Source organism: Paramisgurnus dabryanus, chromosome 10 (genome assembly GCF_030506205.2).
Source record: "Paramisgurnus dabryanus chromosome 10, PD_genome_1.1, whole genome shotgun sequence".
NCBI classification, from domain to species: domain Eukaryota; kingdom Metazoa; phylum Chordata; class Actinopteri; order Cypriniformes; family Cobitidae; genus Paramisgurnus; species Paramisgurnus dabryanus.
In genome coordinates this window covers 13,746,347-13,818,435 of record NC_133346.1, presented here as the reverse complement: position 1 = coordinate 13,818,435, position 72,089 = coordinate 13,746,347, and the positions used below count along the sequence as shown (strand labels likewise).

The 72,089-nt window shown below is 37.0% G+C and overlaps 3 protein-coding genes and 1 long non-coding RNA gene across 8 annotated transcripts; 2 read left to right on the top strand and 2 right to left on the bottom strand.

Moving 5' to 3' along the window:
• Positions 1-19,404: 19,404 nt before the first annotated feature.
• sod1 (superoxide dismutase 1, soluble) lies at positions 19,405-24,594 on the bottom strand. The gene is made up of 5 exons (XM_065290732.1): positions 24,437-24,594; positions 22,926-23,025; positions 22,686-22,755; positions 22,050-22,167; positions 19,405-19,730 (listed from the first exon to the last, which is right to left on the bottom strand). The coding sequence occupies exons 1-5, from the start codon at positions 24,506-24,508 to the stop codon at positions 19,623-19,625; spliced, it is 468 nt and encodes a 155-aa protein (XP_065146804.1). The 5' UTR covers positions 24,509-24,594; the 3' UTR covers positions 19,405-19,622.
• A 647-nt stretch (positions 24,595-25,241) lies between these two features.
• scaf4a (SR-related CTD-associated factor 4a) lies at positions 25,242-35,815 on the bottom strand. 4 transcript variants are annotated; one of them, XM_065290733.1, is made up of 20 exons: positions 35,671-35,815; positions 33,790-33,873; positions 33,591-33,635; positions 33,342-33,503; positions 33,119-33,248; positions 32,879-33,024; positions 32,323-32,502; positions 30,605-30,693; positions 30,405-30,498; positions 30,157-30,306; positions 30,002-30,078; positions 29,696-29,886; positions 29,489-29,589; positions 29,280-29,393; positions 27,597-27,753; positions 27,398-27,501; positions 27,142-27,301; positions 26,894-26,974; positions 26,756-26,818; positions 25,242-26,661 (listed from the first exon to the last, which is right to left on the bottom strand). In XM_065290733.1, the coding sequence occupies exons 1-20, from the start codon at positions 35,698-35,700 to the stop codon at positions 25,820-25,822; spliced, it is 3,000 nt and encodes a 999-aa protein (XP_065146805.1). In that variant the 5' UTR covers positions 35,701-35,815; the 3' UTR covers positions 25,242-25,819. The 4 variants fall into 4 exon arrangements, with proteins under 4 accessions (XP_065146805.1, XP_065146807.1, XP_065146806.1 ...); XM_065290735.1 differs by having other exon boundaries at positions 27,142-27,295; XM_065290734.1 differs by having other exon boundaries at positions 32,879-33,021.
• Positions 35,816-37,414: 1,599 nt separating this feature from the next.
• On the top strand, positions 37,415-46,730 carry ugt5d1 (UDP glucuronosyltransferase 5 family, polypeptide D1). Of its 2 annotated transcripts, none has more exons than XM_065290737.2 (2): positions 37,415-37,808; positions 42,473-46,730. In XM_065290737.2, the coding sequence occupies exons 1-2, from the start codon at positions 37,774-37,776 to the stop codon at positions 44,079-44,081; spliced, it is 1,644 nt and encodes a 547-aa protein (XP_065146809.1). In that variant the 5' UTR covers positions 37,415-37,773; the 3' UTR covers positions 44,082-46,730. The 2 variants fall into 2 exon arrangements, with proteins under 2 accessions (XP_065146809.1, XP_065146810.1); XM_065290738.1 differs by lacking the exon at positions 37,415-37,808 and adding an exon at positions 42,205-42,314.
• Positions 39,533-41,430, top strand: LOC135779819 (uncharacterized). Its single transcript, XR_010544867.2, has 7 exons — positions 39,533-39,634; positions 39,897-39,984; positions 40,091-40,203; positions 40,313-40,378; positions 40,480-40,600; positions 40,798-40,894; positions 40,975-41,430. It is a non-coding gene; the product is annotated as an uncharacterized lncRNA (long non-coding RNA).
• Positions 46,731-72,089: the final 25,359 nt, after the last annotated feature.

Sequence of the window (72,089 nt, the reverse complement as noted above, 5' to 3'; positions counted from 1 at the left end):
GACCTGTTATAAAACCAGTCTGACATTGTAAGTATTTCTACTAACTACATTTAGACTCACTAAACAAGTAATGAGCGCCTGTGTTGTTAAACCGTCCTTTTGCTACAGACACTGAAAACAAGACACGCACATCATCACGAGCACCTAAGGGTCTTCTTTGGAATATCAGGTGGATTGGCCTAAAGCAAGTCTGATGGGAACCGATTCAGCACCACACCGAGCGTGAGAGCCAAACATGTCTGTGCAAGAAGAAGGGTGGAGCGGAGAGTTGCACCTATCCCATAATGCTCCTCAACATCAACCAAACCTCCCCATAGAACAAAGCCGACACACCTTTTACCCTCAGGGTGTTGGTGACATTCGCGCAACAAACAAGCTCAAAGGAATCCCGATGACGTTTGTATTTGTCACAAGTAGTGGTAACATTTTAAAGGAAGTTCCTTTAAGAAAACCAGAAAACTATTCTATAACTATTAGTGGTGCAACAGATCGCAGTTGATCCGTGATCCGTACGGATCACGACCCACGGTTCGGCTCGCATGTGATTCGCGGATTAATACGCAAATTTAAATAGGGAAAGTTTATAATTTGTAAGTGTTATAAAGGTTTGCAAATGTTAACATTCAAGTGATTTTAAACAGTTTAACTGCAAAACGGCGCTAAAGTGATCAGTTTACTTTACGCACAAACGCACGCGTGCGGTTAAATGCGTCCGGTCCAGCTCGAGTCAGACGTAATCATCCTTCAAAGATCAGAACTCTTGATGTTTAAATTTCAGAGAGTTGCGCTACTCTCTCTCATACTGTAGTGTATTAAAATACATTTGGCTAATAGAGCAATGAAAAACAACGTAACGTTTTTATGTGGGACGACTGTAATGCTGCGCCGTCTGTAATTCACCCTTTGTCTGTGTCTGTGCGCTCGTTTAAGGGGACTCGGTAGTGCACAAACAGAGATTGACCTACTTAAGTCTGTGTCATTAATGTTAATCAAACAACCCAAGACAAAGAGAAAATCACTTCTGAAGCTTTAAAAAAATAATAATTACATTTAATTAATACAATAAATGCAGTGTTATTATTCATTTGATTTCTGTAACTAATGATTTTAGACCTTACTTAATGTGCAACCTTGTTCTTTTTATAAATGTTTGTAATTTCTTGATTTGTTATTAGAATTTTCCCATACTTTTTTTTGCTGATCCGAAAAATGATCCGATCCGTGCCTCAAAATCCGTAATGTGATCCGAACCGTGAGTTTTGTGACCCGTTGCACCCCTAATAACTATCTTTTAAAGTTGCCCACCAGCATTTCAGTTTCACAAAATGCCTTCCAAAGCCTGGTTTGTTTGACTAGTGTGATCGCTCTGATTGGTTTATCGCGCCGTGGCCGGGTTGCAGAGATGGGCCGGAGCGCGGTTCACTTGGGCTCAGGCGCGGAAGGCTGTAGTGTGAGCGCAATCGAGCCTGAGCGCGATTAAAAAGGTGAAGACGTCAGTTGCGCGACCACTCACCTTCATCTGCCGCCGTAAAAACCTTTTCATGCGCGCAGCGGGGTTACGTGAATGTCCGAGCTGCGCACGTGACAGATCAACTAAGCAATATGATGACATGTGAGAGGGCTCTCTGTAATCGCGCACCAAACGACTCCGAAAAAAACACAGACTTATCATTACGGTGGGTTCCAGTGTTAAGAGAGAGCTTTACTTCCTGTTTTTTTCAAAACAATCGCATCTTAATGACGAAAGCGCGCCTGGACTCGGATCGATAAAAAGTATAGTGTGAGTGCGTGCACCTGGGGGAGTAGGGAGGGGTGACAATCGCGCTGGGGCATGGTTTGGTTTGGATAATGTGAGTGCGCCCTAATAGTCAGAAAAAAAATTGTATAAACCAATAGTTAAAGTGACATCCTAACCCAAATGCCAAATCTAACCCCATATACCCACATGAAAAGGGTTTAAAAATAAGAAAAACAATTGAGTAACCAATACGTGAAACTGACACAGAAAATAAAGACCGTGGTACAGACACAAAAAAAATGTGGAGATCCATGACGACACAGATAAATGAGCAAAATATGCCGTGACTATACCACAGAACTTTGTGAGATCATGTTGGAAATCACAGAACATCTTTGCTTATAAACTCTTAAATATGGGTATTTTTCTTCAAAAATAATTTCTTTTTGCAAAAAGCTGAAATAATTGCATTTTTGTAAAGCAATTTTGTTAGAGATCAGATTCAGAATGATAATCAAAACATACACGGAGTGTAAAATTAATAAATCATTTTTGCTTCCGTTTTTTTATAAATTGGATAAGAGTGCGTCTAGTGGATAATCACAGTATTACATATAACCATAAAAACTCATCAGGAACCCGTTTTTTTTTCATGCAAATGTTTTCTCTTAATTGACGAGATAACTTGTCAATGAAGGTGAAAGAGTTAATTGTAAAGCATGATTTATAGTTTTGCATAAGAGTCAGTTTTCATTTATACTTTTGCGTAGTTGTCTGCATCGACGCGCATTTACACATGCAAATCACTAGTAGGCAATAGCAGTATCAAGGCAAAAGCTAAAGAAGCAGCAGCTTGTGTACCTTGTTAAAAAAGGAGGTGATGGAGGTAAATAGACTGCGACTTTTAATGCAGGAAATGTGACGCAGATTTTTTTAACCTGATGGGAGGGGTTCTAGTGGACCTATCACAGTGAGCGTAGGTCCGACACAGAACTATAATTCGCCCTGTAGGCTACAGTGTATGGTTTGCGTCTATGTGTAGCCTATGTCATATAATCAATGCAGAAGTATAAATTGGGATTAAGTGATACAGATACCAAGAAATGTATTATTACAGCAGATCTGTGGCACCATTGACTTCCATAGTAGGAAAAAAGAATAATATGGAAGTCAGTGGTGCCAAATTGAATACAGCATAGCATATTTTAACTGAAGCCTATTGCCACGTACTGGTGAGCCCTTTGCTTGCTTTAAATCTGAAATTCACAACCGACTGAAGCTACAGTGAGAAGAATGGTCTCTGTCACACACAATAGAGCAGGTAAGCCTATCTTGACAGACCTCAAATTCTGATAACAGATGCGAGACACTGGGGTGGGGAACGGGGGTTGTATAAAACCTCCAATAAGAAAAGTTTAAGATGACAAGGGGAGATAAAAAAAAGTGAAAGAGAAAAAGGAAAAAATGAGAGAAAGAAGCTTTTTGCACTTCTGACTGACATGGATTATTCATTTGATTTGCAACTCCCTGGTGGCATAGACAGAATCACTTTCCCACAATGGGCACGACCAAGGAAAACATTCGGTCCCAGCTGTTGTGCAGTGGGGTCTATATACAGTAGTGCCCTAAATATAGTGCTAGTTTTAAAATGTTCAACCCAAAATGTTCTGATCTGATCTGGTTGCATTACATTTCAAATCACAGACTTTCAATATGTTTTACTGTTGTGTGTCCATATCTAGTTCCATATCTCAATGTAATTCAACAGCTAGTTTCCTCTTTCAAGTATCTCAGGCTTCGTTCCGGTAAGCCACACACCTGCTGACATTATCAGCTCTGTAATCTCAAACCATCTCCACAGAGTGGAAGTGAGGTCACACCTACTGTAAAACATACAACATATGCCCCGTTTCTGGCCTACAGCCTACCAGATCGAATGCAGTTGTAAGTAGCAAGAATGAAAATAATGTCAGATGTTCATAATAAATAGAGAACTAAACATTAAGATCTTTGTCTAGATTTATTCCCACGCATTACTAAAACAAACATAAAGAAAAGATATATTTGTCCACGCAGAACCTGCTTTCACAATGCTAGCATGTGGTGGCTGTTTGCCAAGACGTTGCTATTCAGAGGCGTAGGTGTTGTCTGGTATATTGTTGTTACTGTATGTGGTTTCTACAGTTATCTGGGTGGTTAAAAGATGGTTGCTTAATAGCCAACGTCAAAGCAATCTCTAAAACATTCTGCTTCCTAGATACAGGTCTGTTTCTTAGTGCAAGTCTGTGTTTTTTAAAGGTTTTATGGTCTACCTGGTAATTGTCAGTCCAGTTAGATAAGCAATATTTCATCGTGTTTAAAAGTAAGGTCCATAAAATTTAAGGGAGCTCCCTAATAAAAGAGCAGATGTTTAAACAAATGTCCAGTTATTACCCTGATATTATTTTTGACCCTGTCTGTGAAATCCAGGCTAAAGTCTCATAATCTAATTATCTAAGTGTTATTTCAATCATTGATTTTTATATTGATTTCAATCTTTGACACAACCTTACTCTGTCAATATAAAAGGGACACTCCACATTTTTGAAAATATGCTCATTTTTCAGCTCCCCTAGAGTTAAACATTTGATTTTTACCGTTTTGGAATCCATTCAGCCGATCTCTGGGTCTGGCGCTACCACTTTTAGCATAGCTTAGCATAATCCATTGAATCTGATTAGACCATTAGCATCTCGCTAAAAAATAACCAAAGAGTTTTGATATTTTTCCTATTTTAAAACTCTTTCTGTACAATGTACAATGTGTCCTAAGACCGACAGAAAATTAAAACCAGAATGAGAGTATAGTCCTAGCCATATCTGCCTAGAAAATCCCAACTTTAAATTTTCTGTCAATCTCAGTACACGATGTAACTACAGAAAGAGTTTTAAAATAGGAAAAATATCGAAACTCTTTGGTTATTTTTTAGCACGATGCTAATGGTCTAATCAGATTCAATGGATTATGCTAAGCTATGCTAAAAGTGGTAGCGCCAGACCCGGAGATCAGCTGAATGGATTCCAAAAAGGTACAAATCAAATGTTTAACTCTGGGGAGCTGGAAAATTAGCATATTTTCCAAAAAAGTGGAGTGTCCCTTTAAAGATATCAATGTTATATTTTTACACAATATTCTCTATGTTATAGTAGGATTTTATGTAGGCGAATTTTCACAAACAGGGCCATATATGATTTATTTATTTATTTAATTATCAGTGATCTAAATTGATTTCTTTCACAAGACTCTGGAAGATTTGGAAAGCATTTAAAATGAGACACATCAGACCTTTAGGGACGTCAGGGTCAGGACCTCCCAAGAGCCCCGACTTATTTCAAACACTGCCTTATATAAATTGTGTGCGCTGAAATTGAAAACCTACAATAACCCACTGTTTGAGCTTCCCTTAGCAAGAAACCTCTCATGCTGCTCATTTCCAGCCAAACCCTCTGAAAACCTAGTACACAAAAATACACAAACACTACCCAAACAAACATGATGTGTTCACACGCATCTAAAACAAAGACCGCCAAAGACCATTAAGATCAAAACGCAAACGGTTTCTTGCCAAGATTCATAATTAAACTAACTGACGACTGTCCAAACCTGTCAGTGTCTCCATTATGATTACACAGACCACACACAGGTAAAAAAAAAAGCGGCATCATTCTCCCCCCGCTCTACCCACGGCAAGGTTGGCACGGACAGCCCGGAGCTACAGAGCCCACCTGGATAAACAAATGAATAAATCATCTTATAAACACCTGAGACCACAGACGCAGTACAGCTGAAGGGCCCTGAATCACAAAATGACTTCTAAAAACAGAAACAACTTATTAAAAAGAGTTTTTCTTCGAAGATGAAATATGACAGAAACACACAGGCACATTGTGATTTCTCTCTCTGTATATGTCCCTGTTATATTACATAACATATTAGACTATAAAAGTCTCCTAAATGCATTAAAGTAAAATTATCACAAATGTGCAACCTAGTGATGGACCTGTAAAACATGTCTGGCAGTAAAATGTGAAAAATATACAAACCCCCATAGACATTTATTTCTCTGATTAAAGGAAAAGTCTCATTTGTAAGTTGCTGTGGATGAAAGCATCTGCTAAATAAATCGTAAATGTATGTACATGTAGAATGTGATGCAATGTGAATGCAAACCAAAAATAATTAAATAGTTTGTATTAGTACTATTTAAAGGGATAGTTCACCCAAAAATTACAATTCTGCCATCATTTCCTCACCCTCATGTTGTTACAAACCTGTATAATTTCTTTGTTCTGATGAACACAAAGGAAGATATTTTGAGGAATGTTTGTAACCAAACTAATCATGAGCCCCATCCACTTCAATAGTATTGGGAACAAACATTACTTAAAATATTTTCTTGTGTGTTCATAAGAACAAAGAAATTCATTCAGGTTTATAACAACATGAGTAAATGATGAAAGAATTGTCATTTTTGGGTATAGCTGATAATGATATAATAACATTTATGTAGACCAATCATTACAGATATCATAAAAAGAAACTACTTGTGCATTTCTTTGCTGTAGAGTTTTGTAGTTTCAGCTTTCTATGTGCCGGTCTTGTGTGAATTACACAAGCCCCAGTTAAGCCGGTTTAAAGCTGATGGGCGCCTTCTAACCACAACTCGCTAATGTACGAACATTACTACATTATTACATCTGACAGTAAGCTGAAAATGTGGGCCAAGTCTACAGAGGGCAGGAAACCACTAGTTTTATGGCTCTTCCTCTTCAGGGATGTGTATTACAGATGAGACAAATGTGTGTAAATGAATAAAGGGATCAGTAGAATGTGTGTGTTTACATAAAAACACGAAGCCATGGAGGGGATGATAAATGAAAAATAGGGTGAAAAGAAAAAAAGGGGTTTATGAAGAAGGAAGGCAGTCGGATAAAAGAGAGTCAGTGAGCGAGAGAGAAAGAGAGGTACAGTTTTGACCCAGGCCACACTCATTAGGCTGAGAGCCCAGCCGGAGTGTCCAAATGTTCAGATTGGGTCCAATTTACATCAAAGCCCCCGGGACACAAGACCAGAAAGAAAATCGAGTTGAACGTTTAAGTGATGCAGAAAAAGAGAGGTCTGTGCATCAGGGGTTGGGAAAAATTAATTTTGTGAACACACAGGCCAATATGGGTTTTTGGGACTTGACCAAACAGCATTATGGATCACATTATGATCTAAAAAATTAGATATGCAAATCTTAATATAAGGAGCAGGGAGAGCGGATGGCTGACATGATTGAGGTCTTCAGGGTGATATCTGTTAATCTGTGAGTAATGTTGTACTGTATGCAGCGCTTGAATTGTGGTGGGGGGGGGGGGCTGGGGGGATGCGAGACCCCCCCCATAAGGCATTAGGCACCCCCTATAAGAATTCAAAATTATACTTAGGGGGACACAAAAAAACTAGGGGTGACCCTGAATAGTTTCAATAAATATTTTTTAAAAGTGCGTGAATAAATCCCACAACCCATGTGACAAGGCTACAGTCCATAGGTTTCCAGGTTAATAAATCATTGCGAAGCAGACAGTCTCTTTGTTTCTGCAGTTAAAAAAGACAAAGCTGGCAATTCTGGTTAGACTTTTGTTATTTTAATAATTTCTTCATATTTATTTTCTCCATTAATGATTTCTATTAACTATTTTGTGGTTTGTGTTTTGTTCCTCTGCACTTCAGGCATTGTACACACATTTGTTCTGATCTTGTTTACACACAATCTTACATGAATGAATGGTTAATTTGATCTTGATGAGTCTTGTATTTTCCTTTGTGTACTTCACAACTATTGCCTGAAGATGTATTTACATTTAAACATTTCGGCATTTGGCAGACATTCAACAATATACAAAAACACAACTGTAGCATTGTGATTGACATGGGTCTGTCTACATTACATTAACACAACCTCAGGTGCTGTTTTGTGTACACAAATATAAATCTATTAAAAAATATATTAAAGAGCACCAATGGTCCGATAAATATAAATCTATTAAAATATATATTAAAGAGCACCAATGGTCCGATTCACAATTTTACATTTCCTTTGGTGTGTAGGTGTGTATTAATATATGCAAAGGGTACATAACCCAACATAAACGATGATGCGAGTTATCATCTCCAACGTAAATCTCTTTTCTTGGACTACAACAAACACACAGATTGTAGGCAACACTTCACTTACTGTGATTGGTGATGTAGAGAAGACCGACATTATCATAATTCCTCTCTCTTCGGACTTACGGCCTGTAAGTTAACTCCTATTAGCATTGCAATGTGCGCAAATCTTTCAAACATGGTAAGGAGCGTCACATTTCGGGTAACGTCAGAGGTGTTCATGCCAATCACACTGTACAGATTAGATGGCCAATCAGCGTTTTACAAATCCGTGCGTTTTAGGAAGAGAATGAAATCTAGAGCTTTTTTTTTTTTTTTAACTATAAACCACGCGAACACATTGCATTATACCAAATACACGTTTTTAGCAATGAAATATGTGCTCTTTAAATATTTATGAAACCATAAATATTTTTTCAACCAAATTCTGATAAAATTGCTTTGCTTTTTAAACCACCCACACAAACATCAAAACACATATTCACGAATAAAGAACAACATACCAACTAGTGATACAGCCAGCGATATATCGGCCGGTCGATATATCGGGCCGATATTTGCGCGTTTTATGTGTATCGGCATCGGCCAATATTTGGCTGCCGTGTTCGCCGATTTTTTTCCGGCATTATTTACAGACAGAGTGCTGGAAGTCGCAAGCGATTGCAGGTCATGTGACTAAAAACAACCAACCTTTCCATGACAACATCGAAAGATGGTTCCATAGCACCCTCACCTGTTTTTACCATTTGTTAAATATAGTTTTTATAAGTTCAATAAATGTTACTTTTTTAAATTGAGACTTGTAACATTTGGCATCATCGTGTCATTTTTATGATGTAAATTGAGTGAGCAAAAACAGAATCGGCTCCAAATATCGGCTCAAGAAAATCGACAGCCTGTATCGGTCATCGGCACCGGCACTGAAATCCATATCGGTCGATCCCTAATACCAACAAGTGAACCTATCCTCAATAAATACACAAATAACGGTGTGTGTGTGTGTAAATTCAGTCTGTGATTCAAAGAGTAAACCAAACAATATAAATGTAAATATCTTCTGAATAGGATTCATAATCAACACAGCTTTCATGAGCCAAACCACAGGAGCTAGTGATGATTTCTAGTTGGTTGCAGAAAGGCTCAAAAAGACTCATTTTAGAGAACTGTAATAGGAACGATAAGAGTTTGAGCTGCAGGCTGTAAAGTAATAATATTCACGTATCTGGGACTGGAAATACAATATAAATACTGTTTCATTCTGTTCCTGCAGCATTCTGAAAGAAAACTCATTTAAGACAGACTGGAACCTCCATTGACGTTAAGCCGGGTTTCACAGAAGATTGGACAGAGGATAATGTGTATCAGAGCGAGTGAAGCAGGTGCATAAATGTGTGTCCTGGTTGTGGTTTATCTGGATAATCAGACAGTTAGGCCAGCGTAATCCAAAACGCCATATCCAAGTACCAGGAGGCTATGAATGTGATATAGTGTATCACAATGCTACAATAGTGCTGTTTTGTAAACACACGGTGTTTACAGTACACAACGTTAGCTCTAAATGGAAAGCTCATTGGCTAATTAAAAAAACATAAACCAACCTCAAACTAAGTTTTAAATGTAAAATATATAACTTAAAACATTAAAAAAAAACATTTGCATACCACATGTTATTTCTTGTCAGGAGAATATTTTGTCATTGTTATTTTGTTTAACGTCAGAATCACCTCAGACCTTTTTCAGTAGTTTTAGCAAGCACACACAACTAACGTTAACACATTTGCACGCATAAAAGCTTTTCCTTCTTAGCCTTTTAACCCTGGGTCAAGGGTTGTAATTTAGAAGCGGGGTTACCCGCAAAATTAACCCAGGCTTATGAAGCCTGCTCGGAAGCAGAGTTAACCCGCATTGCGGTGCAAAACGTACAGTGTAAAATGACAGCGAGGATAATGAACACCTACCCTTCATCACGAAGTAAATATCTTTGCTGTAACTATCCACAGTGTATAAACAGTCGAAGAAGAAAACGTGAAAAATACTGTCAAATGTTATGAAAACTCCCGACTTGTAGTAAAAAAACAGTCCGAGTGGCTAAAATAGATTTGCGTTGTGACTAATGTTTTATCACTGAGGCGACGGAAGCGCCAAATCACTTATTTAAAGCTGTAGCGCGCTATTATTTTTTTTTAACGCGCTATTTTAATTCAGTCATATCTAGTCACGACTGTTGACAGATTTATTTATTTCACAATAACAACCGTCTGCCTGTATGTTATCTTGTTTATTTCATGGCTATTTACTTCACAATTAAGGAACATTAAATATTGATTTGAAATATTTAATTAGTTATTTTTTAACAAATGCAGACCATCCGCGAGGGAAACCCAGTTATTTTTCGGTTTTAAAACAAGGCAAGACGTTCAAATGTCACAGACACGCTATTTTGTTTAATGATTGGTAAATATATGCTATCAAAAGACATATTTATATTTAAATTTTGTGTAATATTAAACTGTACCTCTAAAAATAATGTACAACATTCGGGTTAGTGTGTGAGTTTTGAGCGGTTGTTATCTGGGAATAATGGCCAATAAAAATCAAGCATTCCCATGAGAAAAACATACAAGTGTGTGTCACATCTTAAAGGGCACCTATAATGCAAAATCCACTGTTACAAGGTGTTTGGACATAATGGACATAATGTGTGTTGGGGGAACACAACCGCCCTACGATGAATAAAATCCACCCGCTCCTTGTTTTTTAATCCTTTTTAAACCAAAGCAGTCTCGTTAGGCATGCCATTTTTATTTTTATCAATGTGAGGTCACATTGGAACACCTGAGACTTAAATTACATCTTGTTAGAAGTCCATAATAGCAGACTTTTAAAAAATCTAGTTGACATTCAAGCAAGTATCCTTATCTGAATAATTCTGCATTAACTTTTAGTATACTTTTAATGCTATCAGCATACGTATGATTTATCTTAGTTTTTATGTAAAATGTATCTAGCTGGCAAACACTCTCAGTGCATTTCATCATTGTTACTAGTTCACAGCACAATAGTTCTGCTCTAGTTTCATGACCATACAATGCAAAACACAAATACAACTGCTTGGAGATATAGAGCATGCAAATCCAAAGTGATGTGGTGGCGTTGGAAATGTCTGCCTCTGGTCTCTCTCTCTCTCTCTCTCTCTCTCTCTCTCTCCCTTTTCCAGGTCAGCCAGAATGGATGTCTTCTGTCATGATTCCATTCATACAGTTTGTCTTGTACATCTACAACTAATTGGATATGAAATGTGTGTTACATTTTCACTCACACACACATTAATACGCATACACACTTACAGACTCTCATTAAATGCTGTTTGTCAAAGTCATAAATCCACTTTTGAACATTGTCTGTAATAACAAAGTCACACTATAAACACAATAACAAGCACCCAAACACATACACACGATACAAGGCAGCTGAAATCCCATCAAAACCTCTCAGTGTTTGCTCTATAGAGATGCTCCAGCACCATTTTGATGAGGATTGCAGAAAAGAGGGAGTAAGGACAGAGAGATAAAAGAGAGAAATGGAAGGATTAAAACATCAGAAGGTAAAAATTCCCCCCAGTCAGACTGATGTGCCGTCCCAAAGGAAAGAAAGAAGGAATAATCCCTTCCTTAAATGGACAGGCTGCACTTTTACCACCCACAGACACACACGAAAACACACACGCGGTGGCTGAGCAAGCACATTTACACTCCTTTACTGGTTTGTTGTCCTGTAGATTCTTAAAGGTGCTGATGTTGGACCAACCTTCGATAAATAAAGCCAGAGTAACAGTTTTTTAAAGTCTCGCCAACCACAGCATTATTCTCAGACCTGAAGCTATCAACACAGGTTTATTTTTATATCATTATACACTCCCACCATACACAACCAATGGTTCTTCAATGGCATATGTGGGTTTTATTTATGTATATTTATTTTTATGCTCCTAAATGTCACTAGTACAAATGTGCTACCAACTATAGGACTGTAGGCCTGATAAGTTCAAGTTTTACAATCCTTTTGGGGATATTTGGCAAAACCTGACACACACATTCTAAAAGCACACATTTTTCTACTTAGACAGTACATACACATAAAAAAACAACTGGGGACACTTCTATGAGACAGAAACAGCTTTTATGTGCTGGCTGCTGATACAGTTTGCACAGATATGCAATAGTATAACCTCTCCCCCTAGAGACCTGACCCGAGGGTCCTGAAAACCAATTCAAAATCACTCTGAAGGCACACAGCACACCACAAAGAACATCTCCTACTACACAAAGCCTCACTGACAGACAAGGTCAGCTGAGAACGTAACCAAAAAAAAAAACACTCTCTGCTCTGTTATGCAGTTATATTTGCATGCTTCATTAGGATGCTGAGAGTCATCAGAGATGCAGACGTCCACACGCACACACAGATGGCTTCGTCCAATCACCCCTGCACTTTTAAGTCCCGCCCACTTTTCCTTTGCCTCCAGGTGTACATTTCCTCCTCCTTATGCCCCCGTTGCAATTAATGTCTCTAATTGCCTGCCTCGTCTAATGAGCTCGGAGAAAGCGAGACGGCTGTTTTTATCGGGGTCTGAAATAACCTTAAACTAGAGATAGAGGTCAGGAATGATGGGTGGGTGGGGTGACTAAACCTGCCTGTGGTATACTGACAATAAAAACACTTAACCCAAAGCAATGGAGCATGTCTGGGACATACTTAATTCGGAAAATCAAAGATAAAAATGAAACATATTTTGCATTAGAAAAGCTGTAGCTTTTTAGTACTATTGGGATTGTGTTTTTGATGTTTTTATTATGTGGTTTTATGCATTTCTCCTATCAGCTCTCACTACTTTAATGATACAAAAATGTTATTCTAATTACCTTAATGAGAAAATAATTGATATTCACTTAGGAATAAAGGTTTTTTGTCAAGCTACACTGTAAAAAAAAAGATTTGTTGGAAAGCAAGTGTTCGTTAAAGGGCTAGATTACCCAAAAATGAAAATTCTGTCATCATTTACTCAACCTCATTTGTTGTAAACCTATGAGATTTTTTATTTTGATGAACACAAACGCAGTTTTTTTGTTAAGGTAAGCACACAGCTGATTGTAACCATTGACTTCCATAGTAGGAAAACAAATGTTATTTAGGTATTGTGATAAATGATGAAGAAGATATGTTGATAAATGATGGTAAGCACACAGTTGATGGTACCCACTGAATCCCATCATATTTGTTTTTCCTACTATGGAAGTTAATGGTTACAAGCTGTATGCCTTCAGTCATTTATCAAAATATCTTATTTTGTGTTCATCAAAAAAATTAAAAAAATTATTTATACAGATTTAGAACAACATGAGGATAAGAAAGTAATGACATCATTTTCATTTTTAGGTGAACTATACCTTTAATTCATCCAAAAATACTTTAAGTTGAAATAACTTAAAATTAAAAATAAACACTTACTTTTTCAAGTTGAACCAACAAAGCTTATATATTAAAGTGTATATGGTCCTAGGAACCTTAAAAATCCACAGAAAGGTAAGAAAGGAATTGAAGAGCTCAGATGCAAAAACCTCTTTAAAGTGTATGCAAGCTTTTTATCTCTTTTTTTTTATGTAAGGATGAATGAAAAGGATCTTTGGTGAACCAAAAATGGCATCGCTGCAAAAACCCCTGTATAACCTTATTTTAATAGTAGTGTATATTATCACAATTGTTAAATATGTATGTTTGAAAAATTTAAGGTTAACGTAATTATTTTACTGCCATTGATGTATGCTAATTTTAATGGAAAGTATATTTATCAGTGTGGTTGAAACTATTGAGAATGGTGCTGGATGTTGTCATAATATTATTACAGCGACAAATTTTCTAATGTTACAAAAGTGTAATGTACATGACAAATATGTAATATATGTATATTTTTGTCATTTTACAAACACTTTGAATGTAAAAATAAACAAATTGAAAATGGGGTTCCTTATGCAAAATATAAATGCTTATATTTGTTTTTATTTTCTAAATATATATCTGATACACAACACAATATAAACAAAACTGCTCTGTATAATAAATAAAAGTTTCTAAATAAATATGCAAATATGAAGAACGATTGTTTTCCATGCAAGGCAAACAAATAATGCTTTCTTATGTAGATTCAAACACATGTATAAACAAAGAGAGTAAACAATTCTAACTCACCCTTTTACAAGTTCAGCTGTAAACCTGTTTGTTTCCACCTCTCTCTTCTCTCTTCTGTGGCCACACCTGCAACGGTCATTCGCCTTTGTGCTAATATTAGAAATTTAAATAACTGCTATTTAAATAAGAACTTCTGCAGAATCCTCCAACCCTACAGTAAACAAATAGGGTAAATGTAAAACAGAGTCAAAGTATGAAGCTGGTATGAGTTTAGGCAAGTACTCTTACTGACCTTATATTATCATCTTGTGCAATAAGTTTTTTTTATTTTACTTTCTGTTTGCACTATGTGGGAATGTCCCACAATCCCAAACTTATTTGGCACATGGATTTATGGCTGCTATAGAAAAAAGTAATTTTGGAAGGAATATATAATGTACTAAGACTTTGGGGATGTATTGCATAGAAGACTGTATATGTGATAATGTATTGATCGGCTTGGCTATTGTATTGATTGATTGATTTGCTAAGATCAGTTTACACCAAGGATCAGTCCCTGTCTGCATATATGGACCATCGTCGTAGGGTCGAAAGTCAAACTTTGTAACGGCTGTGAGAACCTGCCCAAAGCAAGACTTTGATAAGATAACGAGTATCTCTAAACAAGCACATACCTTTAATGCCATGCCAAATAAAACACAATATAGTTTCGACATCATATAAGAAGGCTTTAGTATTACATAACTAAATGCACACAACCATTCAAAAGTTGAAATGACTGAAATGTTTGCATAAAATGTTTTATAAAAATCTGAAGGTGTATGTATAAACGTTTTAAATTACTTTTGTAGACAGAATATGAATGTGCCAAAATATTTATTTAGTATATCTACCCTTTGAGGTACCAATATGCACCTGTATTAAACGTGAAAAAGTACCGCCCCATTGACATCTTTTGTACCTTTTTTTCTAAGAGTGCATAGTCTAGAAAAATATGTAACACACAAAAAGCCAAATTAAAACACTTAAGAATTATTGCTATTACACATTTCATGTTTTCTTCCAACAAGATTAAAAATTTAAGAACAGTTGATAGTAATTTTACCTAACATGTGGAGCAAATATATCAAATGCAGACATAAATATGGATCGTTTATGTCCAGCTTACATTCAAAGAGATGCTTTTGGCATTGTACTGGTTTCACGAAGAGTTATACAACATGGAAGCCCATTGAAACTTTTTCAGGCAGTAAATGTGGTTGAAAGTGGACCACACAGCAACCCTATACATCACTGGCACTGTACATGTCGAGATTCTGGTTAAATAACACGCATACCAAGGGAGCAAAGGTCTGGTCTGGGAGATTCTGCAGTTATTTGTAAGTGAGCTTTTACTGACCCCTGCCTCGTAGTATGAAGAACATGCATGGCATCTGACCTCTAGCATAGACATCTAACATTGGTTCAAAAATATCTCCAGACTATAAAAGAGCCAGTGGGGAATAAAATAAAGGATGTCTTGAATGCAAGATCCGAGGATTAGTAGCGACGGGCTTATGCAAACAAAAGCATATCCTATTTCAGTCTGTACAAATGGACATGTAAAAAAGCGATGACTGAGACCTAAATATAAAGCAGAAGGGTCAGTGATTCAATAAAACCATTGTAGGTTCTTTCAAGCGTAGGGAGCTCTTATGTAACAATAACAGCGAACCAAACATCCCCACCAATACGTACTTTCCACCTACAAGGATCTAAAATATCCAACTGTGTTGCTAGGAAACAATGAGTACAAGTGACTCATCAGGTAATCGATTATAAAATGATTTATTTTGTTAAAAAAAGCCAGAGAAGTAACCAAGTAGTCTCGTACACTCCCAAAATAAAGGTACAAAAGTTGTCATAGGGACGGTACCTTTTTAAAAGGTCCTAATATGTACCATTTTACAGATATGTACCTCTGTCTTCTATGGAAGCACCTTTTACCACCCCAGTGACAACTTTTGTACCTTCTTGTAGCTTTTGTACATTCCTGCTGAGGCACGAGTGTTTGAAGAACTAAACAATGGGTGCTATAAACTTTTTGTTTTGGAGGAAATTTTACAATTCAGCCTCAAGCCAAGTCTTGGTATCAAAACAATAATTATATGTAGACAGACATGAACAGTAAAAGTATTTTACAGTAACCTTCATATATCTCTCACACAAACATAAACAAAAAGTCTCAACCCTTCTGAACAAAGCACACCCCACCTGAAGCCCATCTTGATATTGGGTAGGGCCTGTGAGTTGTGCCTTCTCGCTCCTGTGAGACGGGCAACTTCTTCATTATTCATGGCCTGCCATGCTGATGCTATTTATACCAGCATTTTGACTCATCATGCTCCAGTGACTCTGTATGCTTCTGAACATTTGTTCATCCGAGGCCCAAAATTGAGCTTCCTCAAAACATTTTAAGGTCTTTTATGCTGTTCCAACTTCAATGTGCAAAAGAAATTATTACCAAGTAAAGGAGCAATTTCTGTTTTTTATTCTCTTTGAGAAGGTGGCATGAATTGGCAGTTCAGTACAACCACTAAAATCAACACATGCATAGTGTGTGAAATGTAAGGTATTGCGTGAGTGCCATAACATCAGACATTTATTATAAATATTAAAATTGACTGTAAGGCTTGTATTGAAGTGTGAAACTCATCTCTGTAGGTTGCAGGTTTTTTACTCTCTGGGGATGTGAGGAATCTCGTTTCCTCTGGAGAGGAAACTGAAAATGCCAAGTTTCTTCACACGGGAGACTTGCCCATTAAAAGAAGCAAAAAAAAAAAATGTTTTGGAGCATGTAATTTCAGCAGCCATCCGCTAGCCATCTGCAAAAGCTGGCCTGCATCGGCGGGAGCAGCTGTTTAATAGCGGTATCAGATATAGAGTCTGATGTCAAGGGCGCGACCACCCACTTTAAAATCATATTCATAGAACAAGAGTTCAATCTCAAGAACTCAGAGGGGTTACTTTTATATATTTCACGATTCGATGCCCATGACCACATGTTTAATAAATTGAAGGGGAACTACCTGCAAGACAGAAAAACATTTTAAATCTTTAAATTGCTTTAAAATGCTATCACTACCATTAGCAATTGTGATACAAGTTGGAAAGGTTAGATATTTATCAATTCACTTATGCAATTATAAACCTTATTATTATGAACTTAAAAATGTCAAAATAAATTACTTGAAAAGTACTGAAGGCACACCTGCACCCTTTCAAAAAGTACAAATGTTTAACCTAAAAAGTGCCTAATAGTACCTCACAGGGACAAACTTTAATCGATTAAGTCAAGTTTAATTGACTTGACTTAATCATTCATTTTGTCTTTCTTGACTAGAAAAGAAGTTGCTATAAATTATAAAAATTAAGTTAAATTAGCTTGGGTGTTGTGTGTAAATCCTAGCTGCATCTAGTGGTGAGAATTTGATATTGCGATAACACCACCATTTTTTCGATATTTTGCTATGTTCTTACCTTAGCTTAGACAAAACAATACATACCTATCTTTATTCAATGCGTGCAGTTTATTTTTTGTACAGTGCGTGGTGAAATATGTTAGCATTTAGCCTAGCCCCATTCATTCCTTATGCTGCGTTCACACCAGCCACGGTAGAGGCGTCAAGCGACTGATTTCAATGTTAAGTCAATGGAGGTCTTGCGGCGCGAATGAGGCATTTAGCGTGGCACGGTAGACCTGATTCCCCCTTATTCGCGCGAATTGAGCGTTGCCGCGGCAAACGTGTGTGTGGAAAATGTTGAACTTTGGCGGAAAAACGTGCCACGTTAACCTTTCAGGAACTTGCTCTAGTAGTGATGTGATTACAGGAAGTGAGCAGAGTCGCAGAAGCCCCTCCCATGACGCGAATTTCCACGTGAATGTCTTGATGACTAGAATTACACTCACCAATGAAGCGAGTAAACTCAAAATGTTCAAGCCACAAACTAGACGCGGTAGACGTGAATTTGACGCCTCAATGAATTTAGAAGCCATTAAACAGATCATGTATTCCCTATTTAAAGCAAATAAAAATAATTGTATGGCGGAAGAGCACTTAGACCTTGGCACGCAGTAACATCATCACACCTGACTACTCCCCCACTCGCTCAAACTTCCGTCAATATTATTGCGCCGAATGTCGAAGTGCTGCAAACTACGGTAAGTGCTCTTCCGCCATACAATATAGTTCTCATTTTTATCTGGTAAAAAATTGCCACATTTTATTTTGTGCCACCATACTTACTCGTGTAACTACTCATGTAACGTTCTTTAAATAGAGAAAACATGGAAGTGTTCGGTGGCTTCTAAATTCATCCCTGTTTGGATCCTAAGGAATGAATGGGGCTAGGATAAATGCTAACACATTCACAACACGCTGTACAAAGATTAAGTGCACGCATTGAATAAAGATAGGTATGTATTAATTCATCTAAGTTGAGGTAAGAACATAGTAAAATATTGAAAAACTGTGGCGTTTTCCTTTAAATTGAAAATGCATATGGTAGCTGCCACAGGACAAACATGTCATTGTAGGAACGAAACGCGCTCTGTAGAAGAGTTTGTCCATTTAGGGCTACTGTAGAAACATAGAGGCGACTTTCATGTAATGGGACCCATGATGTATGGAAATAAAAAACTGCTCATAATAAGGTAATAAAAACAATACAGTTCATTATGTAAGGTCTTTATACACCACTGATAATATAATTATGTATATTATATTGAATTTCTGACAAGAGATCCTTCTAAAAGTTACAAAAACGTTCTCATTTCAAGTTGTTTAAACTTGAAAATGTAAGTGCAACAATGATTATTTACAGTGTACATATGTGTACCTAAATGGTATAAATTAGGACCTCTTTAAAGGATACAGTCCCAGCTGAGTGTGGGCCTTTTATGCAGGCATGTGAACACTGCACCATCTAGTGGTATAAACTAAACAATGAATAATGGCCTGAACTTGTCAAACAAGTTACACTTCCCTTAGAAACATTTACCATGGCAGCAAGCTTTCAAAATATCACAGTTGCCCCAGATACGGTTCCTACTAAAACTACACAACTTGCTTTCTAGTGATCACTATTCAGATGTTACAATAGTTTTATTGTAGTAACAGTAGACGTGCTCTATGGCAGAAACTTATTACAATGGGAATGTATGAATACAAAAGCAGTACTCATTCAAGTAACAGGAACCGGTTTACAACTTTTTCATAAGTCTATAGTTCACACGATGACACAACAAACATGGTAAACTGTCTTGTTTATTTTGTAAAGCAAATGTCAGAAATGAAAGTCACTTTACAGATGCAAACATACAGAAGTGCATTACGGAAAGCACATGTAGAGTATGGCTAAACTACTCTTTGAACATTATCTTGTAAAAATAGAAATGAATTATTTAACAAACTAAGTGCTTTCAGGAGGCAATTGGTCACCGAGGTTTCTAAACTGGCTTTGGGCTTCACTGGGTGATGCCTATCACTCCGCAGGCCAGACGACCTCCAGCATTTCCAGTTTTAAGGCTTTCCTCATTGCCACCCTTACCCAGGTCATCTGCCTTCTCATGGATCTAGAGCAGAACATACACGAATCAGAATGGGGTTATTATTTCCATTTTATTTTAATTTGTGCTTTCAGTTTAGATTTACTCTGTTTTACCATTTGTAACATTTATTTCATAATATATAGTGATGCGCCGATATTTATTTGTCTGTTTAAATCAGTATTGGCCCAAAAAAATCCTATCGGTGCATCCCTAATAATATACTACTATATATAATGCTAAAATACATTTGTGGTCAATTTGTGGTTTTGAAGTCATTGCAATTACCTTAAGTTTAGTTTTGTTAAATAATCATTTATAATCTTTATAAAAAAAAAAAACACCCGAGAAGAGACATTAGACCACATTGTTTTTTACAGACGCTAGGACACATTTCTCAATACTTAGATCACTTTTGCAAAACTCTTCACACAGTGAGCACAACAGGAGTCTTTGTGGGGTAAACTGAGGATCAATTATCATTGTTTTGGCACAAAATGCATTCAATGACTATATCTCTCAAATTTCATGAATTCTTTTCTCATTCAGACACAACAACTGCCAAAACTCTTTATACATACAGGGCAATTTGCACATCCTTACATATTGTTTTTAAAACTGTTAAACTTATGTTCAAAATAATAACATAATACAAAACTGAATAAGACTGAAATTTGCTACATTTCTACAGTTATATTTTAATGAAATATATTTTAAATCTTAAAATTAAATGCTATAAAAACAATTGGCCAAATGGAGAAGACCGAGTAGATTAGCATTACTATTGTATCTGTATCCGTGGATGGTGTGTATATAAATTACAAAATTTTTAAAACAAACTACATAAAAAATTGACGAATTCTGCATCAAGTCTGATTCATTCCAGTAAAATATATTGCAGTGAATTATAAACAGAGATGTGTCCTTGTTTTACACAAGAAAACATTTGATAATGCTACATGTTGTTAGTGTTTTTTAGGTCATTGATTTGTGGGTGACAAAGTGTGTTTGTCGGCTGTCAACCTTTGCTAGTGTTCTGAAAGAATGAGTTGATTTGAGACCTGAATAAAGTGTTTTGGTATTTGTAGTGCATTTTGAATGTGAAATGAACTGCTTTGCCAAGCTGAAAATTGGTTATGAGAACTGCGTGAAGAGTTTTGCAAAAGTGACCTAAGTATTGAGAAATGTGTCCTAGCGTCTGTAAAAAACTGTAACAACAAGCATAACAAATCTGTAAAAATCATTTTTCCAAGTAGAATTTGTAAATAGCCACATTCAAAGCATCAACAAGATTTGCATATGTATTTCTCAACAGCTATCATTTCTTAAAGGACAAGTTCGGTATTTTAGACTTAAAGCCCTGTTTTCAGATTGTTTATGGTGAAATAGAATGGTTTTGACTGAAATTTCGACATATGCGTCTGCCCCGAGAATTTTTGCGTGTTTGTGTTTCAGCTCAGACCTCTACAATGGGTTTAATGGTGCACTGGAACAATCCTTCCTAAAATGCATTAAACTTTCGTTTACAAAGACGTGAAACTCACCGAGTGGTCAGGGGTGTTCACTGGTATGCTCACACAAAAATCGCTGCAAAAGATGCTTTCCAACAGCTGTTTTAGCATTCGTTGTTAACTTGTTGACCTATTTTCCCAAACGCCTCACACCCGTACATTCTTCCGCTTAGCGCTTGAATAATAGACACTCCAGCCCAGGTGGTGGCGCTAATCCGCCTTTGCCAATTGCAAGAATAGAAACAAAGTTCCCGGCGCGGAGTAATTCCGTACCTCACAGCACATCTAATACAAGTAAATGGAGTTGGTAAACACTACGATAAAACCTGTTGGAATGCGTCTTTTGGAGCGATTTTTGTGTGAGCATACCAGTGAACACCCCTGACCACTCGGTGAGTTTCACGTCTTTGTAAACGAAAGTTTAATGCATTTTAGGAAGGATTGTTCCAGTGCACCATTAAACCCATTGTAGAGGTCTGAGCTGAAACAAACACGCAAAAATTCTCAGGGCAGCCGAAAATGTCGAAATTTCAGTCAAAACCGTTCTATTTCACCATAAACAATCTGAAAACAGGGCTTTAAGTCTAAAATACCGAACTTGTCCTTTAATATCTCTTGGTAAACAGGCATTAGATGTGCCACTCATAAACCATATACAGTGCAACTCATGAGTAATGTTGCAACAACAGTCATTAAGTATTTGTGTGTAAACACACACAAGCACACACAATAAACAATTCATTGTATTCAAGTACATGCAAAGTACACAGATTTATTTTTAAATATGCAGCATTAAGTTGTGAGAGTTCATGTAATTCAGTTCTCGTTTTCTTACCACCATGGTCCTCCCAATGATGGAGTGTTGCCCTCTCAGTGTCAACATTTTGTCCTCAATGTTGATTTTTGCAACACCGTCAGCACCCGCTGTCACGTTACCAAGGTCGCCGACATGTCTAAAGCAGGCACATTACAGTAATAAAATCACACATCTGCTAAAACACAGGAAAGCGGTCATTGCAATGCCTGGTGAGCAATTGGGGATTAGGTGCCTTGCTCAAGCGCACCTCAGTCGCAACCTGATGGCCGTGAGACTTGTGACCTTCGGTTATATGCCTGACTTCTAACCATTAGCCCCCCCTTCTATGTTCATAGTACCATTTGATTGTATCTCTGTACTATTGTACTGTCACAACTTTACACATGTCATGTGACCTCCTAAGCATTGAGAAATGCATGTTAAAGTGGATTTCCTGCTCTTTACATATGCCATAAGTATGCAAGGGAAGTTTGTGTAATTTTACAACAAGGTGAATAGGCAGACTTTACAGAGAGCAAAAACTAAACATTAAAAAGTGAAATTTGAATATATACCTAGATAAACCGTGAATGCATAAATGATATATTTTGCAAGTTTTATTTACCATATATCTTTACAGCATTTCCTAAGTCTGCAACATCATCAAAAACCCACCTGTTTGCATCTGTGGGTCCCCCGTGAGTCTTATCGTGAGGATTGTAGTGTGGTCCTGCACTAATGCAGCCTGCATACAACACACAGGAAATAAAAGCTCATCTATGGAATCAATTATAACTGTAATGACATTCTCTGTTTACTAACAAAGCCTTTGATGAACATTTTAACTTTTTCTAAAAGGCCTAATAGGATTAACCTATATTTCGAGGTCCATGAAAGGAGCAGTGGTGCTCTCACCATTTGTGTTGTCCCCAAAAGCATGGACGTGGAAACCATGCTCTCCAGGTGTAAGACCAGAGATTTCGCCTGAGACCGTCACTGGAGCATTGTCACCATCCTAAACACAAACACATTACTTGTCTGTTTAGTTTAACTAAAACTTTTTTTAATTTGTGAATAGCATATGTACTGACAGATGTGAAGATCTACTTCAAAATAAGGGTGTAATAATGAAGTATGATGTGATTAAACAAAATATCTTTGTATTTAAAAGGGATAGTTTACCCCAAAATGCAAACAAACCTGTTACAAACCTGTATAAATAACTTTGTTTTAATGAACACGAAGGAATATATTTTGAGCAATGTTTGAAACCAAACGGTTCATGAGCCCCATTCACTTCCATAGTATTTTTTTACACTTCCTACTATGAAAGGGAATGGGGCTCATGGTCAGTTTGGTTACAAACATTGCTTAAAATATTTTCCTTCGTGTTAATCAGGAAAAATTTATTTATACAGGTTTGTAACAACATGACAGTGAGAAAATGATGACAGAATTTTCGTTTTTGGGTTAACTAACGTTATCCCTTTAACATTAAACCTAGCACAACATCACGTCTTGCTAGCTAGATTAGCATTTCCCAAACTGGGGGGAACTGCAGGGGGTTAGTAAGTTGATGAAAAAAAACGAACAATTATAATTAAATCATTAAAATGTAAATGAATAATTTAAATATATTTTTTTTAATCTGTCATGTGACCTTTACAGAAAACTGAAATAAAAGATAAGTTACAAGATGATGGTCCAATAATACGTAAATTAATTATATAATATTATAATGAAAAAAAAAAAACTTCTTAGAGGGCACTACACGTAACTTAGGTCAAGGGGATTCGGCTGACGAATTAAAAACACCTGAGCTATAGATAAAAATTGTGAATTGTAACCTATAATCTATGTCCTACTTGGCTAAATTTTAACATCAAACAGTGCCATCATAATGACTCAGCAAACTTTTAATTCTGTTTTTTTCAACATATTTCTAACTGTTAGTTCCATTATGCACCGGAGTCATACATAATTGAATTTAAGATGTAAACCGCGTGGCAATTTCATGTTAAGAACACTTAATCTGTTATTAGGACATAAATGTATGCGCGTGCAGGGGGCGTTGCCTAAACGCCAACCTGCCACCATATTAAAGGTCGACATTTAAGTGTACTACCGTTTTTGCACATTTTGACACCGCATCCAATTACACTGAGATTCACTATCACTTAATTAACACGTAAGGTCACTCTAGTTCATTAGCCGATTTAGCAAAAAAACACAGTTTACGCAGTAATACCACACTGATTGTAATGCAACTGTAAGCAAATCACTTGTTGCACAATTTAATATTAATCTCATAACGGTCTGAATGAGCTCGTGCTGTGTTTGCAGGTTAGCTTCTAGCGTGCGTGCAAGCCTCTCCGAGAACGTCATTAAAACGTAAGTTACACGCGCAAAAAACACAGCATTTTTACCTCTTGGTTGAAATGGACAACGCCGGTCACCTCACCGGTTCCTTTGAGCACGCAAACCGCTTTTGATGGCATGTTTCCTTTGGATTATACAAAGCGACGAAGTTACGACTGTCAGAGAACTCGATAATGTTTGATAAGAAAAGGTGGAGCCTGAGCTGAACTAACCAATCGAGGCGCGGAATAGACAGGCGGACGCTGATTGGTCAAAAGTCAGGTGTGTCATATGGAGTTGACGTTTATCTTTCATGCTGCTTTTAATTTTATACTATGCAGTGTATAAAATATAAACCGTTTGGGAAGAAGGTTTTAAATGTTTCACGGTTCATATTTGTATTATATTTTATTCTATTACATTAAAAATATTCCATGCTATGAAAAACTAAACGGCTATTTTAAAAGGGAGGAGCTACTCACCATGTCCCGCCCCAACTTCCGGTTTTAGGAAGCTGCACATTTCAAGGCATCTTCTCGAGTCCTATTGATGCATTGCACCAGGATAAACTTATGTGTTTATATATAATAAATGCTTGTTTATTTATTTATCACATGGTTGTTACTTTGTTCTTCACACGTGGTAATACGCTCTTTACTGAAGCCACTGATAAATTTGTGATAGGTGTCACACGATAAATTCAACAAAATCGAGGCAAACTGGTTGTGTATGGCATATGGCCCAGCGAATTGTGGTCAGTTTATTCATTATCATCATCATCATTAACTTAACCTTATTATTACTAGAATTACCAGTTGGCACAAACTTATCAAACACGCTAGGGTAAACAGAAGCTACTTGCATAAAAGTTCATTCATTTGGTATGAAAATATTTTATTAAAACCAATTCCCTATCGCTGAAATATTGAAGTTCCTACATCCAGAAACGTAAACATTATAAAAACATCTTATTTCTTGTATGTTGTAAACATTAAGTTAAAAACATTACAGCAAAGGGGCCTTAATGTCATATTTTAGTCAATGTTTCCTTTACTGAAACTCAACGGGGATATAACTGAAAGAAAAAAAAACAACTCCAGGTCAAAATCTACAAATATTATTTGAGTAATGTTAGCATATTTACAGCAGAAATTCATTAATCGCTTCTTTTTCTTTTGTTTTAATACAACATTCAAGCTTCATTGAGCTGGGACAATAATTCACAAGGCAACGCTCCACGTGTGCCAAAGACGCTAAATACAATTAACTTCAACAAATCTTGGTTTGTGCTGAAAAACCAAGTATTACATGTATAAAGCATCCAAGCAGGTGTAGTAACGCTGCTTTGTTGTTTCTTAATCAGCCAGCAGTTTTCATGATTAGCACTGACATGGGGAAAAACTTATAAGGTCTTTGACTCAGGGACACTTAATGTATACATTTAGAGCCATTTATGACTCTTCTGTATGTGTTTGTTGGACAGATTCGTTCTCTGCTATAGGTTCTGAGACTTTTGAGTCTATTATGGCTTCAGGAAGTTCTTTAGCAGAGTTTGCATTGGACTCATTGGTATTGGTTGAATCTTGATTTTGTTTCTCCGTGGGTTCTTCGACAGTTTGACCCAGTCGATCGAGTCTATCGTCTTTATCCCAGCGTGTGCTTCTCTCTCGAGTCCCTGGTTCTCTACTCCCTGTCGAGCGCTTGCTCCGCTCTTCACCACCGTCCCTTGCTCGATCCCTCTCTCGTTCTGGACTCCTCCAATCACTCCGTTCTCGCTCTCTTTCCCATCCGCCTTGTTTATCCGGTTCTTCATGCCAGCCTCCAAATCGCTCTCGACCTTCTGACCTCTCCCCGCCGTGAGCCTCCCCGAATGGACGGCGCCCTCCAAACCACTCTTGTTCCCGCTCTCTTCCCCTTCCTAGCCCAGGGCGCTCGCCCCTGAACGGTCTGCCCTCGTGGTCATTTGGCCCATCTGGTCTTGGACCGCCGGGTCTCATAAAGGGAGGTCCAGGAGGAGGAAAGTGGCCCCGGATGCCATGAGGAGGGGGCGGCATGCCAAAACCTCTGGGTGGTGGCTCACGGTGCATCATTTGAGGGGGACCCCTGGGTGGCATCATCTGTGGATGTATGGGTGGCATGCCAGGTCGAGGAGGTGGAATGGAGAAGCGTTGCATGTGTGGGGGTGGCATCCCTGGGGGGCGCTGCAGAGGCATTAAACCTGGCCTTGAACCTAAAAGACCAGGTGGTGATTGCATGCCCATCCCGGGTGGACCTCCAGGAGGCACCTGATTTCCTGCAAAATGCATGAAAGCACAGATTAAAACACAGATAGGTTGAAAAAATATGTAAAAGTACAGCTTTTCTAAATAAAAGATGATGAGATTCACCATCTGTTCCGTCATTGTTGATTCTTGCCGGATCACTTGACAGGTCTTCAACTGAGCCGCCAACTGCAAATGAATTATGGGAAAAATCAGCTTAACGATGCCAATAATGTAAATAAAAACTAAAAGCTAATGTCATACCTGGAGGCATGTTGATCCCTGCTGTAGGTGGATGAGGTCCAGGAGTGCCCAGTGGAGGCATGGCACCTGGAGGCAGAAATCCTGAAGCATAACCCAAAAAACAAGTTTCTAAGTTAATATGCTGAGTGAAAAAAGTTTTTCAAACAATAAATATTCGATCCTGATCCACCACATGCATATTTTCCTTTATCTAATAAGCTGTTAACAACTTAAATAGGCACCAATATTGTGATTGTGTTGAGTTTTACCCGGTGGCATCTGCATGGGATTGAAGCCTGGCCGTATAAAATGGCCCGGAGGTGGGGGAACCCCTGGTGGGAATGACGGGGGTGGCATATTCATGTGTCCGTGGAATCCTGGCGGTAGAACGCCAACTGCTCCCATTGGCTGGACAGGAGGAACCTGAGGCTAAAACGAAATATAGCAAACAATAAATAAATTGTATACTTTCTTATTGGGGAAAGATAAATTGTAACTTTTGAATATTAAAATAATTGGGCTTACCTGCATAGGTACAACTGTAGGTGTCTCCTCAATTTTCCTTACATCAGCCCTGCCATTCTGGGACTCCTCTGGTTTCTCCAGCTCACTCTGAGAGTCTCTCCACTCTGTCAACAAAAATAAGTCGAATGCTTAATAAAATCATCACTCCTAAAAAAAATTTCTAGAGGAAACCAGTAGCAAAGGGGAATCAAACCGCTACCTGGTGCAAGAGAATCAGGATCCAACATCCCTCCTTCTCTAAACACATCCAGGTCCTCCTGTTTGATTTTGGACCAGGGTATGTAAGTGACCCCTAACTCCACATCCCAGAACTGCTTGAACTCTGCTTTAATGCCCTTGTTTAGAGCCCAGGCAATCTGAAGAAACATAATAATGCATAATTTAGTGTTTTATTAAGTTAGGTAAGAGTGCCAAACTGGTGGATAATAGCGAAAATAGGGATTGCCGTAAAAACTCGTCATTGGCAGGAAAACGTTCCCTCTTAATTGACGAGATTACTCATCAACGGGAGGAAAAAAAAAAGAGTAAAAAAGACCTGGGTTTCTTCCGAGGGAAAAGGGGTAGTTCACCCAAAAAGGAAAATTCTGTCATCAGTTACTCACCCTCATGCTGTAAACCTGTATGAGTTTTTGGATTTTGATGAACACAAAGAAGATATTTTGATAAATGATGGTAAGCACACAGCTACCTTAAAGGGATAGTTCACCCAAAAATGAAAATAATGTCATTAATGACTCACCCTCATGTCGTTCCAAACTCGTAAAACCTCCGTTCATCTTTGGAACACAGTTTAAGATGTTTTAGATTTAGTCCGAGAGCTTGTTGACCCTTCATTGAAAATCTCCGTACGGTTTACTGTCCATGTCCAGAAAGGTAATAAAAACATCATCAAAGTAGTCCATGTGACATCAGTGGGTCAGTTAGAATGTGTTGAAGCATCGAAAATACATTATGGTCCAAAAATAACAAAAATTAAGACTATTCAGCATTGTCTTCTCTTCCGTGTCTGTTGTGAAGTGCATGCATGAGTCTAAAGTCGCATAACTGCAGATGACGTATGACACAGCTGACGTGTTATCTGGTGCGCCCCAGCTGTTTTTTTTGTGCGCCCAGGCTTCGTTTACAGTCTGAGGGAGATGCATGCTTTAAGTTTGAAAAAAAAAACTTTGCAAACTTGTCTGAGGATAACATGTCATCCGCATGGCTGCAGTCACGTGACTGTAGTCTTGCGCATGCGCTTCACAACAGAAGTGGAAGAGAAGACAATGCGGAAAAAAGTCGTAATTTTTTTTAATTTTTGGACCAAAATGTATTTTCGATGCTTCAACACATTCTAACTGACCCACTGATGTCACATGGACTACTTTGATGATGTACATTTGATACCGTACATAGATTTTCAATGAAGGGTCAGCAAGCTCTCGGACTAAATCTAAAACATCTTAAACTGTGTTCAGAAGATGATTGGAGGTCTTACGAGTTTGGAACGACATGAGGGTGAGTCATTTTTGACATTATTTTCATTTTTGGGTGAACTATCCCTTTAACCATTGACTTCCATAGTAGGAAAACAAATATGGAAGTAATGTGATAAATGATGAAGAAGATATTTTGCTAAATGATGGTAAGCACACAGTTTGAATCACACTGTTTTTGTTTTTCCTACTATGGAAGTCAATGGTTACAATTAGCTGTGTGCTTACCATCATTCATCAAAATATCTTCTTTTGCGTTTATCAGAAACTTATACAGGTTCAGAGAAAACGATGACAGAATTTTCATTTTTGGGTGAACTTTCCCAACATGCAAGGATCTACTGTGCAAGTGTTACAAAGTAACCATGCTTAAAACCTAACACTATTGAAAAACAATTGTCTAGTACCTTAATAGCTTTCTGGTTAAGTTTGTTTGGACCTCTACTAAGCTTCTGCAGAGCTCGATAGGCATCTTGACGATGGATCATGACAATGTAGGCACAGCCACGAGGAGGAATCATCTACCCAAACCAAAAACAAAAATGTGAGCAGAGAAATCTAAAATGGCATGTCACCGTTTTAAGAAGAAAACAGTAACCCTTTATATTGAACTTACGTTAATTGAATCTATCTGGCCAAACTCTTCTAGCAGACAAGCCACGTCTTGCTGATGCGTCCTTTTATCCAGCTGACCCACCCAAAGGGTTGTACTGCACACTGAATGGGAGAAATATAATTCTAGATTAACTGTACAATCTTAGACAAGTATATATATGAGATCAGTGGCGCTGCTGGATACAGGAATAAATGCGTCTTTGCTTACCACTGAGAGTGTTACCCTTTACAGGCGGGAGACCTTTCTGTCGTCGTTCTCGCTCTCTTTCCCTATCTCTCCTTTCCTGAGACCGTGAGTGAGGCGAATGATGCCGCCGCTCTCGCGAACGGGATCGAGAACGGCGATGGCGCATTCGTCTGCCGCGGGAATTCGAACGGGACCTTCTTCTTTTAGGAGACCTGAAAAACACGTCTATAGTCTCAGGACTAGTGTCATGATAGCATCTAGCCTTGGTATGAGGCTTCAAAATACAAATAAACATGGTTTAAAATTAGTTGAGCTTGTTTTATATACCTTGACCCTGAGCGCGATCTTGACCTTTTGTCATCGGGGTAATGACTCGAAGTTGCATCTGAATTTGTCTGCATTTCCTATGAGATTGGTATCATGATTATTATTATAATAACAAATTATTCATGACAGACTAAATGATTCACGAATAATTTTACCTGATGATGTCCAGCCATGATCTGGTTAAAGGTGTCGTTCTGAGGGGGGAAAGCTGCGTGTGGCTGCCCCATCTGAGATATCATGCCTGGGAAAGGCTGTGAGGTCATAAGACCAAACCCTTGGACCTGTCCATTTGAAGGCATAACAACCTGAGCACACACCAGCAAGAACCAAAGTGTTGATTTAATTATAGGAAAACATCAGGTAACATTAAACCGCATGTTAATATTAGTTTTAGGCCACGTACCTGTTGGTGCTGCGATACACCCATCATGTGTTGTTGAAAGTGCTGCATCTGATTTGTTGGAGGAAAACCTGCGGCAGTCTGCTCAGGAAATCCTCTGTGAAGAAATGATAAATGAAAAATGCAACACGAAACTGACCAAGGGATATGGATTGCAGTTTTTTTAATGAATTACACATTCCAGAAAAAAAGCCGGCACTTACATATTAGGTTGAATAGATTGTGTTTCATCCTTTTTGACCTCCTCACCAGTTTCTGGCTCATCGTCATAGTCAAATCGGTCAAGAAGTGTCTAAAAAAAAGACAAACAGGGAATAGTGTTAGGAGGCGTGTACACCAAGAAGTTTATGCCGGCGTGTTTTCAATTGTTTCCTATGGAAGAGCAACGCTTTTAAAAAGCAGGTGGCATTTATTTTTCAGCGAGAACATTTTTTAACGTTTAGTGAAAATCTCAGCTCATCAATGTCACTTCTCACTCGGCCGTCCAATCACAGTTGGGGGGGCAGGACAAATGAATACATCCATTTTGACTAATTTGGGTAAAACGTGTTTTCTATACCAAGAAAGTAACAAGATGAAAACCACTATTTTCTGTTACAAACTTTCACATAGCATCTTTAGGTTATAATAACATTTAAAATTCAAATCCATAATTTGATTTTCAAAGATTTATTATAAAAACTGATTATTTTTTCCACAAAATTCAATAAATCTATTGAATCATTGTATAAATGTGCATTCATCTTTGTCATGTTATATTCATTTAGTTGACTAGTGGTATACACTGATAAAAAAATAAACATTAATGGCATTAATCAAAACACTTACTTTGTCATATTAAGAACACTGTCATCGCTGCTGTTATACTTGAGACGTTGTCACTGAACTTTTTTTACAGCGATCAGCTGTCAAATGTTTTGGTCCTGCTCAATTTTCGTTGACTTCACGTAAAATAATGGAAAATTTTTCATAAGATCCCCTGGGGTCAATGTGTTAGCATGACAGAAGCTTGATGCTGTCGTGTAAGAACAAGCAACAACATTTTGTTGCCACCACAGAAAACCACCACGTGTTTATCAATGCCATCAAAGTATTATTTTGTTTTTGTTTGTTTGTTGATCACGAAGTACAAAGTATATGAGAAAAACTAAGATTCTGTGTGTTTTCAACCCGCCGCCATTATTGTGGACTGGTGCGCTGTGATTTGTTGAGCGGATTTATTGCATTCTGCAGAAAAGGAGGACTGGCGTTTATCGCATTTTTGGGAAAAAAGGTAAAAAAAGATGACAGAATAACACGCCGGATATTGGATTTTGCATAAAATTAACAATTTACTTTAAATGCCGTTTATCGCGTTTTGGAACCAAACTTTTCAAATATCACAACAACCACCCTGCGCATCATTCTATGATTGATAAACAAAAGCAAAAGTATAATAGCAACCAAAGCGATTAGCTGAAAAAATGCTGACAAGCGCATAGTCGGCATCCACCTGCTGTTTTAAGCCGCGTTTATACAGGTTTGTGTACACGCCCCCTCATAAGGCTACATTTTGTTGAGTAGCATCCTGTAATATTAAAAGTTACCTTACCGGAGTTCATTTAATATCACTTTTAGCTGGCGACGTTAAGCTGTGATTAATGATTCACAGCTAAAGAATAAATGTCACATTTCCATTTTTGGCTAAACTATCCCTTTAAGTTCAGGTTATAATAAGAAGCAACAGCAAGTGATTTTACAGCACCACATTGAATACACTGCAGAAATTTTAGGAACTTGTTATCAGTTATATATATATATAAACATTTATTAAAATGTCATTCCAATTGCATTCTGTAAAGCTTGTTTGAGTGGGCAACAGTTACCGAAGGTGGGCGCAGCTTAGCGAAAGGCCATCACTGCTGAAGGTAAATGCACTCACTGTGTCGAAAGTGGCCTTCTTCTCCACCGGTTGTGGTGTGTGGTGTTGGTGCTGATGTACGTGGGTGGAGGGAGCTGCGGTCACTGGTTGAGCCTGCAGGTGGATGTGACTCCTGTTGTTATCCACAGCTGGAGACTGAGGTTTTCCTGGAGCCTGAAAGTTCTGCAGAATCTGCTGAAGCTTCAAAAATAATAAACATATAAACCTCTAGAAAGTATAAACATGACTTACATGCAGTACCTAAAAGCCTAAAATAATGATGCATGAGCCATTACGGCAAAGCAGGGTTCATCTGGGCTTAAAATTAAATTAACTGAATTAAAGGTGGGGTGCATGATTTACCAAAACACACTTGTAGTTAATCAGCAATAAGGGGCGTGTCTATCAAAAGGTGGTCCAGATCCTATTGGAGTAGGGGCGTATTTGTTAAGTGATTTCAAATATCAACATTGGCTTTCAGAGATCATGCACCCCTCCTTTAAGCCCGTCATTATGTGTTAAAATCTCGAAAACACTGGACATGAAGCAAAATTGAATCAATCTGGGTGTGACTAACCTTCTGTCCTTGAGAGGACTGAATCAGCTGAGCAACGGCTGCAAAAGCATCCGAATTTTGAAGTTGAGGCACAGCTGCTGCAATGGAGTTTGACGTCACCACAGGATGAGACTCCTGCTCTCGCACGGGAGAAGGCGGAGATGCTGCTAAAAAAAAAAGGCATTCGTAAATAAGTTTTGTGTTATACGTGAACCGTATAAAGCGGGAGAACAATGTTTTTTGGACACGTCTGTGCCTTACCTGCATCAGGACCGTCATCCGCCTCAGCTGAGCTGCTGGATCCAGCTGCCATGTCTAAGAGAGGCTGGATCACCTCGATTTTAAACACTCCATTCTTCTGCCACAGATTCAACACTCTCACTATCTTACTCTGGAAACATAAAGAACGAAACACATTAAAAAAGCTATTTTAATTATTTAAACCATACAAAAAGGTATAACTGGTAAGACGTTGCTTCCTCACCCGATCCTCAGTGGGACACAAGCACAGGTTTTCAAACGTTCCTGTAATGTTTTTGGTAAACCTGGGCCCGAAGACATCTTTTTCCGCTCCAAACTGATGCCTTGACTGTCTCACGATAGAATCCACCACATAGAGCCCTGGAACTTTGTACTCAGGCTTGCACTGATAGGAGGAAAGTACATGTACGCATGCATTCAATAAGCTAAGAGGACCAACATACATAATATCAGTGTTTAGGAGGGTACTTACCTTCTTTATGAATTTTTCAACAATTTGGACAACATGCTTGTATAGCTGAAAAAATAATAAGAGAAGACTTTGAATATTTCAGTGTATTTAGAAATATAGTTTCAAAAATAGCAGCCATCTGTTCTGTATCTCAGCCTCAAGTGTCATTTGTGCGGAGTATTAATACTGCGCTATAGCAATGTAATAAAGACAAACTTACTTTAATGGCTTTTATAGCAGATTTGGTGATAGAGATCATCTTGGCCCTCGAGATGGGAGGCTTAGTGTCCATCAACGAGAACAACTGCAATAAAGTCAAACATTTATTTTAGGCATGGGAGGCAAATTATGATAATAAGTGGTAATAAAAGAAGTAAATCATAACTGTATGTTCATAAACTGATGTGTTGTCTACTACTCGGTGCTTTGTTGGAATGAAAGCAACCTAGGATTTAATGCCAATGAAACTAACAGTAATAGTATCAGCATCTGATACTATAACAGTTTTTTAGGTAAAGGCATTTTTTAGCGCAACATACATACAGCACTATATTACTAACCTCTAAGCAAAGAGTGACCCCCTGGTCAACATAAACAGCATTAGTCAAGTCAAGTTAATGGGTAGATTTTGTTTGCAGTAGAGGCCTCATACACACACATAAAAACAAACAAACCACACATACGTACCACACACCAACATATGTAATATTTAAAACCTCCAATATGAAATTACAAATTAAAAGTTTAAACTTATAAAAAGTTTAGTAAATTTTTTTATAATATAATAATTATAACTTAATAGTGAGCTCTAGTCATAGTTTTTAACATAGAATGAAAATAAATATACTGTTGCATTAAAAAAATTTTTTGACAATTTTGTCAGACTAATTGCCATTTGTATTACCTCAAATTTCATGGTAAACTATGGTCACTGTAATAAAACCATAACTAAAAAGATTCACCCAAAAATGAAAATAATGCTATTATTTATTCACTTCCAAACGTGTATAGATTTCTTTGTTCTGCTAAACACAAATTAAGATATTTTGATAAAAAAAACTTTGTAACCAAGCAGCTCTCTGACACCATTGACTTCTATAATTGGAAATAATAATACTATGGAAGTCAATGGTGCCCCAGATCTGTTTGTTTTTTTCATAATATCTTCATTATTAAATGATGGTAGATTTTTATTTTTGGGTGAACTATCCCTTTAAGGGCTAGTTTCATATATACTGTGCATTATATGTTTGTAAATCTCATAACTGTTAAACATTATAAAATGATCGCAAAGTACACATATTATGTAAAGAAATTTTATAAATAATTAACATAAACAGTCCCATATCTACAAATTTCAATCTTAACAGTTCATTAACATATAAAAGTATTAAAGGCACATTAACAACAACAAGCTATATAACTATAGGTCAGAAATAGGCTGGAAATCATGATGTAAAACTATTACGACTGTTTTATTCAGGGGAGAAAGAATAAAATGTAACACAAGTGTGAAGTGCAGTCCTAAATCAACATAAAAACTATTAATAACGTGTTTTAATAACGTAAGCATAAATGTTTCTAACGTAACAGGTTGATATGCATATAAACTATTTAACGATGAACATTCAAAGCATCAGGACACAGTAACGTGTCTTTACAATGTAAACATTAAATGTAAACACTCATAAGTCTGACACTCGGTCCCGTCTCCTCAAAACCTTTGCATCAAAAGTGCATTAATAAATCTTAACTAATGCGTAAATACAAGCAAAGAAGCATACTAACGTGCAAAGTGGCAAACTACTGAGTATGCTGTGTAGTAGCATCACAACAAGCTAAACGGCTAGCTGCTCGCCATGGCTAGCGAAACGTCCAATACAGAAGAGCCAAACAAACCGACTAAAACTTAACTAAAAACACCAAATGTATTTTCAAACTACAGCTTCGTATGTTAAACCGAACACAACTTGGCAGCATCCATGTATGTGTTTTAAACAGCGAGGCCTTCATCTTGCATGAGCCATTGGGAGACACTGATAGCTTGTGCACAACAAAGCAAGATCTTACGGTGGTAACTTCATGTTTACAGCACACTAACCTCGTGATTAAAAGCGTTGACGGCATCCATGATGTCCCGTCCCTGCTTTGCCGCTACTTTAGCCGGTAAAATCAGAAATGTATGCCGTACTGTCCTCTAGTAGGCCGCCCCAACATGTCCGCCCTGTGTTGGCAGCAGACAGCTCGGACTCGGAGTCGGCGCGGTGCTCGCGGTGCAGGATGGGATTGAGGGACTGCGCTTTTCATATTGCACCACTAGATGGCGATGCAAGAATACATAGAGATGACCATTAAACACTACTGATTTTTGTGTGAGGAAAGTATAGACTTTTGAGTTCAGGGCATGCGAAATCTGATTACTATTTAAATACTATTTAATACTGATAGTATGCAAATTTGGATGTAGGGTTTGATTTATGTTTTCGTAAAAATTGACTGTTTTGGTTTATACCTGTGTTTCTCAAACAGACTTACAAGGGCTATTCAAGATGACTTAAAATTATTAAAAATAAAACAAAACAAGCGTTGTTGCAAAACAAGCATGAGCCCCATTTCCTTCCATAGTAGGAAAAAGTAAATTATGTCAGAATTTTCATTTTCATATATACAGTACATTTAAAAAAAAAATGTTAACATACATAAAAGAAGCCAAGCTAATATAAAATATATAATAAATAAATAATACAATTATTTAATAATAAAATTATTAAAAATGTGCTTTGGCGGGCAACTCACAGACTCAATGCGGGCATCCTGGTGCCCGTGGGCACCAGTGTTGTGGAAAGTTACTTTTAAAAGTAATGCATTACAAAATAAAGTTACTCCCCAAAAAAGTAACTAATTGCGTTACTTAGTTACTTTTCATCGAAAGTAATGCTTGCATTACTTTTAAGTTACTTTTGCGTTACTTTTTCTTACTTGGCTGAGGCTTGATCTCTTTCAGGCCTTGCAGGTGTTTTTTATGATCGCAAAAATGTAAAGCTCTGGCCTGCCATCTCTGACTCAAACTGTTCCCGCTCAAGCGCACAGAGTGCGTAATTCTACGTTAATATGTTCAGTTTAATTCAGTAAATTATTTTATTTTTAAATTTAATTAATTAAACTGAAAAGTAACTTGCATTACTTTTTTAAAAAGTAACTCAAATATTAATTTGTACATTTATAAAGTAATGCGTTACTTTACTCGTTATTTCAGAAAAGTAATATTATTACCTAATGCGCGTTACTTGTAATGCATTTACCCCCAACACTGGTGGGCACCATGTTGGAGACCACTGCTGTATACACAGTTTATTTAGTACTTAATGCAGCTCATTATTTTCTTACATTTTGAAGTTTCCCTGACCAGTTTTAAACTAATCCTCAACAGTGTGGATAAAACTGATGATCCAGTCTCTTTTTTTCTGAACAACTGCAATAATTTGAATCCTGCATTAGGTCTCTAATGGGAAACAGCTGATCTTGTTTGTTAAGATGAAGATGCTGTATAATTTGAAAAGACAAAGAAAGGATTAGAACATTGAATGCATCTAAATTTTCCTGACAAAGCGTTAGTTCTGCCAAGAGACTTCTCCACACCCTTGGACCACGTGTCTAGAAACACCCCACCAGTTTACTTGAGTCTCTGGAAGTCTCCAGACATCATTTTAAAAATGGTTGAACTTATGAATATAAAACAAAGCATCAGTGCAACTGTATTAGCACCTTCATACAACTGTAACCCCAAAAGAGTTGTTGCAACTTATTAAAGGTGACATATTATGATTGAACGGGGTATTTATCCTTGTTCTGTGATGTGACATGTAGACAAAATGTTTTTTTGTTTGGGTCTGTAATGCCTTAGAAGCTTCCTAAAAACCTCTCTCAGATAGCTCTATTAGGGTGGGGGATTTTAAACAATTGGTTTTGCACCTATTTGGCTCCCCCTACTGGCTTAACTTGCAATCTCATTACTGATTGGCTGACTTTGCTGCCACTCAAAAAAATGTAGCCAATTATTTTAAAGTGGAGGGGCAGAGAGATGCCTGTAATGTCATAAGCATCAGTTTTTCAGATTGGGCCGTTTTCTGGCTGACATTTCTAAAAGAGGAATTTCTATGAGACTGAGATGTTCAGCTGTCTAGCACTTTTTGTATGTTCGTGAATGTGGGTAGACTACCATTATTCAACAAAGACAAGGTAAAACTGTTTTTTCATTCTCTGTCCCCTTTAAGATTAAGTACGATGAATACTTAGGACTTCTTGAATGTGCATTTCATGATTTATACAATGATTTAGACAAAATGTATAGGCCTATTTATATAGTGCATTCAGTGTGAAAATGTGATGCTAAACAGGTTTGGATATGTATGTTGTAAAATGTAATAGTTGTAAAGCAAACAACATCAAATTTAAAACATTCATTTGTCAGTAAGTTCAATATTTGATGAAATATCTGTAAACGAAAAGAAGATTAGATCATTTGAAATTCCTTATGTATGCTCAAATGCGTATAAAAGAGTATTTTGCTGTAGGGTTGAACTTTTGATTGACAGTACGGTTCTGTTTCATGCACGAATTCTCATGTGAGATAAATGGCACGAATCCAAGAGTGACATATTCAGTTGAGAATGCATGAGAAAACAAGAACCATGCACCAGCATACCTAAAAACTTATTGCAGATTACGAAACATGAAAAGACAGTTCTGCGTGAATATTTTCTTCTGAATGGTCTCATTTTCTCAGGGTTCTTCAGAGGGCGATTGGACCGGGAACTGATTATATGCCTGCCTCTTACTGCTTGGACCGGTCCCAGCTATTGTGTCCATATTTTCAATGGATTCGAATCGCATGCCATAGTAACTAGTTTACATAAAGACATTGTGTAATACCACATAATCAAAACCATGATGTTGACCTCATATTTGGCTGCAGTTTTCAAAGATGATATATAAACTCACTGGGGAAGGAAAAACTTTGCCAGTGGACATAAATATTGAAGACCAAAATTGTTTTGAGTCATCGCACAACATCAATCTCACAAATGGCATCTTTTTGCACCAGCTTGATAGTCTTTTGAGTATAATCCCTCTAATTTTGTAACACATTCAGGAACAAATTTCCAGTATGTCAGATTTCTCGGATGACAAACAAATGTTCAGGATGGAGGAGAGAGAATGATCTTTGCAGCCGTGTTTACTGTTCGCTGTAGAGTCTTTTGGTTCGTGCTGCGACCAGATGCATAGTGCGAGTTGTAGGGCGAGATCCAAAATGCCAGATTTCGCAGTACTTATTACCCTTGTACCGCTTTTCAAGGTTGTGGGCCCTGCATTTAGAAATTTTATGTTCATGTCTAGATGACATGACATTTTTTGATGGGGAAATTATGCACGCTACACTGTCAGAAATAGGGGTACAGTAGGGGTCCATTTCTGTCCCCCAAGGTACAATCAACACAAAAGTACCCCATAGGGCTCATTATTGGACCACAAGGTACACATATGCACCTTTTTGAGGGTCAAAAAGGTACATATTTGTTCCCAAGCATTAAAAGGTACATATTTGTACCATTTCTTTTAAAGGATAAGGTACAATGTTAAGAGACAGCCTCTTGCTATTTTTTTTTATTTGTTGTTCTAGACAACTGCTGTAAATCTGGTGAGTAACGTAAATAACTATTGTGTCAATTTTTGTTTCCTTTAGTTGGACACATGGGTATTGAAGTAGTATTAGTTTTCTTCAGTTCATTGACAGTGTGTTTAATTTTAAATTTAAATTTTAAATTTTAATTAAAAAAAAGTTAATTTCACTTAATAAAAACTGTGATATGAACTCAAAAACTGCAATTGATTAACCATTATTTAAACTGAATAAATACTGAATAACTGAATCCCTCACACACACACACCGAAAAAACCCCGCGCTTTTATTTTGACACGCGCCCATCCCCCCACATCTCACGGTCGGAGTCAGTTTCACAGAGCAGCGCAGGAGGACGAGACAGACACATAAAGAACATTAACAGGTAAACACTGGAAACTCATTCATCATCTTTAAAACATTTTTAAACTTTAAAAATGTGTTGTTTGTCGTGGCTCTTCATTTTAATACTGATTCGGTTACGGTTATTTGTGTAAAGTTGTATAAGACGAGTCAACGCGATATTGACACAGCACTATTGCCTCATACTCCTCAGACTCATTTTTATGAGCTGGTTAATGTTCATTAAGTACACCACAGTTATGTAAGTGGAGAAATAATTCATATTTATGTGTGTTTTCTCACAGTTTAGTTTGAATCTCTCTCAGTCAGTCAGGGGGAGATTAACTGACAGACTGTATAACGTTACACGTCTTACCAAGAAACCATTAAAAGGTAAGTTAACGTTACCACATTTATTAATTTATTTATTATGTTGTTTGAGTACACCACAGTTCTGTAAGTGGAAAATTAATTTATATTTATGTGTGTTTACTCACAGTTTAGCACAAATGTGTCTCGTGGAAGTTTGAATCTCTCTCAGTCAGGGGGGAGATTGACTGACAGACTGTCTACTTGCCACCAGACAGTAATTTACCCTGAAACCTTTTTAAGGTAACGTTTTTCCACATTTATTAATTTATTTATTATGTTGTTTGAGTACACCTTAGTTCTGTAACGTTAAGTGGAAAATTAATAATATATTATGTGTTTTCTCTCTCAGTAAGGACTAACGTAAACTGACTCTCTGTCTGCTCTCAACCAAACAGTCATTTAAGACCTTCTAAAGGTAACATTACCACATTTATTAATGTATTCATTATGTTAAGGGAGTACACAACAGTTCTGTAAGTGGAAAATTAATTCATATTTATGTGTGTTTTCTCACAGCTTAGCGCAAACGTTTCCTGCGCAAGTTTGAATCTCTCAGTCAGGGGGGAGATTGACTGACTGACTGACTGTCTACTCGCCACCAAACGTCAAAAGTCAGTTACACAGAATCCTTTTAAAGGTAACGTTACCACATTTATTTATTTATTATGTTGCGCGAGTACACCACAGTTATGTAAGTGAAAAATAATTCATATTTATGTGTTTCTCTCTCAGTAAGGACTAACGTTAACTGACTGTCTGTCTGTCTGTCTGTCTGTCTGTCTGCTCAACCAAACAGTGGAAAATTAATTCATATTTATGTGTGTTTTCTCACAGTTTAGCACAAACGTTTCCCGCGCAAGTTTGGATCTTTACCATTGAGGGTGGCTGACTGTTCTCGACCAACCATCATTCACACGCAAAAACTTTAAAGGTACCACATTTATTTATGTTGTGAGTATACCACAGTTCTGTCAGTGGAAAATGTATTCATATTTTTGTGTTTTCTCACAGATAAGTATGAACGTGCCCAGAGCAGTTTTCGATCTTTACCATTAAGGAGGCTGACTGACTATCGTCTACCACCCGTCATTAACACAACAAAAACTAAAGAAATGTTACTCCATATGGACCTATTCATTTACTCATTATGCTGTGAGTACACCACAGTTTTATCAGGGAAAAAATGTATATTTGTGTGTTTCTCACTGCTTGGCAAGGACAGATGTGGCCCTGTTAAAAATGTTTAAATGTCGTTTGGTTTAAGGAACAGCACACTGATTTTGTTTTAAAATATTCCTGTTTGGACAGTCTGTTAAAGCCATAAAGGAATACTTGATATATTTCATAAGTAAAGTGTAAATGTAATATTAGTTTTTAATGTTGTGAATTTGGACTGAACAGCACACTTCTGTTTTATATCTAAACCTTTTGTAAAATAAATGATTGTTCAATAAACTGTGTATTTTATCTTTTCTGTTATCATTTTTTATACTAATGTTTAAAATGTACCTTTACGCTGAACGATTGGCTAAACCAACACAAATATATTGAGTCATATGCACTTATAATTTAAAGTTTACAGTACTTAGATTGAGATATATGTATAAGTTTTAAAACCATAATCAATGAGTGTACCCTGTCAAAGCCAATTTTGTACCCTTTTTGAAGGGTCCATATTTGTACTGTTAAATAAAGGTACAAAATTGTCACCAGAGGTACAAAACTGGTCTCTTAAGGTACAAATCACAAGGGTACAAATTTGTACCCTCTGCCAAGGGTACAAAAACTGTACCCTTGAGGGTACAGCCCCAGTGACAAGCCATTGTACCCCTAAAGGTACAGTTATGTCCTTTCTTTTCTGAGAGTGTAGGCTTGAACAGTTGATACACTTTATAGTATTTGATAAGCATAATTACAATCCTACAGATAATTATTATTACAGTTTGCACTACAATATAGAAATTTTCATATACACAGACTTCTTTTGATAGTGCTATAAATATTGTTTTGTTATTTGTGATGTTTCTTGCCTGTGCGACTCTGTATTTCTGAGAAGCTGAGAACGCTATTGAAATAAATGTGTATTGTATAAATAGGCCTATATCAGCTAAAAAAATCTTTATTTTATTAAGCAGATAAGATTGCTGCAAGTTGTAAAGGCATTAACTTGAACTTGTGTCATACAGGTATATGTTAAAAAAAATCTGCAGTGTCGGCCTGTTAATAATTGATTTATATGTCAGAAATTTCTTTGGACTTTGCATAATCTTGGTCAAGTCTGAAATTTGAACAGTGGATGAATGGAGCCGGGGAATTTCTATGCACACTGGTAGCCTTTTGGTTTTACATGAGTAAGTAAATGATGAGATTTGTCAGTCAGTAACTATTTTGTGTTTGTTTTAGAGTTGCATTTCTCTAATCTATTGTTAATTGTTAAAATAAATGTCTATATGGGTGCATGTAGTTTAAAAATACAGTATGTTAAAATATTTCATGTTTTTTTTGTCAGGTACAAAATGAAGTCATTTTCCATCCCGAGACATTTCCTCACAATCGGATTATTTTTGGGTTTGTCTGTTTTTACTCTGAGCTGTAGTGGGGGTAAAGTGCTGGTGTATCCTGTCGATGGCAGCCACTGGGTCAATATGAAAATTTTGATAGAGGAAATGCACACCAGGGGTCATAGCATCACCGTCGTCCGACCCAAATCCAGCTGGTACATCACAGAAAATTCCCCTTTCTACTCCTCTATCACAGTACATGATGAAATAAATGAATTTGCAGACTTTTGGGACGAGTATTTAGAAAAAACGATAGAGATAGAAAGAGGCGAAAGCTCCGGACTGTCGTTCTTAAAAATTCAAGCCGATTTGTTATCCATGCTGTCGAAAGCCCATCATCTTGGTTGTAAAATGCTGTCGTCCATGTTAGAAGATAAGCAGCTTGTGAGAAGACTCCAGGATGAGCAGTACGACCTGGTCCTCACAGATCCTGCTATAGCAGGTGGGGTGGTTTTGGCACATTACCTAAAACTTCCTCTGGTTCTCAACGTGCGCTGGACCACCAGTGGCGAAGCACATTTTCTCATTGCACCATCCCCCATGTCTTACGTTCCTTTACCAGGCACTGGATATACAGATAAAATGAGTTTTACTCAAAGGGTTAAAAATGTCTTATTCAAAAGCTTTACTTTGATCCAGAACAGATATGTGGTCGGTCCACATTATGACGTTCTCATAGATAAGTACTTGGATGAAAAGAAAGATATTGTGAGTCTCACGCAAGCTGCAGATATCTGGCTCATGAGGGTCGATTTTGTCTTTGAGTTTCCGAGGCCCACCATGCCAAACGTCGTGTACATGGGCGGATTTCAATGCAAACCCTCCAAACCCCTTCCTGAAGATCTGGAGGCTTTTGTAGAGAGCTCAGGAGAGCATGGCTTTATTATTATGTCTTTGGGGACGCTTGTTAAAAGCCTCCCCGTTGACATGACGAATGAAATAGCTGCTGCGTTCGCGAGTTTACCGCAAAAAGTCATCTGGAGAAATCTAGGACCTCGTCCATCCAATGTTGGCAACAATACTCTTATAGTAGAATGGATGCCACAGAATGACCTTCTGGGACATTCAAAGATCAAAGCTTTTGTAGCACATGGAGGAACCAATGGAGTGCAGGAGGCATTATACCATGGGGTACCAATTTTGGGCATCCCTTTGTTCTTTGACCAGTTTGACAACTTAATTCGGGTTCAAGAGAAAGGAGGCGGCGCAATTCTCAAGTTGTCGGAGATAAACGTTCATTCTTTTGGACGAACCTTACGGGAACTGATTAGCAATTCCTCCTACAGGACAAATATGCAGCTAATATCCAATTTGCACAGGGACCAACCCATGAGACCTTTAGACACAGCCATCTTCTGGATCGAGCATGTGATCAGACATAAAGGAGCTACGCACTTGCACTCTGAGTTTTACAACATGCCATGGTACTCTTATCATTCGGTGGATGTGCTTATGGTATTGTTGTCTGTTTTTGCTGTCTTTACATTGACCACAGTTGCATTCATCAGATGTCTATGTTATAGACTGTGCTGTAAACAAAAACTGAAAAATGAATAAACAATCTTATTTTGGGGTGATAAAGATGTTTATGCTTTTTGACATGCACCAAATGTACAGTTTCTTTAAAACATCTAAAAAAGATTTGTTGGTTCAACTTAAAAAAACTAAAATACCTTGTTGCCTTCAAAAAAGTTCATTCAATTTAAACATTTTAGTTGAGTAAAATTGTTGTGTCAACTAATATTTTTAAGTTGAAATAACTCAAAATTTTAAGGCAACTAGAAAACTTACTTTGTTAAGTTAAACCAACATTTTACAGTGTATGATGATGTAGGATCTACATTCATCAGTATATTAGATATCTCATAGTTTGCTTAAAAAAGTGTGTGTGTAATAAATATGCCTCAGCTCTCATACATATAGGCTATATACACTCACCTAAAGGATTATTAGGAACACCAAACTAATACTGTGTTTGACCTCCTTTCACCTTCAGAACTGCCTTAATTCTACGTGGCATTGATTCAACAAGGTGCTGAAAGCATTTTTTAGAAATGTTGGCCTAGTTTGATAAGATAGCATCTTGCAGTTGATGGAGATTTTTGGGATGCACATCCAGGGCACGAAGCTCCCGTTCCACCACATCCCAAATATGCTCTATTGGGTTGAGATCTGGTGACTATGGGGGCCATTTTAATACAGTGAACTCATTGTCATGTTCAAGATACCAATTTAAAATGATTCGAGCTTTGTGACATGGTGCATTATCCTGCTGGAAGTAGCCATCAGAGGATGGGTACATGGTGGTCATAAAGAGATGGACATGGTCAGAAACAATGCTCAGGTAGGCTGTGGCATTTAAACAATGCCCAATTGGCACTAAGGGGCCTAAAGTGTGCCAAGAAAACATCCCCCACACCATTACACCACCACCACCAGCCTGCACAGTGGTAACAAGGCATGATCGATCCATGTTCTCATTCTGTTTACGCCAAATTCTGACTCTACCATCTGAATGTTCCAACAGAAATCGAGACTCATCAGACCACACAACTTTTTCCAATCTTCAACTGTCCAATTTTGGTGAGCTCGTGCAAATTGTAGCCTGTTTTTCCTATTTGTAGTGGAGATGAGTGGTAGCCTGTGGGGCCTTCTGCTGTTGTGGCCCATCCGCCTCAAGGTTGTGCGTGTTGTGGCTTCACAAATGCTTTGCTGCATACCTCGGTTGTAACAAGTGGTTATTTCCGTCAAAGTTGCTCTTCTATCAGCTTGAATCAGTCGCCAATTCTCCTCTGACCTCTAGCATCACTAAGGCAGTTTTTCCCTTTTCACACGATTCTTTGGTTCTGCAGTAACCGACCTGTCTGGCACCAACAACAATACCACGCTCAAAATTCCCTTTCTTTCCCATTCTGACATTCAGTTTGGAGTTCAGGAGATTGTCTTGACCAGGACCACACCTATAAATACATTGACGCAACTGCCATGTGATTGGTTGATTAGATAATTGCATTAATGAGAAATTGAACAGGTGTACCTAATAATCCTTTAGGTGAGTGTCTATATCATAAGTCATTTTGTAACATATCAGTTTAGTATTTTCAGCTGGGCAGTCGTCTCATTCAGATCTCATTTAGTTGGTAAAATTCTTGTGCTTTTCCTGTATTAAAAAATCTATGTTGAGTTTCAAAACCTGTTGACAGAGTCTTTATAAATGTGTCATGGTGAGGAATCATTTAAGCTTCATGGTGGTCACATTTATTTATTGCCTATTGTGCCACATGTGCTAACATGCTGGCTGGCTGCGCACGCGCGCGCGAGAGAGAGAAATACCCAGCATAATATGAGTTGGTTGCATTGAAAGCAGTTGTGTTTTAAGTACAGTGTGATTAATGAGCTATAGACATAAAAAAAACCTTTAATTTATGCATTGTGCAACAATTGTCAAGCTTTATATAGTTTATACAGAATAGTGACTCAACAACTATTGAAACAAGGCCTTTCGCGTGCTGAAGTCAAAGAGTTCATGTAGCTTAGTAACATCTTTCCCGAATGCTTCACATGTTGTTTGATTCCCAGAGAAGTTGTGTTTCAATTCTGAGTAAAAAGATTATGTCAGCCCTGGATAAAGTCCACGCTTCGTCATATAACACATACACATATTGCAAACCGCACTTCAAAGTTCTCAATAGTGCATTAAAGATTAAAGACGAAACCTAACGGTAAACTGCAGCAGGATGCAGGAGTGATAAAAGCAATCCACAATATACAATTACAGTAAATGTTTGTAAACTACTCTGTGCAGAGTATGTGTACTTATATGTGTAGGGATTGCTGAATTTCTGCTGTTGAATGGAGACCTTGACATACTGTGAACATAACTGCACATCGTTGACCAATGCACAGATACATAGCAGCTGTAACAGGCCATAACAAACTGTTCTAGGTCAAAGGCTGCTGAACCAGAACAGTTTATTAACCGCTGGTTTAAATGTCAACACTAAATTGAAACATACCAGCATAGGTTAATGTAAACTAACATTTTATACACTGATGGATTGAAACAACTCAGCATTTTTAATCAAGAACTGTATTCTTTGACAAGACTTACTGTATTACTTAAGCCAGGCTGTTTTCCAGGGTGCACATGTGTATAAGCATGTGAAAATGTTTGTAAAGCAAAGCGGATCTGTCATCAATAAAAGTTTGGAAGGAAAAAAGAGTGTGGTTGTGCGTTCACATATCACTGTGAAGAAAGGATGGACTGCAAGAAATTATTTTTAAAATAAAACTTAATGGAAATATTTGGAAACATATGCAAATTTTACGGTTGTGCTTATGTTTATGTTCATTTTAATATGGAAAGTACAGATGAAATCATACTGACATATCAAAGTTGTTAAGTTTAACATTTTAATATGTGTTTTATTGTGACAGGTGTATCAATGTGTGTGTATACTGTATATTGAGTCATTCTGGGCTTCATTGACTCTGGAACTCGAAAAAGGGAGAAAACCTTTAGATCCTTTGAGAGATTCCAGCACTTTACTCTGGAAGTGGATTCAGTGGAAGTGATTTGATTGGCAGATGTTATTTAATGATTATGAGCGCCAATCATTGATCCAAACTCCATCCAGGCAGCCAACATCACAACTTGGCCAGACCTCCTCCGATTAAGTCATGGTTATCTTAACCCCTTCTTTGTTATTCTCTTTAAATAGTCTACGGTTCTTATATGGGGTCTCAACAAGACAGTAAACCCAAAAGATAACATTGGTTTTTAGCATTTCGTATTCCTTCAAAAAATTTTATGATGACTTTCTATGATCGGAAAAACAAATAAAATTGATCATATCATTTTAGGGTTTATGTTTTTAAGATGATAAAAGTCTGCCTTCCAGGATCCGTGTTTTCAAATCTGCGTTCATTTATTTTACTTCATACTTTATTAAGTTGTACTTATTGTTAAGTAGGAAGAAAGGGAAACCGATTTATGTGTTGGTAATGCTTTATGTTCGCTCATGTGGGATGGATTTTGCCATTTTGATTTAATATTCATAAAAACAAAAGAACAAGTTCCCATACTGATTTAGTTTGTCCATCTGCATCTTTCAATTATAATGACGTGATGAATAAAATCATGTTCAAAACAAAGAAACTTTGACTACAGTATCTGTAGACTACAGATACTAAGTCAATAAAATTAATCTGTGATTCATTTACCAAACCACATTTTGTTAATGCTAAACATGCAGAAAACAAAGCTGCAGGAGCAAGCATTGAAGAACACAGAAACCAAAACAACTGATCATCAAAAAAAGTAAGACTTTTGTTCAGCTCCAAATGGCTATAGCTACTAAACAACAGAGCTGTAGACCTATTGCGCGTTTGTAAACAGATATGACGTTTTTTGTGGGCGGAGCCTAACTGGTGACAGAAAGTGACAGCTCTGCAGTAAGTTAGGTGTGAAGTGATAAAGCCATCAGCGTTGGGGGTGCATTACGTAATAATATAACTTTTCTGAAGTAACAAGTAAAGTAAATGTACATACATATCAATATTTCAGTTACTTTTTTAAAAAAGTAATGCGAGTTACTTTTTACTTTAATTAATTTGATGTAAAAAAATACAATGTACTGCATTAAACTGAACATATTAACGTAGATTTACGCACTCTGCATGATCGCCTGAACAGTTTGAGTCAGAAACTGAGATGCCAGGCCAGAGCTTGACATTTTTGCGATGGAAATATGCAATTTCCATCAAATTTTCTAAATGCAGAACTTCTCAGTCATAAAAGCCGTCTGCAAGGTCTGAAAGAGAACAAGCCTCAGCCAATAAGAAAAACTAACGCAAAAGTAACTTAAAAGTAATGTAAGCATTACTTTCCATGAAAAGTAAGTAAGTAACGCAATTAGTTACTTTTTGGGGGAGTAACTTAATATTGTAATGCATTACTTTTAAAAGTAACTTTCCCCAACACTGAAGGCCATTCACATTATAACAGTAACTATAACGTTGACTAATAACGATAACTACTATATTAGCGTCCACACCACCAAACTATAACGATAACTTTATGCTAATTCATTTGCCTTCAATGGCATTAATAATATACAACTAATAATGTATATTTCTTTTACTAAAAACACTTGTAATTGTTCACGTCATTTAATTGTATAAAAATGCTGTTCTTGATGCATTTACACAGCGGGTAACCAGCAGATGTCCTCAACACGCCACGTTTGCATAACTCTAAACAGTGAATCGAGTAGTTTGTGTAATCTAACATTTTACCTTTTGGTGTAGTCAATGTAGTAGAAAAAAGCATTACAGTGAATTTCACAGCAACTGCATCAGCGCTGGATACCTGAGGTAATTTTATGTTATTGACCTCAGCAATGAGCTTCTCCAGAGTGTCATCTGTCATTTCAAATGTTCATGCACTTGAAGTTCAAATAGATTTGATTGGCTGTCAATGGTTTATCATTCATCGGTTAAAATTCCCAACGATATCGTTCATTATATATTTATCGTTATTTTTGTGGTGCGAACTTAAAAAATCATCTCCATGGAACATTCATACTGCTAAAATGTTTAGATTGAATGCACTGTATAAAATAGTCTGCCAAATGCATAAATGTAAATAGACAGAAATAAAAATAGATAAAACTGTATTTGCCTCAAACAACCTCTGACAACCTCATCTCATCTGGACATGTTTATGATCAGGGTTCAACCGAGTCTCTGTTTCAACATGCACATGCAGTCGTTTGCGGCTCAATATTACCTCTATTATTCTGTACTGTTAAGACAAGGTCTCTATGAATATATCCTGTTTCTTTTCTTTGGAGTAAAGTTGTATGACTTTGGCACAATCTCGGGCAGGAAAGGATTAACTTATTGTAAATCTCATCTAAAAGCTTCGCTATATAAATATTCACTGAGCTGCAAACGTATCAAAAAGCTGTTCGAAACAGCACATCATTTGCAGATGGTTTACCAAAAATATATTTTAATGTCAAAATGAGCCATTAGAGGTTTAGATCAAACCAAATATGGAAGAAGGTGCTCATTTGTCTATCATGTGTTCAGGGGGATTTTTATAGATTAAGTATTTATGTGGAAAGCTAACACAGTGCCTAATAGATCTTAATTTATGTGAAAATGTTTAAAACTTTGCTTAAAATAACACAAAGGTACAAACTAGTTTTTTGCTGTCTAAGGCATTACATAAAAATGCAAACACACACTGTAAAAAATGCAGCATGAAGTTTAACAACACAATTCAACCTATTTTTTAAGTTTTTATTTGTGATAAGTTGACACAACTTAGACAAATAAGCTGAAATTGTTCAACTTAATTTGTTTAGTTAAAGCAACATAAAGATATAATATCATTTTTTTACAGTGCAGTTAAAAGCAGAATTCAAATGTACGAATTGTCCGTCGCCTCATGCAACAATTCTGTCCTACAAAAAAGGTTACATTACAAAACATTTTCTTAAAGTTAAGCAAGTTTTGTATTTCATTGACTTCTATCAAAGCAATAGTTTTTTGTGAGATCATGTGATGAGTGGAATAACATCGCTTGCAGCTATTATTTCAATCTGCTTTAAAGTGTATGTGTTAATAGAAATGTTATGTTATGTCAGACAATTGTCAAAAAAGAAAATTTCTGACAGGATTAACAAAACATAAAAGTGATTGCACATCTGCTCTGGCAATTTGCTATGGTAAAGTCAGCTGTAATAAATGGATTTTTGGAAGGGATCTGGTGCTTTCCTCCACAAGAAACAGTCATTTATATATTTATAAATATTTGCTTCGTTTGCCTCATGTTTTTGACTGCCCGGAGAGATGGATTCAAGTTTAAAAATCTGCCATTGAACCTTTAAAATATTTAAAGCCTCATGTAACTCATACATATATGGATTACTCTCCTAAACATATGTCAAGTCTCGTGATGATGCTGTTTTTTCCTCTTTTTCAACTCCCACACCCTTTGGGAAACGGAAACATTGAGTCAGTAGAAAAACACGTGTCAGAATTCGAACAAGCTAAGATATCACACTCTTAAAAAAAACTAAAACCTTGACTGTGTCATGTCACTTTCAAACACAAGAAGCCTCTACGAGTTTAAACCAAGATGCTTGATGAGACGCATAAAGCCCACCGTGATGATGTCATGTATCATCCATAATAAAGTGAAGTAAAACCATGCAGACCAAATGATTTATGGCCTGAACTTCTTATGAAGATGTAAGGCTCTAGAAGTTCTAGAAATTTTGGGTTGTGATTTGTGACCATGCCTGTGAAAACCCAGCTCAAGTCATTTTTGTGGTTTAAAGTTTTCAACATCAAATCCTCTTACGTAAAGTAAAAAATATACCGTGATATCCTTAATACTGACTGATGAGTAATGCCCTTGATATTATAATTATGAGACCTTAGCCTGGATTTTACAGTCAGGGTCACATTTTTGTCCTCTCGGGGCTCAAAAATATGTGATCTGTAAGTTATGCAGCATACATTTTACATTATTTTAAAGGGGCCATGGCATAAAAATGTTTTGACTTTTTCCACATTTAAGTACTATAATTGGGTCCCCAGTACTTCTATCAACCTAGAAAATGTGAAAAAGATCAACCCAGTAATTTAGTTTTGGTAAACCATGCTCTGCAAGCACATGAAAAATTAGGTAATTGAAATTTGGCTCTCCTTATGATGTCATAAGTGGATCTTATTATAATATTACCGCCCCTTAATGTGCACTTTCCAACCACGGCACTGCCATTTAGTGCAGAGAGAAAGAGAGAAAAAAATAATTCAACGCACAATTAAGTTTGAATTGCACCAAACCACCATTATTGTGATCAGTGTTTGCACTTCATCCGCTCATTTGCATTTTAAAGGACACACCCAAAATGGCACATTTTTGCTCACACCTACAAAGTGGCAATTTTAACATGCTATAATAAATTATCTATATGGTATTTTGATCTAAAACTTTATATATGTGCTCTGGGGACACCAAAGATTTATTTGACATCTTAAAAAAATATTGTGTCATGTCCCCTTTAACTTATCAAAATAATTTTAATTTTTTTTAGGTATATCAATTCCTAACAAATAAATATTTAAAACAGTAAGCTAAAATTAATTGTACAGCCAATTTCATTATACTTAAAAATATAAGTCAGCAAACAATTTATGATTTGTTTGTGAATTTGGCTGTTGCAGAAAGTTTGACTGAACTTTTGACAAGTTACCCACCATACACATAACTTACAGCTGAACATTCATATATTTCATACAGTGACACATACATCTACCTTATTTCCTTGATGCAAAAAAGAAAAAAAAAGAAATATGAAGTGTGACTACCATACTTTCTCGTTCGGCTCAGTTGGTGTACTAATGAAAGAGAGTTATGGCAACTGATCAACAAATAAGTCCTCTTAACCACTCAGTGAATAAGTTAACTGAAATGTCATTCTTGTAAAAGTAAGCTGGTGTTATTAAAATGCAAGGTCTTTATTAAAGAGTAAAAGGTTACGTTTCAGGAAATTGAAGAATATGTTTCATCTGGCCCTTCAAATTTCAGAAGCCGAAAATGAGTTATGGCATGATATTGTTGTTTTAACCTCTCAGAGCTGTCCTCTTTCCTTCGACATAAGGCAACATTAATCATCACTACAGCTGGATTGTCTGGAGTGAAAACACATCTCAGGTGAGTGTTATTTATAAAGAGATTGACAACATAGACATTGTAATAATTTACAACCTCGCTGTACGCATTACTAGTCGTTGCAGGAATGTTACACTTGGCAATCCTTTAACCTGCTGATCTTAGAGGTAAAGAAATGAAGATCAAGGTCAATGAAGTGTTCATCAATGGTGGAAAATTATAGTTTTGTTGATCTCAGAGCCATACACACCTTTGCAAATATGATACTGATTGGCTGAACACGCAATATGGCTGCCTTTGACTGTTCCTGTACACTGTAAAAAATGCAGCATGAAGTTAAAACAACTTGGTTTTGCAAGTCAATTCAACCTAGTATTTTATGTTTTGACCTGTGATAAGTTGACATAACTTATAAAAACTATTTTTTAAGTTAAAGTAACAAAAATATATGTTGATTTGACAAAAATGCTGCATTTTGCTGCCATATTGGCAGTCGTTGCTAACCAGCCAATCTTAAAACAATTTTCGAAGATTGGAGGTCAGAAGCCAAGTTTTCTCTATTACCCCATAAATATGAATCTCTAAAATTACAACAATTAACTCATTCTGACTGTCATTTAACTGTGCGCTTGTAAAAATATTATTAGTTTGAATGAAATTGAGTTTGACTCCATCATTACTTAATGGCTAGAAGATGATTATCTTCATTAAAAAGGGAATCATATTTCTTTAGCCTGGATGGAAGAGTTACACAGCTGAAGGACCAAACAACTTCATATGAAAAACCTTCTATAGCTGCTTGCTTTAGGAAAATGAAAAGCAAATGAGAAATTCAATGGAAATGATGCAATGATTTCCTCATCAACTAGAAAACAGACCTTTGCCATCTGTGTAAATCTCATTGGGCCTTATTCTTTGTAAATTGTTTGTAGCATTCATTTTCTTTCAGTTTAATGCAGCAATTTTACACAGAAATGCATTTGGCTTCATAGTGTGGATTTTGTCGACAAAGTGATGATCTTTTCCATCATCCGAAAAAAAATTATTAAATTCTTTACAAACAAAGATAAACATATTTATTGTTTCCTTATGAAGAAACATTTTGCAATATACTTTTGCAATGCAAAATAGCTTGAAATAGACATTTTACAGCACTGTCTAACATACTAGTGTGAAAAGTGAAATTACTACTAACATTATTCTAAGTATTGGAAAAATATTGAGGACCTCACACAGAGACAAATTAGTTGTCATAACAAAATAATGATATTTACAGTACTATACTCTACACCAGTGGTCTCCAACATGGTTCCCGTAGTGCCCTACAGATTTTTTTATCCATTATGGTAGCCCTTGTTCACAAAATGGTTGGAGACCCCTGCTCCACACTATACACCACTCATCTTAATATTCGCAAAAACCTGTTTGCACCAATATGCACCAAACCTGCACAAACACCATGTGTAGCCCATTCTACACCGCATCTTTCAATATTGATGATCCAACTTGAGACTCATCCAGATCAATATGTCTGTCTTAATGTGTCTGCAATCCAAAATATATAGATATTTAAATCCAAAGGCCTCCCTTAAAAGAGTTACATGTACACACATTCAAACACGCTAAGTCTTTAAGCATCTAAATACATACAGTGTCCATCAATCTTTTTGGCGATGAGATATTATCTCACTAAAATCTATATTGGAATATGGCCATTATTTTACGCTTAAGGGACAAGCTTTTGTAATAAATCTTGACTTCATGGTGTCATAAAAAGACATTATTTATTGCATAAACGTAGAAATCAAATCTGTGGAAAATACATGACTCAATAATGTTATTGTGTGTGTACATGGTTACAAAACATGCTGAAACCCAACTTCATTGTAGTGGTTCTCACTTTCTAAAAGACTCATAAGTCATGTTGTAATTAAAATATGTGATGTATTCGTATAATGTATATTGTTTATTCAATGCCTCATTTCTACCTCATAGGCTGCCCTATGTCACTGTGTTATATGCATTTTCAAACATTTCTGTCTTGACTATGGCCAACTAGGCCTGCTTTCAGATGGTGACCTCATGTTGTGAGATTGAAAATAAGCTCAGTCAGTGAATTTAGGTGAACATGCGCCTGTGGTGCAACAAAGATCTTTACCCTGAACTCAGAAGAATTTGTATAGATTTTATGAGTTGGCTAATTCGCATGAAGTAAATCGTACGATTATCATAAAAAAAACAATAATGAAACCCCACCCTTAACTGCAACATCACGGGGCAAAAACAAATCATAAAAGTGTAAGAATGTGTTTGAATATGAATTAGCCACCTCATAATACATACGAATTGCCATAAGATAGTGTTGCTTAAAGGCGGGGTGCATGATTTAAAAAAAAAAACATTTTGGAAAAGGGAGTCGGGCCGAGTACCAAAACACACTTGTAGCCAATCAGCAGTAAGGGGCGTGTCTACTAACCAACATCATTGCCTGGGTTGCGTATGTGTGTGTGTGGGGGGGTCAATCAAAAGAAGGTCCAGATTAACAAACAGAAGCGGGAGGTTTAGTGTGGTATGAGAAATTAACAAACAAATCAATATTCAATAAATCAAGAGATCTTAATAAATGATAGATAACATTTTGATATGAAAATTAGATCTGTGACTGCATAGTTGAGAGATCATCTCTATTACACTCACTAAAATGTACTAGCTTCTGTAACAACGCCATCTTGGACTTATGATTTACGAGAGAGTTTTTTAACGTAGTGAGCGTTGGTTGCCATGGGAACGTTGTGCAGTGACTCTCGTGAAATGCGTGAATCCAAGATGGCGTCGTTACCGGAAGCTAGCTATTATAGTTTATCAAGATTAAAATATGGATATTTTTCTTACAAAATCGCATCTACCCGAAAAAGACATTATTAACCTCTTGGAGATGTGTGGATACTTATGTGAAGGATGGATGCACTTTTTTGGGCTTTAAATCCAAAAGATGTTCCCTGATTCCTGTTTTCTACAGTTATAAGCTTGGAAAAGCAAGGACATTTACTAAAATAACTCCAAATGTGTTTGTCTGAAAGATGATGGACATATTTATCTCAGATGGCTTGAGGGTGATTACATCATGGGGTAATTTCGAAAATTGGCTGCTGTATCGCTTTAAGGATCTATTGTGTACTTTTAAAGGTAAAGTTAAACGTTTTGTACCCCTAAAAATTAACTGGTACTAAATCAACCTGATCTCACAAATTTCCGTGAAATAGTCACGTATTATTTTGCTCAGTTTTGCGTGACATTGTCACGTATTTCCACCATATTACGTGCCCCTGCCACAACTTTCTTTTCCGTGACAGTTTCACGTATTGGTTACTCAACTGTTTTTCCTATTTTTAAACAATTGTCGCTTCGGTGTCACGGTGTGTTATACACCGAAAAAAGGAAAAACTTAAAGACGAACCCAAACGCAAGAGATGTGTAAAAAATAAACTATGTATTTAATGAAACAGAACATAAACACCCACGTGGGGGTAAAACGGAGGATAATACAATACTGTGATGAAACACAAAACACAAGAACAACAGGAACAGAACAGATCTCAATATGAAAACGCAGCACATGAACACAGAGTTTTTCACAACAATGAACGCGCACACGTCAGAGAACAAGAGGGCATTATAAAGACACGACATCAATGGGGAACAGGTGAACATAATTAATTACGTAAGACACGAGTACATAAGGGACCAGGGTAAAAGTGACGAGACACTGGGAACACGTGACACAGATACATAATGTGAAAAACACGTGTTCCCACACAGACCACAATGCTGCCATGACCTTGCCCTCAGAACATAGACCTGAACCTATACTAAGGTCTGGCAAGATCAAGACAGCGACAAGACACTGGGAACATGTGGAAGCCACACACACAATATGACTCCACATGTCCCCCACACAGAACATAATACTGTCATGGTCCTGTCAGATGCACTCAGACCTTACTCTAGCACAGATGTCTGACAAGACCATGACATTCGGTTTGAGGTTAGATTTGCTGTTTGCGTTAGGATGTCACTTTAAGTATTGGTTTATACAATTTTTTCGTATGCTTTTTAAACCATCGTCGCCTGACATTAGGGTTAGAGTTGAGTTTGGGTAAGGATGTCATTTTATGTAACAGAAAGTTGTTCTAACCCCAAACCGAAGCGAAAATTGTAAGAAAATAGGAAAAACAGTTGAGTAACCAATACGTGAAACTGTCACGGAAAAGAAAGTCGTGGCAGGGGCACGTAATATAGTGGAAATACGTGACAATGTAACACAAAACTGAGCAAAATAATGTGTGACTATTTCACGTATGTGAGATCAGGCTATACTAAATTGTTCCTTAAGGTACACAATTGGTCCTTAGAGTATAACATTGTACCCCAAAAGGTAAATTTGTGAATGTGTTGTATAATGTAGGCTACCCATAAAGGTACAACAATGAACCTTTGAGGGTACCAACACAGAGACAAAAAAGGTATAGTTTGTACCTTTTTTGTCTGAAGGGCACACTTTAAACTCCAAATTATTGTAACAGCTCATTGATTGAAGGGTAAAATAATTGCTATCATTTATCCTTACATGTGTACTTGGTTCCCTCTTTTTTTAAACAGCAAGAAGAAAACATTTCTGACCTGATGGAAAAACACAGTGTTTCACAGTAGGGGACATTAAATGCTTATGCGAATCATGATGCTCGAAAACAAAGACACACAGACAAGATTTAATTGAAGGAAAAAAATGAGAGTTTAGAGACACAAAGGAGAAAGAAAAGTATTGAACACTGCTTCATTATGTGAACATCAAACCCACACCATTCAGAAACTTCAAAAGACCTCCTTTGCCGGCAATTTGAAATTCACAAACAAGTACAGTTTCACTCTTTATACGGCATATCATTGAACCTTTGGTTTGTTTCAGCAAAGACAAAAAGAATAAAGATCTCTTTATGATAAGATTTTAAACACAGAAAAGAAACATCTGCTCCTATTCAAAATGTTGAAGAGCAATAGCCAGAGTTTTGGCATCCCCCAGAAGTTAAAATCTAGTGAGACACCCAATTCTTGCATATTTACATTGATTCATTCAAATAAACCCTTATTGGCAGCGTCAGCTTGTTAGCAAAGCACGCTTTCTCCTGCTGTTTCATTTATGAAGGCAATGTTCATGTTTCGACCGTACAGAACAAATCCTCACCCTTACAGTTGATTTTTGGCAACTTCTTTAAGGAAATTACGAGGAACACTCAACAAATGAAATATATAACACAGTAGTTTGCAGCCAAATGATCACCAAAATACAGCCTGTACAGCCAGGGAGACATTTTGCAGTGTGTGTGTGTGTGTGTGTGTGTGTGTGTGTGTTGGTTTTGCTATACTTGTGAGGACCAAGTATTGAGAAACTACTCGTTTTGTGAGGACGTTTTTCTTTGTGAGGACATTTTAGGTGGTCCTCACAAAAATAATGGTTGTATGGTCTCCTAAGGGCCTATATGTCATGCTGTGCAAATTTCAGCAGATGTCCTCACAGCAATAGTAAACATGGAAATTGGTGTTATCCACTGTGACCGCGAGCTCCCCTATAGGACACACTCGTGTACTGCATCATACATATTGTGAGGAGGGGCCTGAGAGACAGCGATTTTTTTGATTGGATGGCTGCTTCCTGCTGGGGATATTTTTTGTGATTGGTCAGTTTAGTCATATTGCTACACTGTAGAGGGGGAAGGGAGGGGGATACGTCAAACATGTGCTCCGCTAAATTTAACCCATGAAAACAAAAACTAATTCAATTAACAAACTATACATGATTAGAAAGGGTTCGTTTTAAGATGCAAGTTTAAATATGATCTTTGATTACTCTGAAAATGTTATAATGACAGTAAGTAAAAAGAGGTTTTAAAGCAAAGTCGATCACTTTTGTTCAAAATATGAGCATCATCCGCATTAAAACGCATGTATTATCGTCATGAAAACGCGTGACAAAAACAACACCTCTCAACATTTCAATAAACAATAAAGTGGTTTACCTTGTCTGAATAACACGATCGTCTCCGTAGTTTCACTGCTAAGCCGACGCGAATATGAATGAACGTCTTAAATGACTCTACTGAATCAATGAATTTAGCGAGTCAGTGATTCTATTACGCATTCATAAAGACACTTCATTCCTCAATGAATCGGTCGTTCGAAAGAATCAGTTAAACTAACGATTCTGTGATCAAATCAGTAACTTGCCACCACTTATTGGAAGTTTTAAGTTTTATTTGTATTAATCATTTTAATTTGAATAATTTATTTAAAAAAAAAAACGTTTATTTAAAACGTCTAATCTTGAATGTATTAATTGAATTGCATTAATTCCTCATTTGAGCCTCATTTAAATGTCTGAAAATATACTTACAAGACACTGTTCAATACACCTACAATGTTCTGTTCAAATTAGTTTTGCAAATACTGATTTCAAATGATTGGTATCTTATTTTATATAGTTTTAATTGGAAATTTTAAATATACATTTTTAATTTGACATAAAATATGACATTTAAGCATAATATTTGATTAATAATCAGAAGGTGCTCCTGAATCTTTTACTACTGCTAAAAAGTGAAGTGTATGGCACTGGTATCATACATTTTACAATACTCAGCATGTTTTGGATGTGATCATCATTTTTATGTTTCATGGTTATATTGGTTTCATCTGATGGCATCATTATGTTGTATGTTTAAGGTCTCTCAGGTCATATATTTGCCTCTTATCAAATGTTTTTCCACCCTAGCCCATCTGTTCCCAATCCACGGCCTGCTTCCTTTAGCAGCAGCCTTAGTTTTGGAAAAGATGTAAAAGTAGGGTTAAAAGAAAATATAAAAGAGGCTCGTAATGCCAGGTAAAAAAGGTTCTTGAAAGATCCTTCGGTCAGCCTTTAAAGTGATAGTTCACTCAAAAATCAAAATAATGTCATTATTAACTCACCCTCATGTTGTTCCAAACTCATAAGTCCTCTGTTCTTCTTCAGAACAAAGTTAAAGATGTAAAGCGCGACTTGCTGAGCAACCTGAATGACTAACTAAAAGTGTTGTTACTAGTCGGTTTTAGGCATTCAAATAAAAATGAAGCAGCAGTATTGCACAATGTTTCATTGAGTCTTGAATAAGCTTCATGCCCAGCTGCACTACTTCTTCTACCATTATTGGACAAACTGATTAATCCAGGTGTGTCTGATTATTGTTGTTGTGACTACTGAGGTCAGGCACACCTGGATTAATCAGTTTGTCCAATAATGGCAGACAGGAAACAAGGAGCTGGATGAAGTTCAGGAAGTAGTGTAGCTGGGCATAAAGCCTATTTTCACAGTGATTTGTTGCACAGTAAAATGTTTGAGTTCTGTAGCCTTGTTTAAGCTTTTTGTATGGCTAACAAATGGGTTATTTGCAGCTTAATTGATTAAAAGGGTGATAGAGACGGTATTAGATCTGTATTGACAGATACTCAAGGTTGTGGTATCGACATTGTTATCAGACATGAAAAAGTTGTATCAGCCCAGCCCTAATAAAAACATCATCAACGTGTGACATTAGTGGGTCAGTTAGAATTTGTTCAAGCATCCAAAATACAGTGAATAAAAAAGAATAAAGTAAATGGGGTCCACAAACAGTTTAGTTACAAAGATTTCTCAAAATATCTTTCTTTGTGATCATTAGAACAAAGACATTTATACGGGTTTGTAACAACATAAGAGTGAGTAAATGATGACAGGATTTTCATTTTTGGGTGAACTATCCCTTTAATGTCTTTAAACATATCAAACATTTTATTAAATGCATATTCAGAAGATTTGTTAATAAGTGTTTTTAAGAAAATCATGTTGGATATCTTGAAAGCAAGATTTTGTGAGAATCACCCATGTATATGTTGGACGTCATGTGATCAAATTCTGAAAATTGGTCTCATTAAATCCGCTTGTTGGAAAAAATGTATTAACAGTATTAACTTTCAGCAATATATATTTTATGGTTATTAGCTAACCTTGCTAGCTTTATTCTTTTTTAGGTGTATTAAGCTATTTCATTAAAGGTAGGGTATCTAATTTTGAAGTATGCTAACGGTAGCTGACTAGCAATGAAATCACGATCCTTCGCCATCCAAAGTCAAGCCTCTTTCAAAACACATGAACACGCACGGATCAGACGGACACATTGCATGTCTCATTCACCAGTGAGAAAACTTTGAAGTACAAAGTGAATAACATTACCAAAATAACCAACATAAACAACTGGTTTACATCAGAATTAGTTAAAGCACACTTTCGGTTGTGTAGACATAGTAACTATATCGTTGCGCTAATCCGTAAACGAACACAAATTTCATAAGCAACACAATGTTTCATCAAAGTATAATATCTGAATCCATCTCAATACAAACATATCGCGTACCTACCTTACCAAAATAAACAGTGCAACGACCCTTTCAGACCCTTTGCCTCCTGCAGCTGTTTGCATCTCGTGGTAAAGCAGTAAAGTTACCAATGTTCATTTGGGTTTTTGCTCTTTGCTGATCCAGGCAGTTTTTGCTGTTGTTGTTATAAAAGATGTCTTTTGTTTTGTGGCTCCTGTGCAGGTTGTCAATTCAGCAGAAAAGTTTGCCATTCTCCCTCTGTTTACAGATGGGAGATGAGCGCACGTGAACGCGCCGATGACGTATGGTGTCTGCGTCGACTCGCTGCGCGGTGGCATTCAAATTATGCTTACGGATGAGGGACAAAAAAGACAACGTCCGTTCGGACCGAGATCTATGATTGGTTGAACATTTTTTGGTCCTACGCCTTTCACAGATGACATAAATTTCTACAAATACTTTTAAACAACTTTACATAGTGATGCTATCAGGATGTGAGTTGAGTTTTAACCAGCATAACTAAAAATATTTCTGGACAGATACCCTGCCTTTAATCATGGTTGTGTGAAGAATTTTTTTTATTTATTTTTTAATCTGTTAACGTGATAAGCATTGATTTGAGCATTTGATTACATTTTGTTGCAAATGTAAAGGTTTTTGAGTAAAACATCACTTTAGGGATTTTCACACTTGATATAGTTAACCCCGGGTTATTCTAAACCCCGGGGTAATTAGAATCCTAGGTTATCTGTTGTATGTTTCACATTATTCGTACTTAACCAGGAATTAAGAGATAACCTTGGGTATTCATAATCTGACGTTTCACACTGTGCATTCCTAAACCCTGTGTCAGGAGTCTCCAACCCTACACACCTGTCTGTAATTATCAAGCAACCCTGAACACCTTGATGAGCTGTTTCAGCTGTGTTTAATTGGGGTCATAATATTATAACCCTGCTTCCTTTCACACTGCATGCGTTTAGCACCGCAAATTAACCATGGTTTTACTACAGTTAAAACCAAAAAACCATGGTTACTGTAGTAAAACCATAGTAACTACAAAATAACCATGGTTTTGACAATCATGGTTTTCAAAAACCATAGTTAAACCATAGTTAGTGTAGTAAAACCATGGTTTTGCTGATAGTAATCAATACACCAAAAAACCATGGTTACTACACTTTTACCACAATATAACCATGGTTAATTTTCGTAAGGGTAACCCCGGAAAAGCAATGCTAACCCTGCTTCAGAGCAGGGTATCATAACCATGGGTTAATTTTAGGGATAACCCCACTTTTAAATTACAAATGTGAAACGATCCTTAACCCAGGGTTAAAAGCATGGTTTAGAACAAAGATAACCCAGCGTTAAGCGCAGTGTGACAAGCCCTTTTTTGTATTGAAGACTAACCGGATGCGATGAGACATGTTTTCTGGATTCTGTACACAGCGTTTGACTTATAAGGGATGACATTTAGGGCCTATTTACACCTGGTCACTTCATGCGTTTTCATAGATTGGATAGCTATCTGATTTGTTTTGCATTTACACTTGGCCACACAAATGTGTCTCAGCTGAATGGATATGAATCCGATCTTCTGTTCCCATGCAAAATGCAAATACAAAATGACTCGCTGAACTAAAAATGGCAGCCACTGTTGTCCTCTAACTTCATTTGTGAATGCAGTAAAAAAAAGAAACGCTTGCTGCAGCGCTAACTTTTTCATCCGTGTTTGCTTCTTCAAGTGGCAGGGCATCTGATTTGATCCAGAAACATTTTTAGTTATGCTGGTTAAAAGTCTCCTCACATCCTGATAGCAATCACTATGTTAAGTAGTTTAAATGTATTGTAAAAATGTATGTAATCTGTGAAAGGCGTAGGACCAGAAAATGTTCAACCAATCATAGATCTCAGTCTGAATGGATGTTGCCTTTTTGTTCCATCATCCGTAAGCGTAATTTGAATGCCACTGCGCAGCTTGTTCACGCAGACACCATACGTCATCAGCGCGTTCACGTGCCCTCATCTCCCATCTGTAAACAGAGGGAGAATGGCAAACTTTTCTGCTGAATTGAAAACCTGCACAGGAGGCACACAACGAAATAAATCTTTTATAACAACAACAGCAAAAACTGCCTGGATCAGCAAAGAGCAAAAACCCAAATGAACATTGGTAACTTTACTGCTTTACCACGAGATGCAAACAGCTGCAGGAGGCAAAGGGTCTGAAAGGGTTGTTGCACTGTTTATTTTGGTAAGGTAGGTACGCGATATGTTTGTATTCAGATGGATTCAGATATTATACTTTGATGAAACATTGTGTTGCTTATGAAATTTGTGTTTGTTTACGGATTAGCGTAACAATATATTTACTACGTCTACACAACCAAAAGTGTGCTTTAAAGGAACAGTATGTAAGAAATTTATATCAATTAATCATTAAATGGCCCTGAAATGTCACTAGACATTAAGAAATCCTTTTCATTTCAAGCACTTATATCACTGACAACACCAGTCCGGCCAGGATATTGTCATTTAAAAAGTGGAGTTGCAGCCCTCAACTGATGTTTATGTTGTCGTTTGGTATATTGGCCACCAGCTGTGTGATTGCAGCACCAGTTTCAGCCACACGTTTTGTGATTGCAATACCAGTTTTGGCCACAATCCTACATACTGTTCCTTTAACTAATTCTGATGTTAAAACAGTTGTTTATGTTGGTTATTTTGGTAATGTTATTCACATTGTACTGCAAAGTTTTCTCACTGATGAGATGTGACCGTCTGATCTGTGCGTGTTCATGTGTTTTGAAAGAGGTGTGACTTTGGATGGTGATTTGAATGGAGGGTGGGATTGTGATTTCATTGCTAGTCGGCTTCCGTTAGCATTTTTCAAAATTAGATACCCTACCTTTAAGCGAGTGACATACCCCTGCTGAAAAAACCAGCATACCAGCAAGACCAGCATATGTTGTGTTTTGGTGCTGGTTTGCTAGTGAACACCAGCAAAACCAGCATCAAACCAGCATCAGAACCAGCATTAGAACCAGCTAAACCAGCAACAAACCAGCATTAGCACCAGCTAAACCAGCATTAGCACCAGCATCTGTTGTGTTTTGGTGCTGGTATGCTGTGACCACCAGCTAAACCAGCATAGACCAGCATAATTCCCATGCTGGTCCATACTGGTTTGATGCTGTTTTTTCAGCAGGGACATCCGCTTGGGAGGAGTAAAGTGCTGATGCATGTGGTTTCAACAACCAGATGCATTTACATCTGTTTAGTTTTGACTGGAATGCGTCCCAGGCCACCTCCTAAAGTGGTTTGCACGATCAGATTTAAATCAGTCTCGAGGGCATACAAATGTGTGCTTTTTTACAAATGAAAATAAACAGACCTTCACTAAAACATGGTAAACTTTGTGTATAGATTGTGGTAAGCCCAGTAAAGAGGTATTTTTTAACAACTTTAGATCTCCCAAAAGTCTACAACCTTAATAAGATAAGTTTATATCTGGTCTGTGCTTAAATGTAAAGGGCCAATTCACCTAAAATTATTAATGCAATTGCTTTAAATGTTTTGACAATCAGCATTTTTACACATTTCCATCAACCTATCTATACATCCTTATTCCCATGCTGGTTGGGTGCTGGTTTAGTTGATGGTCACCAGCATACCAACACCAAAACACAACATATGCTGGTGCTGGTATGCTGATGACCACCAGCTAAATCAGCACCAAACCAGCAGAGAATGATGCTGGTCTATGCTAGTTGTCACCAGCAAACCAGCACCAAAACACAACATATGCTGGTCTTGCTGGTATGCTTTTTTTCAGCAGGGTTACCCAGCTCCCTTATCTCACTCCAGAATAAAAAACTTAAAAGTTGTCCATATGGTGTTGGTGTGGATGTGTATTAGGCTACTTAATCTGCATAAATAAAGTGAAAAAGTCAAAACCACAGTATCAGTTTTTTACTAATGTTTTTCACTTTTAATTAATATTACCCTTCTGTTTTATCTCATAATATCTCATCTATTTCATCTATAGGCCCACACCTTCAATATTTAATTGAGCTTGCATGCATTTATGTGGAAAGTGATTTCGTACAAATGGTGTAAAACTAATATAATAAACTTAAATTAAAATCTAAATCAACACTATCCCCAATTAATAATATAGAAAGTGTAAAATAAAGTGTAAATGCATGTTGAGTAATTGCTGCAATTCAGATTGTGAAATTGGTGAAGGACTGCTGAAGCAGGGTGGGGGAGGGGAGAAGAGGCCGCGTGGGGGAGGGTAGAGCACGTTGCTGTGTGGGGGAGGTGAAGACATTTTGGCAGCTTCAATCACTTCACTGTGCAGAGAGACTGAGTGACAGAACGAATTCAGGTAAGACATGTTTAATTTTAATTAACTTTGAGCTGTTTTTATAGTCAGACATAGTCTTCAGGATTGTTTTTAAACTGTTTAAGGTTTGCATTAGTTTAATTAACATTACATGAAGTTCTTACATTTGGTAGCAATTGTGTTTTTCAATTAACATCATTATTCTTGTCAATTAGAACCTAAACTGGCTGTGAAAACCTTGCTAAAGTCTTGTTTAACTTTTTAATACAGTTGATTTTCTTCATGAAATCATCTTTCATAATGTAATTTAATGAACATTTTGTGAAAACATTGATATCTTTAATATTTACTGAGTAAGATTGTCTCAAATATTGAAGTCATAAAGAAATTGATAACATTAGGTGAAATCAAACTTTTAAAATGTCTCCAGTTTGAGGATTTAACGTTTTATTCTGTTTTTAACGTTTTATTCACATTTATTAACTGAGTGGTACTTGGTTATATTTACTACATTCCTGTGAATGAATAATTTAACCCATTGTAATTGAAATGATGTGATGATTTACTTTGTGGTGATCTTGATCAGATATATTTTTTTATTTAACAGATAATGGAAAGACAGAATCAAGAAAATGAGAAGGTATGTCTGTAGTACCTCAGTTTTTTACAGGCAAATACTCTTTTTAAGTTTTATTTGACATTATACTAGCATGTGTTATGAACATGAGGACAATCGTCTTTAATACACAATAAAATCTTCATAAGAGTGTGGATTTAAATTACTACGTGCTTATACCACCATTAATGTTTTACAATTTCATGATAAAAGTTCAGTTTCATTAATTAAAGGAAAATATGATTAATTTGTATGCACCACATCTCTTTTAATGCTTAATGTCTCTTAGGTTTCATAACACCTACAAGATGAACACGCTGATCAATGTTAACAAATAATATGTAAGTAAATGACATATATGTATTAACACAGGTATCAGAAAAAAGAGGCAGGAAGAGATCAAGAGAGCATCATAGCCCTGGACAGGCAGAGAGAAGTGAAGAAGATGACCAGGTAAGCATTTTAAATGTATGTTTTAAAGGAAAACACCACCCTTTTTCAATATTTTACTTTGTTCTTACCTCAACTTAGATTAATTAATACATACCTATCTTTTTCAATGCTTGCACTTAATCTTTGTACAGCGCCTTGTGAATGCCTTAGCATTTAGCCTAGCCCCATTTATTTCTTAGGATCCAAACAGGGATGAATTTAGAAGCCACCAAACACTTCCATGTTTTCCCTATTTAAAGACTGTTACATGAGTATTTACACCAGTAAGTATGGTCGCACAAAATTAAACGTTTGTTTGGATCTTAAAGCATCATGAAACGCTAACCATCACTTTTTTTAGATGTTAACAAAGTTAGTTGTGTTGCACATCATAGAAGACAATGTCAGTATCTGTTAATTTTAACATCAGGAGAAAACTAGTTAATTTTCAGCTTTTTTGTGATATTTTTGTCTTCCGGGTTTAAACTCCATATCTTGTAAACGTCACGGGCTGTGACGTGGCAAACATGAGAAAAAGCACAACGCGTCATAACCTGAAAACCACGCCCACCGGTGTCTCATTATTATTTATAAGATAGCGTGTTCTTATCCAATGCGGAGATGTTGTGTGTGTGTGCGCCTGTGCATGTGCTCCGTGCGGCCAGGTCGTTGGATGATTTTCCCCACGTTGCAGTCAGGATTAGACTCACCATCAACTAAATTTGCTCTGGAAAGCTACGGGAGGCAGGTGGACTTTGATCTGTTCTGAGGTACCATGTGAGGACTTTTAATTATCTTCAAACACGCTATTATTTCAACTATAACAGTTTTACTTGACCTTTGTTTTAATTAAATATTATATTCAGTTGAATTATTTCTGTAATACTGCTAATCTTAGAAACTCTTAGTTTATTTCAGTTACCCCGCCCACTCATCATCTTCTCACAGCGTCCATGCCCATTTAAGTTGCATTTTTCAAAATGATAGTGAGGTAGACTGGAACTGAAACAGTTGGGTCTAATAAATGGGACTAGGCTAAATGCTAACACATTCACGAGGTGCTGTACAAAAATGAAAAGTGCACGCATTGAATAAAGATAGGTATGTATTAATTTGTCTAAGTTGAGAAGAACATAGTAAAATATTGAAAAAAACGTGGCGTTTTCCTTTAAATCAACTCTGCTGGGTGTACATTTTGTCTATTGATACTGTTGGAAAGCATCTTTTGCAGCGATTTTTGTGAGCATATCAGTGAACACCCCTGACCACCTGATGAGTTTCACGTCTTTGTAAACGAAGGTTTAATGCATTTTAGGAAGGATTGTTCAAGTGCACCTATGCAGCTATTGTAGAGGTGGGAGGTGATACAAGAAACACCCGAAAATTCTCGGGCCAGAATCATATGTCCAAATTTCAGTCAAAACCGTTCTATTTCATCATAAACAATCTGAAAAATAAGGCTTTAAGTGTAAAATACAGAACATGTCCTTTAAGATTGCCTTGAAAGGTTGTTCAGGAATTAGTATTGCTGTGATAATTGATTGCCTTTTCCAATACAGATATACAGATGTTCTCTTTCCTCTTCGAGAATATTCCAGAACCCAGAGAGAAAGACCTGAGTCAGATGAGCCTTATGATTCCAACTCAGATGGTATGTATTTTATCAGACTGTATACAGACTTTCAGACATGTAGAGCAAAGTATGTTTTGACTTGATTTGTGCATATATCATGATGTCTTGTTCTTCACCCAGAAGGCCCTGACTCACACATAAAGACAAGAGATCATCAAAGACTGAGAGAAATGGTAAGATTGTTTGATGTAAAGTTAATTCATACAAAAAAGTCCAGTGTTAAATTAACTCTCACAGAGTTGATTTCAACACATTTTCAGAGTTTATATAGCTCCAAACTTATCAGAGTTAAATGAACACTTTCAAGAGACACTTTCAAAAAACATTTTTAACACTAGGCCAGAGTTTCATTTTTTTGACTTAAAATAGTGTTAAAATAACACTAAAAGGGATTCAGACAATTCACACTGTTCAGAGTTAGGTTTGACTATTTAGGCTTTGACTAGTTAAACTCAGTGCAGAGTTAAATATTTAACACAATGCCAGAGTTTCTTTGACTCATAGAAGTGTTAAAGGGGTCATATTATGAGACTTTTTAAAGATGTATATTAAGTATTTGGTGTCCCCAGAGTGCATATGTGAAGATTTAGCTCAAAATACCCCACAGTAGGGCTGCACGATATGAGGAAAAGCTGCGATGTGCGATTACATTGTTTAAAGGCGCAAAAGAGGATGTTTCCGCCGACTGAGAATCCAAAGACCGTTACTGAGTTTTTTAAATAATCATTTCTAGGGAACACCTTCCAAACCTCGTGCACGAGTGTTTGTTTACCACTGGCATATGCTGTGTCGAGTCAGTGGATTCATTATGTGAAATGATATGGTAATAAACACATAAGACTTAGGGCCCTATTTTAACGATCTAAGCGCATTGTCTAAAGCGCACAGCGGAACGTCTAAATGGGCGTGTCCGAATCCACTTTTGCTAATTTAACGACGGGAAAAATGGTTTTTGCGCCGAGCGCATGGTCGAAAAGGGTAGGTCCTATTGTAATGGGAGTATTTTGGGCGTAACGTGCAGTAAACCAATGAGAGACTCAGCTCTCATCCCCTTTAAAAGCAAGTTGCGCTGGCGCTATGTCTAATCCCTATTTAGATAACGGACTTTGTAAACTGAAAAACTAAGCGGAGGAGGAAGATCCTTTAAATAATTGTGTTGTTTTTCACTTGTATTGAAATTGTTATTTTTTTATTAAAACCTTTAAAACCCGTTTTCTTTTAGTCATGGAAGTAAAAAGCAGGCTTGTAATTGCTTTAAATGTATGGCTATCCAATATCATCAAAAAATAATTTACAAGTATGTAAGATAAGGTTTGTACTCTAAAAATACTTTATTTGTAACAAACAGGAGATAAAGAATTTACAAACGGCTCCCCTCACGTTTCAGCACTTTGGACAGCGGTTTTTTAGCAAAGAGTTTTTTAAGCATTACTTAAAAATGTTTCTCATCTCACCATATCCACAGTTACAGAGTCATCATATACAATAAATCCGTGAGGTAGCATTAAAATTTTTTTTAAAAACAGACGCATTTGTTCAAAGCAAAGCATTTATTTACTTACCAGGCTGCAGAAGCAGCTCTTTGCGCCTTCTAACGTCTCATAATTAGTCCTCATTTATGTCCAAGAGACTCTTTATAATCTTTTATATTCAATCCTTTAATCTTTCATATTTAAATGCATTTTTGTGTTGCTGCGCATTCATGTACCTTGTGATAAGCAAACCCGCGTTGTCCTCCCGTGTATAGGCGCATTTTACTAATGCGCTCTTTAAATAACATAAAACACATTGCGCCATTGACTTTAGACTTTAGACCAGGTTTTTGTTGGTCAATGGCGTAGTCTATTTTAGTTGCCTCAAAATAGCAACACGCCAACAATGCGCCTGAACACACCTCGTTTTCAGACCAGAATGCCCATGGGCGCAAAAGGGGGCGCAAATGCATTTGCTATTTAAACAACGCGGCGCTAAACGGGAAAATTAGGGTGGAAACTAGCGAAAGACACTTGCGTCGCGCATTGCGCTGCATTGCGCCGGGTGTAAGATAGAGCCCTTAAAGTTAGATCAGTCGACGCTACTCCCATTTCAACTAGCATGTAGCAGACTGGTCACTGCCTTACAACTACAGTACAAGAACAACGTCGATATACCTGAATAACAGTACAACAATAATTATTTCCCAAAGAAAGAATAATCACTGTTACCTGTCGGGAAGAATTTTTGCGAACTGCGCGGCTGTCTTGACACCTCTCTGTTCCTTCATTGATCTCCAGCGTTGAAATGTTTCTCCAATAACACCTCTGTTAACATTACGTTCTTCTGACAATTTTCTCCTCTTCTCAGCGACTTAAAAAGTCTTTCTCTTACGTCCTCTTTCGGGTTTCTTCTCTTCCGTGGTGCAAATTCGAGGAGGAAAGCAGGAGCGACAATGAAAACATACCAAAACTAAAGACGGAGTTTCATGCGCTATGCGCTAGCCGCTATATTCTACTTCTTATACTATCTATTGATTTTCTGTGTTCTCCTCTACATCTACTCATGTAAAGCTGCTTTGCAACAATTAACAATTGTGAAAAGCGCTATATAAATAACATTGAATTGAATTGAACGTCTCGCACAAGGAACGTAATGGCAGTGATTGACAAGCCAGAGGGCCAATCGCTGATGCAATGATTGCGTCAACGATTGGCTGATGTTTTTAAGGCCCTACCTTATGCACAGATGACGTATATTAATATTATTACTTTCAGTGCACCTAATAAATAGTCTTTTATCATTTAGTAAAGACGTATTATGTAAATGTATTAAACAAACATCCTCTTTTCCACCTTTAATGTTGCGATGACAATGTGATTTGCAATAAATATTTTTTTTTTCATGTTTTAGGTGCCTAAAAATGCGTGGAAAATGCTAGGCACATAGGTTCTTGTCACATTCTGAAAATTTTAATGTTTTTAACAATAGGCCAGAGTTTCGTTTTTAACTTGATGCAGTGCGGACACGCCTGGAAAAACAACCGCATTGCACTGTGTGAGTGTCGCGACCGATTCACTTTCTGTTATGAGCGCACATACATTAGAAATAACAAACTTGTACGTACAAAAGACACGATATGTAAATCATCCCTTACACAGTTCCTGTGTTTGTAATGCGTCATCTCTTCTAAATCCAAATAATTCCATATAGCTGAAGTGCTGTTCCTTTTCACCACAAGGTCTTCGTCAGACACCACATTTTCCTTACTCATCTCTCCTTCCTCCGCCATCGTATTTGCTAACGAGCACAGCGTCACAACTAAATTGACACCTCACAAATCAATCTGAGCATAGCTGACCTGGGGGTTCCCCTGATTGGCCTAATAGCATCAACGCGCCAACCATGTCTTCAGGGCTAAAAGTGATAGGTCAAAGGGTTATAACACGTGCTTAGCGTGTTTTCCCCTATTCATCGTGTTAGGCTGTCTGTTGTAATGTGTTTATATTGCAATGGCGATAAAAATTCGATGTATCGTTCTGCCCTTCCACACAGATAATTTTTTATACCATGTTAAAGTTGCCACTTTGTAGGTGTGAGCAAAAATGTGCCGTTGTGGGGTGTGTCACTTAAAATGTGAACGAACTAATGAAATGCAAACACTGATCGCAATGATGGTGACTTTAAGTGAAACACCCAATATCTAAACTAAGTTAAGAAAATAACTTTACATGTAAGATGTAAAATGCAAGTTTAGGTTTCAAACATAGATGGTGATAGAGAGGATAATGTTACAGATTGCAGCTTTTAACTCTGCATTAGTTTGACTTTTTAACACTCTTTAAGATTGGGACAATACACCCAGCAGTGTTCACCCAGCAGTGTTCAGGATTTTGATTTGTGTTCAGATAAGGATACTGAACATTAGAAATAAGCATAGTATGCAGCCACAGAATATAAGTTTATAAAATTTAATAAAAGTTAAAATCAGAGCATTAAATCTAAGTCTAATAACTTTGTTTTACCTACCATTCAATCAGCAGGACACATGGAAACAGAAGACTGAAATGTGTGTGGGCGGAGTGTAATTACATCTCTAATGCGTATCTACCAACCGCGTTTGAGGCGTCAAAATCGCGTCTACCGCATCTAGTTTGCCGCTTGAAGAGTTTGAATGCATTCACGTGTCTAAAAAAAGCAAGCATTTGACGCGCATCAGAGGCAAAATCCACTTCTTCTGGGAGGGGCAAGTGCTATGCGGTTGTCTGTTTGCAAGATGACTGATGTTGATTGTGCATTTATCGAAAGAGTTACCGGTTTGTATTTGGTAACCTTACTATAGGGAGAAAATAAACGGCGTGGGTCGATAAACGTCACGTGACTCAAAAGTGAAATGTGTATTTACAACTTACCAGGTTGCCCAATGT

Coding starts and splice junctions, on each gene's coding strand:
- sod1 (XM_065290732.1), bottom strand. CDS start 24,508: ATGCCATCAAAAGCGGTTTGCGTGCTCAAAGGAACCGGTGAGGTGACC. Junction 23,026..24,436: donor TTGTCCATTTCAACCAAGAG/GTAAAAATGCTG, acceptor GTTTGTGTTTAG/GATGGTGACAATGCTCCAGT. Junction 19,731..22,049: donor TCATTGGGAGGACCATGGTG/GTAAGAAAACGA, acceptor GTTCTGCTCTAG/ATCCATGAGAAGGCAGATGA.
- scaf4a (XM_065290733.1), bottom strand. CDS start 35,700: ATGGATGCCGTCAACGCTTTTAATCACGAG. Junction 33,874..35,670: donor TCAACGCTTTTAATCACGAG/GTTAGTGTGCTG, acceptor ACTTTATTGCAG/TTGTTCTCGTTGATGGACAC. Junction 29,590..29,695: donor AAAGGGTAACACTCTCAGTG/GTAAGCAAAGAC, acceptor TCTCCCATTCAG/TGTGCAGTACAACCCTTTGG.
- ugt5d1 (XM_065290737.2), top strand. CDS start 37,774: ATGTGGGTAGACTACCATTATTCAACAAAGACAAG. Junction 37,809..42,472: donor CATTATTCAACAAAGACAAG/GTAAAACTGTTT, acceptor TTTTTTTGTCAG/GTACAAAATGAAGTCATTTT.